The sequence below is a fragment of the Strix uralensis genome, chromosome 12, assembly GCF_047716275.1.
Source record: "Strix uralensis isolate ZFMK-TIS-50842 chromosome 12, bStrUra1, whole genome shotgun sequence".
NCBI lineage: Eukaryota > Metazoa > Chordata > Aves > Strigiformes > Strigidae > Strix > Strix uralensis.
In genome coordinates, this window is record NC_133983.1 from 1344721 (window position 1) to 1415459 (window position 70739).

Consider the following 70739-nt stretch of genomic DNA (forward strand, 5'->3'; position numbering starts at 1 on the left):
ATTAGGTATTTACAGTTATGCGCAATTGACTCACGAAAATATACATAATATCCACTGATGAAAACTGTGTCAGATTTGACAGTTGGTGCACAAATTTATCCTGCCTAGACCTAGAGAGACCCAAATCAACCACCATAATTGCCCTGATACCATTTACCATGGGCACCCAAAGGAAAGCCCATAAATTTAATAGTGGTAGTATTTGTCAACTCTTGTATTTAATTTTTAAGGTGTTGGTACTTTTTCACTTTCTCTGTTGCTGCTTCTGCTAATGTTGTCATTTTTACTTTCATACCTAATTGTAATATCTACTACTATGGCTTTTTCTTCCCTAACGAATACCCAGTCTGGTTTATGTAATTCATTCTGGCTATCTCTTACCATTGGTTCTTGAAATATTATCCATTCTTTCTTTTTAGCTTCTTCTACTAGTATATTACAAATCTGATTGTATCTCTTAATTCTGGCATCCTGTACTATGGAGAAAAACCCAATAATATGTGTGCAGGTCTAATTTCCACTTGACAATGACGACATGGTTTAATTTGTGTCTCTTGTCTGCCCCTCGTCAGAAATTCCCTTGTAGGACAGATGTTTGCTCTTAATTGTAGAGCTGTGATGAGTTTTCAGTGAGGAATGCCTCTATAATATTCGATCCAGTTGTTACTGATTTTATCCCTCTCAAAGTTAGATATCCCATGGCCCTGAGACAGCAACTTGGTCTAATTTAAAAATTCCTGTCGTCCTCAATTACAGGGTCTTGGAAATATGGGGTTTGGTGCGGATCTTTCCCATTCCGAGACTTATTCAGTCTCGCCTACTTCTGTTAGTACCATGACTGCTTTTGGGTCCCAAATAAATGTAAGCTTTTCTTTGTCTCCTCCAGCAACAATCCACAAATGTTCAAACTCTTCCTCAATCCCTTCTCGACTTACAATTGCTTTTATTGTTTTGTCCAAAGACCGCACAATTCTGTGTAGTCTTCGGGCTTGTACACTAGGAATCAATCCAGCAAGTCTTGTTAGACCTAACCTTCCATCCTTAGTACTGGAGTACAGGATGGCATCCCATGTGCTTACTGGTAAATGTAACCATTCTTTTACAGCTGTCCTAACTGTTAAATCAAGTGCTTGTAAATAGGTGGCTTTTACATCCAACTGCTCGGCTAAGTAAATGAAACGGGGAATAGCATATCCCCTCAAGATATCAGTCTTCTGGAACGGTTTCAAGGGAGATCTCCCAATCCGCTGTAACCAATCTTTCATCTTTTCCAGTAGTTCTGGTTTTGATATTCCCACCCATGGGTCTATGTGTAGGCCCAGGTACTTCTCAGAGCTACTGGGTTCTATCATACTGAGGGGGGTGCCTTTGATGGCCCATGGGGGACAATCATTGATCATATATGAGTCCCCTGTAGGCTGGATGTAAAAGCCATGGAACTTCTCCCCCTGTGTTTTGAGGTCTGTTAGATCGCAAAAGACCTCAACAATTTCAATATTCTTTTGCATTCTTTCCCCACAGCCACTTAGCAGTACCAGGTCGTCTGCAAAAACCAGGCTTGTTATATGTGTAGAAGAATGTTGATGACCGATTCCATCCTCTTGCAATTTACACAGTAGGGGGTCTACAGACAAGTTAAATAAAATGGGAGACATTGGGTCACCCTGTTTCACTCTGATACAAATCCCAAAGGGATCCGACTGTTCACTCCTCATGTCAATATACATGTTAGTGTTCTTATATAAGTTAATAATCAGGGTTATAATATGATTGTCTCCACCCTTTTGTTTTAGAGCCTCGATGATGTGCGAATAGCTCACCGTGTTGAAGGCTTTGGCTACGTCAACAAAGACTACTCCCAGGGGACAGGGAAGTGATCTTGCCCCTGGACTTGGTACTGGTAAGGCCGCCCCTCGATTACTGTGTTCAGTTTTGGGCCCCTCACTACAAAAAGGACATTGAATTACTCGAGCGTGTCCAGAGAAGAGCAACGAAGCTGATGAAGGGTCTGGACCACATGTCGTACGAGGAGCAGCTGAGGGAACTGGGGGGGTTTAGTCTGGAGAAGAGGAGGCTCAGGGGAGACCTCACCACCCTCTACAACTACCTGAAAGGAGGTTGCAGAGAGCTGAGGATGAGCCTCTTTAACCAAGTAACAAGCAATAGGACAAGAGGGAATGGCCTCAAGCTGCACCAGGGAAGGTTTAGACTAGGTATTAGGAAGCATTTCTTTACAGAACAGGTAGTCAGGCGTTGGAATGGGCTGCCCAGGGAGCTGGTGGAGTCCCCATCCCTGGAGGGATTCAAGAGGCGGGTGAACATAGCGCTGAGGGATCTGGTGTAGTTGGGAACTGTCAGTGCTAGGTTAACGGTTGGACAAGATGATCTTCAAGGTCCCTTCCAACATAGATGATTCTGTGATTCTGTGATTCTGTTCTGGTTTTGCATTTCTTATTAAAAGTTGTAATAATTTCAGATTTTCTGCACATCCCAATGATCTTATAAAGCCCCTTTGTCTTGGATTAATGGGACATGCCTTAGTCAGCCTCGCTGTTATAATCTTTGAGAATATTCTCAGGACGATTGATCTGATCATAATTGGATGCCAATTATTGATATCATTCTGGCATTCCAGTAGAGCTGATTTTGATATTAACACAGTCTGACATTCTTTCGCCATGTCCGGTATAGTACCAGAGACCAACCAGAGTTTGAATAATTCCATTAGCTGGGTATAATGGGGATCAATCCTGATAAGATCCCCCAAGCTGAGTCCATCAGGTCCTGGCACTGTGCTCTTGCTCATCTCTCTGATATTCTTCGAGATCTCTTTCATCGTGATCATGGCTTCAAATGTCAAGTTGTCCACCCATCCAACAGTCTTGAAAGCACATAGGCCCTTGAATGTTCCTGGCGTCTCCCATCTCGACTTGAACACCTCGTGCACCTCACCGAGTGAGATTCCACATTGTCCAGGATAATACCAGCCAATTTCTGCCTATCCAGGTGGAACAGCTGCTGGAACTGCAGGAATTGCCCCCATTTCTTGGCCCTCTTCTTCATCCACTCCTTGGGTGATTCTGAAGAATGAGCCTTCTGGGCCACTTGGTATTTCTGACCTCGGCTGGCTTTCAACTTGGAGGACCTCATGTACAGGCATGAATAGCAGTCTTTAACTGACTCTTCAACCAAAGTTACCGGATCTTCCTCCCCTTCAAACACCTTCTCAAAAGTTCCACGAAGAATGGGCAGTTTTTCTGCTGTTATCCAATCTGAAATCACTCTTTGATAATGGGACCTCAGTCCTCCCTCAGTTCAGCACCCAACGCTCCCCAGATGTTCTCCTTTTTCGAGTTGTTTCTTCCATTCTTGATTTTTTTCCCTCTCCTTTATTGGACTCCTACGCAGTCCTCTTCTTTTATCACTTATCTGCTTAGCTGTTTTCGATGGAATATGTTCCACAATCAGCTTATTGATGTTCTTACTTCCCTCATACGACTTATCCAACCTTCGCAACAACTCCATCTCCTCTTCCATCCAACACTGACAGTGTACCCCTCTAGCAGGGACATGAGGCCATGATCTGCTCTAAGTTCCTGAGCACTGGATAGGTCAAGCGCTTATGTTGTCCCAGGCCAATTTTTGTTTCAAACACCCTTCCACATTCCTCAAATACCAAACCTACCACCGGGGCAGCTTCTATAACCCCTTTACACTTTGGGATGTGGCAGGCAATACTACGATGTTTCTCATTCGTTTTCCCACACCTGGCACACTGAAACAAGATCTTTCTCTTCCCATGGGTTCCCTGTAGATGTCCAAGCAGTCCAGATATTTTCCTATTCTAGTTCCACAACATGGACAAGGTGGAGTTCTGTCCGGGATTTTCACTACCGGTGTGCCCTCCAATAGTGGGTCACCCTTGGAATCCAAAATAGGTGTTGATGGCATTAGGATAGGTTGAGCCATGGCCCCTGGGGGCATGATCTCCCCTTCCTCTTCAGTCTCTGCCTCTCTCCGTTGTGGGCTTTGAGACCTGAAGGGGTAGGTTCCTCATACACCTCTGGCAACATGGCTAAACCCTTGGGCTCGGTGAAAGATGACATCATTCTAAACATCCCCCTTCTGAGTTAATAAACTCCATTCTCCTTAATTTATCCCAACGTCCACCATTTCTTTTAGGTCCTTGATGTTACTAGTGACCATAGTCTCACATAAGTCCAAAGGACTCATTTATGTGCCAACCGATACGAACGTAATCCACATCGGTCAAACCATTATGCCAATTTCAGTATAAGGGTGGTCCAACCCAATCAGCCCCCACCCAAAGGCTGTTAGGCTGTGCCCAACTTAGCCTGTGGGCACAGGCCTTGGGCAATCAATAAGAAAATTGATGCCAGAAACTTGTTTCACCTAATTAAGTACTATCAAGTGGTCAGTGAGGTCACTTGATAGGGAGGAAGCAATCATAACACAATCACACTGGGGCAGAGGCCACTTCAGTTACCCAAAAGGGCATCCAGCAGGGACCACGTGGAGGTATGACCTCTGCAACTGAGCCCAGCTATTAACAATGATCCCGTCTTAAGAGAGTCATAGTTACTCCTGCCTAGTTACTAGATCCTATATTCACTCCACAAATATCCTCATTAAGAAACAGATTGGCGATTCACAAGCTTACATTACAGATGGAAACTCTGGCCACTCCCTCCCAGTTAGGGCTCTCAGAATTAAACACCCAGTTACAAGGCACCTCTAAAATGGCTTTGCAAAATAGACTGGCATTAGATCTGTTCTTATTACACCTACATGGTGTTTGTGGATATCTTGATCTTAAGAATGATGGCTGTTGTATACACATCTCCAGTATCACTGGGAATTTAGAGACTCAAATATATAAAATGTGTCAGGTTGCAAAAGCTAGTTGTGAATTGAGTTCTGGACTAGAAGGAGGATGATTAAAAAAGCTGTTACATGGACTGTGATTTTCCTTAACTAGCTGGTTGGAAGGATTACTCCAAAGTATCATAGTAATTGTTGTGATTCTAATTATTCTTTGTATTGTTTTACGCTGTATGAAAAGACTTTTGGTCCAAGCCATAACTGATCAATATGTGATGGTACTGAGAAATCACTGTGAGATCTCTGAGTCTTTCGAAAAGAAAGGCCTCGTAGTCTCAAAGGGGGGGGAAATGTTACCTGTCTAAACCATATGTTTGAATAAGTGTCTAGGTTATAGTGACACTATTCAAGTTAGAATTAGATATACTGCATTTAAATCTTCTAAGGAGGACAGGGAATCATGGCTTTACTACATAAGCCTGATTGTATAAGCAGCACAGACTTTACTAACGACTGTGCCCTTGAAGAGAAAATAAAAGATTGCTAAAAAGGGAACATCCTGCCCAGAAGGCACTGAAAGATAAGTAATTGCCAAAGCAGCACAAAGTCAGCAAAAATCTATGGTAATTGGGGGAAAGGTGAAGACGGCAAAGGGAGATTGTGACCACTGACTCAATTTAAGATCAAAAAGACTTATCCCCCCCACCCTTTGGGTTTGCGGAGAATGATAAAAAGATGCTGTAACCTTACATCGAGACGAGTCATGTTGTTAACAAATGAAGGACAAAGTGATAAGAAACTAACCACTGGTCATTACAGTAAATGTGTATTCATGTAGTTTGAAGTGTATAAATACGCTTGTTGAGGTTTGAACTCAGCCTGCAGCCAGACGCCACGTGGCCAGCCATTCACCTCCCCCCTCTCCAGTGAAATAGGGGAGGGACAAAAAAAGAAGAGAATTCGTAGGTTGAATAAAAAGAACGGATTTACTAAATATAACAAGAGAACAACAGTAACAATAGTGAGTCCAAAAAGAAGTGGGTAAAATGCAGCAGTGGCTTGCCGAGCGCGGCGACCACCCCCACAGCAACACACAACCAGACCAGACCCAAAATCGGCATGCACCTGAGAGAGCCCACCCACCTGTATCCCTGGGCATGGCATCACGTGGTATGGAATACTCCAATGAAAGTTAACTCCATCCTGGTTGAAACCAGGACAGTCTCCATGACTGATGTTATGCTCAGGTTTCCAAATACATCTTAAGGAATCACCACCCCTTTTTTCCCAGATCTCACAGATCTCATTCCCTTAGTCTATGGGCCATCCTTCCACAATGTCTGCTGAGTTCATTTAGTTCATAACTTCGGGTTCCATCTGTCATGACAGTCTATAAGGCTGAGGAATGAGACGGAGTTGGCTCAGTCAGTGGAGCAGGAGGCTTTGGATGTGGCATGGGAATGTTGCGAGGCACCAATTGCAATAACAGGGTTATTTGACAGTTCGGTTCACTGGCTATTCTCACCTAAAATCAAATCTCCCAGAGGCACACATCGGACTTGTCCATCCTTCTGCATCACCCACCAAGTGCACCCAGGTCCTTGGGCAAAAGTAATCCCACGCATGGGTTTACCTTTACCCAATGCAGGAGTAACCCAGACGGCCTTCCCCAACATATTCCTAGTGTGCACTGCGGGGGCTTTATCCCCATCCGCGGTACGTAGGAGGTTTGATTGAGCAGGGCCAGCCTGCTTGGCAGATCCTCTGGGATTGACTAACCAGGTGGCTTTTGCTAAATGCACGTCCCAATGTTTGAAAGTTCCACCCCCCATTGCTCTCAGTGTAGTTTTCAGCAATCCATTGTATTGCTCAATCTTCCCAGAGGCTGGTGCATGGTAGGGAATGTGATATATCCACTCAGTGCCATGTTCTTTGGCCCAGGCGTCTATGAGGTTGTTTTGGAAATGTGTCCCATTATCTGACTCAATTCTTTCTGGCGTGCCATGCTGCCATAAGACTTGGTCCTCAAGGCCTAAAATGGTGTTCCGGGCAGTGGCATGGGGCACGGCATGAGTGTCCAACCAACCAGTGGCTGCATCCACCACTGTAAGCACATAGAGTTTGCCGTGCCGAGTTTGTGGGAGCGTGATATAATCAATCTGCCAGGTCTCCCCATATTTATATTTTAACCATCGTCCTCCATACCAAAGGGGCTTTAACCGTTTGGTTGCTTGATCGCAGCACATGTCTCACATTCATGGATCGCCTGTGCAATAACATCCATGGTTAAGTCCAGCCCTCGGTCATGAGCCCATCTATATGTTCCATCTCTTCCCTGATGGCCTGAGGAGTCATGGGCCCAGCGAGCCATAAATTGTTCACCCTTATGTTGCCAGTCCAGATCTACTTGAGACACCTTGATCTTGGCAGCCTGATCCGCCTGTTGGTTGTTCTGATGTTCTTCAGTGGCCCGGCTCTTGGGTACGTGAGCATCTACATGAGGTACTTTCACAGCCAGGTTCTCTACCCCAGCAGCAATATCTCGCCATCATTCAGCAGCCCAGATGGGTTTGCCTCTGCACCGACAGTTGCTCTGTTTCTGCTGCTGTAACCACCCCCACAGCACATTTGCCACCATCCATGAGTCAGTACAGAGGTAGAGCACCGGCCACTTTTCTCACTCAGCAATACCCAAGGCCAACTGGATGGCTTTCACCTCTGCGAACTGACTCGATTCACCTTCTCCTTCAGCAGCTTCAGCAACCCGTCGTGTGGGGCTCCACACAGCTGCCTTCCACCTTTGATGTTTCCCCACAATGCGACAGGACCCGTTGGTAAACAGGGCCCATCGCTTCTCCTTATCCAGTAGTTTATTATATGGTGGGGCCTCTTCAGCACGCGTTACCTCTTCCTCTGGCGCCATTCCAAAATCTTTGCCTCCTGGCCAGTTTGTGATCACTTCCAATATTCCCGGACGGCTGGGGCTCCCTATTCAAGCCCGTTGTGTGATTAATGCAACTCATTTACTCCACGTGGCATCAGTTGCACGGTGTGTAGAGGGGACACTCCCTTTGAACACCCAGCCCAGCACTGGCAGTCGGGGTGCCAGGAAGAGCTGTGCTTCAGTCCCAATCACCTCTGAAGCAGCTCGGACCCCTTCATATGCTGCCAGTATCTCCTTTTTGGTTGGAGTATAGCTGTCTTCTGGTCCTCTGTATCCCTGACTCCAAAACCCCAGGGTCAACCCCAAGTGTCCCCTGATGCTCTCTGCCAGAGACTCCAGGTAGGGCCAGTCTTCCCAACTGCAGTGTAGAGCACATTTTTAACATCTTGTCCTGTACGAACTGGCCCAAGGGCTGCTGCATGAACTGTTTCCTGTTTAATTTGTTCAAAAGCTTGTCGTTGCTCTGGGGCCCATACAAAATCATTCTTTTTTGGGGTCACTGGATACAGAGGGCTTACAGTCAGACTGTGATTTGGAATACACATTCTCCAAAACCTCACAGCACCTAAGGAAGCTTTGTTTCCTTTTCACTAGTTAGTGGATGTATAGCTGCTATTTTGTTGATCACATTCATTGGGATCTGGCAACGTACATCTGTTAGGGAGGCTCTCAAATAAACAAGCAGTCACCAAAAACTAGAAATTTATTGTCAACACAATTAAATAGCCCTTCACAAATTACAGGTTTGAATGTCTGCGAGAGGCGAACAGAACAACTTCCTAGGGTTTAACGTCAAACCAAAATGCAGAACAAAGCACCACTCCCTAGGGTTTAATGACAATCCAAAATGCTCTATCAGTCACCTAACAAGTGAGGGAGCAACAAGCGAACACTAAGAGCAGGGCCCAGTGCTGCTGGTCTAACTGCTGATCTGGGACTGTCATTGCTCATGTCCCCAGTCCCTGGGGAAAGCCCAGAGGAGCCTACCCCAGGGTGAACTAACCTTGCCACAGTGCCTCAGTCCCCCTCAGTCAGTGTCTTGGGCTGCAGATGAATCCTCCATCTTTGCTTCGGGGTGTCTGCTGGTCTCCACCCATTCTGCCAGTTCACAGCCAACAAGGATGAGGGGCCTTGTGCTGGAGAAACTAGTAGGGGACTTGCTCAGCACTCCACACCTTGGAGGAATAGCATGAGATGGCTGGTCCTCCAGGGTCATTACCCTTCAAAGGCATGAGTACCTCAACTGAATCAAAAGGGCTTTTCAGAGAGTATGAACACTGGGCCCTGGGGAGAGGAGCAAGGTGGCACACAGTCTTTTGCTACCTTTGGCTGTGTGATCCAGTGCTGCAAGGTTTAGAAGCTTGGCAGATGTTTGACTCCGGCTTCTTCCTTCTGCATCACATCATGCACAGGCTGGTACTGAGACATCCCTGGGGCCACGACAGCCCTGTGGGGACATCGCCCCATGCAGGCAGCACTGACTAGGTGCCCAACCCCTCCTGTCTCCCCACAGTTCCCCACACTGCCCTATGAAAGAGGGTCTTTGCCAGCACTCATCTGCATCTGCGGTTACCCTCTGAGTCAGCATGAGGCCAAGGGAGAGTGCAGGTCTCCTGCCCCTCTGCCTGGCTGTTGGCTTGGGACCTGTGCATCTTCAGGCAGAGTGCTGTGTCCCTGGCTGCAGACATCCCCTCCAAGTAGGCATCAAAAGGGTCTGGACAGGCACCAGCTATGCTAACAGATGCACTGTTTCCGTGCTCTGTGACATCTGCCCCTAACAGGAATCTCCCAACACCACAGAACACCCCTGGGAGTGTGGTTCATTTCTGGCTGCATCCAGGTGATGGTCCTGCCTGGTCCCAAGCTCTGCAGAGGCTGAGCAGGCTGCAGCAGTCATTATCATCTCGGCCACTTTACCCGGACATGAACTGCACACACCCCTGTGGTGCTGAGGGGAACAGGCAGCGCAGGTACCTTGTGCAGCAGCAGTTTGTCTGAGTGGTGCCTGGTGCTGCAAAAGACACATACCCTGTAGGGCTGTGATGGTGTAGAGAAGGGGTGGGGGGAGTGAGGGGGGGGCCTGGGTGTGTTTGTGTCACCAACACTCCCTCAACAGCTTCCTTTGTGATGTGCAATGGGCAATTTGATCATGACTTGCTTGGAGGTGATGTAGGATGTGGTCATGTAATTGTCGAAGGGTTCTGGGAACTCCTGGTTATTTTGTTTTTCTTCAGGATTTTTCCATCTGGTGGAAGGGGAGAGCTGCTGCTCAGGACATGTGGACATCCATGACAGGGACCAGTGGAAAACTGTGATTCACATTTTGGCCCCAAAGCTGCTGATATGGTCTGCAGGGAACTGCAGTGTGGCACAGGCCTGTATGTTGCTAGGGCAGCTCACTTTTGAGAAAGGGCCAGTCCCATCTAAGTTGGAGAGATGCACTGTGTGGGGAATGAATGTGCCACCCCTTGTTTTCCCCAGTGTGTCCTATGTCACCCTGTGCCACCCTCTGGTGTCCCCTAGTGAGTCCCCTGTCACCCCATGTCACCCTGTGCCAACCCCTGGACATCTTCCAATAGACCAGGCTGCTCAAAGCCTCATCCAACCTGGCCTTGAACCCTTCCAGGGAGAGGGCAGCCACAGCTTCTCTGGGCAATCTGTTCCAGTGTCTCACCACCCTCACAGTAAAGAATTTCTTCCTAATATCTAATCTAAATCTACCCTCTTTCCATTTAAAACCGTTACGCCTTGTCCTATCCCTACCCTCTCTGATAAAGGAGTCCCTCCCCATATTTCCTGTAGGCCCCCTTAAGTACTAGAAGGCTGCTCTAAGGTCTCCCTGGAGCCTTCTCTCCTCCAGGCTGAACAATCCCAACTGTCTCAGCCTGTCCTCATAAGCAAGCTGGTCCAGTCCTCCAATCATCCTCATGGCCCTCCTCTGGACTTGCTGGCATGGTACTCCACATGGGGTCTCACAAGAACAGAGTAGAGGGGGAGAATCCCCTCCCTCGCCCTGCTGGCCACACTTCTCTTGATGCAGCCCAGGATACGGTTGGCTTTCTGGGCTGCGAGCGAACATTGCTGGCTCATGTCCAGTTTTTCATCGACAAATACTCCTAAAATCTTGTCTGTATTCAAGGCAGCTACACCAAAAGCCCATTGGTACTCTTTTGAAACCTTGAAGTACCCTCTCCTGATCTGGTCTATGCCAAGGATACATGGTGCCAGTCACAATAGGATGCTTGTGGCATTCATTCTGAGTTAGGGTGATGTCAGCCTCCAACACGGACAGTTTTTGGGATCTTTCTGTTAGTCCAGAAACACAGATGGATTCTGCCCCTTTGTAACCTGATGGTATTAGAGTACGCTGTGCTCCATACTCCCATGAGGTTTATGTGCCAGGCCATCAAACCCACACAGCCCAGTAAACCCGGTTGTCCACTTCCTCTGTCTGGCTGGTGGCAGGGCCTCTCTATTCCTAGTTGGAGTCTTCATTACTTGATTTTTGTAACTGCAAACCAGAAGCCCCTTCAGCAGGGTCAAAAGTACAATCAGTCCAACAACTCTGCCCAACAAACACTGGATCAGTAATTTTCCTGGATGGATGCTTTTTGGCTGGTTTTTTCCTTTCAGTTCCTGTACCCAAGCTTCTGGTCTCCAGGTAGGTTCACCATCCCCCATCCTCATGTCTTGCCCATGGACCATGTGCACTCGATGTCATCTGGGTATTTGGATACCTGGTCATCACCCAGGTTGTTATAGATCATCTCCACCATGGCTAATTCCCTCAGATACTGAATACTTCCCTCAGTGTTGGTCCATTTGCTTCAGGAATTCACAAGATCTTCCATGAAGACCTGTCCTTCACACTCAACAGCAGTCTCCTCCAGAGGCTGAGGACTCCTGCCCTTTTTCCAATCCCTTTGTCAATAGGATCCTAGCTGCCAGGCTTCCTTACCCCCTAATTCCTGACTACTGGCCCCAACATCTCAGCATTGGAGCAACCAGATGAGAATTTGCTCACCTGTTTGATAGCTGAAATCTTTTTGCATATCTTGTAGCTCACTTAGGGACAGGGATTGGATGGTTTCTGTCTCATTTTTTATTTCAGTCTCTTCCTCTACCTGTTCTCACGACTGCTCTGCTGCCAAACAGGCTGCTGCTTCTGGTTCTCCCTCCTGCTCCCTCTTAGAAGAATCTTCACCCCTTACTAAATGAACTGATTGCTATTTCCATTGTTTCTTCTTCAGTTACAGGAGGGACTGAAATAGTCTCTGGTTTATCCACAGTGACTGTTGGTATGTTTTCAGATCCAGAGACCCTCTCTTCTCCCTGAGGATGCTGCATAATGTTGAGCAGTGTTGGATAGATGCTGGCCAGGCCCCAACACTCTGCTGATAAGTTGTGTGTCTCTTTGGACTAGCCATAACACATTTTATTTTTTTCCCAAATGTTCTATCGCTTCATCAAGATCCTGTAATTGTTCAGGAGTGAAGTTCCAGACCATTGGAGGTGAGAAGTTCTCTATATACCTGCCCATATTCTTCCACATACCATGCCACCCATAAACACACTGCCATGGGCCCTGGGTCATATTCCTAAATTAATTGTTAACCTTAGACAAAACCAAAGCAATATTCCTAAGAAACACCACTTGAAGTATTTTAACTACCAAAGGATGTTCAGGATACTGAAATGTTATTGTAACGAGGGAGAAAACATCACAGAAGAAGGTAGTGAAGATGCCATCTTGCATTTCCTACACAAAAACTTCTGAGGAACAAGTGTAATTGTTAATAGTATCCAGGAGATGGTGCCCGAAGTACAGTAATGGCTTCAGTGCAGAGCCCAAATAGTAGATTAAGCTAAAGGTCAGCGTTTTAATAATAAATCTCCCAGGCAAATCACCACTAAGCGTGACAGAGCACAGGAAACTACAAAAGCCAGAACCAGTCTTTAACATGTATAGCAAAAAAAGGAGCATGGCATAGATCAGATAAAACAGTATTGAGAACAGATATATCAATATCACATCCAGCAAGTTTTAACAGATATAATATTTAAAAATTCCTTTTAATATACTCTGTTTAAATCTGTTGTTATCTCAAACCCTTCAAAGATCATGCTGGGTACCAAAAGGACTGTCATGGGGATGGGGGTAGAATCAGAAGGGTAAAAGGGAGCAAAGCTTGTGGGTTGAGATAAAAACAGTTTAATAATTAAAAAGAAATTAGGAAAGAAAGTAAGAAAAAAAAAACAACAAGGAAAGAGGAAAATCCAACAAAAAACAGCTATGCAAAAGAAAACAAATGCTCACCACCAGCAGCCAGTCCTTGGTCAGCTGCCCCCTCACCAGCCTTCACCCCCGAGTTCTATTGCTGAGCATGACGTCATATGGTCTGGAATGTCCCTTTTGTCAGTTGGGGTCAGCTGTTCTGGCTGTGTCCCCTCCCAGCTTCTTATGCACCCCCAGCCTACTCACTGGTGGGATGGTGGGAGGAACAGAGAAGCCCTTGATGCTGTGCAAGCATTTTTTAGCAATAGCTGAAATATCAGTGTTTTATCAGGAGTGTTTTGGTCACAGATCCAAAACACAGCACTGTCTGGGCTGCTATGAAGAAATTTAACTTAATCCAGCCAAAACCAGGACAGGTTTAGCCTTTGGGTATGGAGTACCTCCTTCCAGAGCACATCTCCAGCTACATGTAGCCTCAGTAGCATTATCTGTCCACGTGTCTCCTCAGGAGCTTCCCCTCACCAACCCCATGCAACGCTGAAGACCTCAGGAAAAGTGGCTGTAAAGCTGCCTGGTGGAAAAGGACCTGGGGGTGTTGGTCGACAGCCAGCTGACTGTGAGCCAGAAGTGTGCCCAGGTGGCCAAGAAGGCCAATAGCATCCTGGATTGTATCAGAAGTGGTGTAGCCAGCAGGCCCGGGGAAGAGATCTTACCCCTGTGCTCGGCACTGGTGAGTCTGCACCTTGAATACTGTGTTCAGTTTTGGGCTCCTCGCTACAAGAAAGATATTGAGGTGCTGGAACATGTTCATAGAAGAGCAACGAAGCTGGTGAAGGGTCTAGAGAACAAGTCCTGTGAGGAGCAGCTGAGGCAACAGGGGTTGTTTAGCCTGGAGAAAAGGAGGCTCAGGGGAGACCTTATCTCTCTCTACAACTACCTGAAAGGAGGTTGTAGCAAGGTGGATGTTGGTCTCTTCTCCCAAGTAGCAAACGATAGAACAAGAGGAAATGGCCCCAAGTTGTGCCAGAAGAGGTTTACTTTGGATGTTAGAAAAAATTTCTGAACTGCAAGGATTCTCAAGCACTGGAACAGGCTGCTCAGGGAAGTGGTTGAGTCACCACCCCTGGAGGTATGTAAAAGACATGTAGATGTGGCACTTAAGGATATGGTTTGGTGGTGGACTTGGCAGTGTTAGGTTTACAGCTGGACTCCATGATCTTAAAGGTCTTTAACAACCTAAATGATTCTGTGATTCTATCTTCTCCCTCCTCTTTTTCCTCCTGTTCTTCCTCCTTTTTTCCTTCCTCCTGTTCTTTCTCCTCTTGTTCTTCTTCCTCTGGTTCTTTCTCATTGTCCTCCTATTATTTTTCCTCCACCTCCTGTTCTTCCTCCTCCTCTTCCTCCTTTTTTCTCTACGTATGCCTCCTCCTCTTCTTCATGTTCTTTCTGTTCTTAATCATCCTCCTTATCCTCCACATCCTCCTTCTCTTATTCCTTCTCTTCCTCCCTCTGCTCTTTCTCCTCATTCTTCTGTTCTTCCTTGTCTTTCTTCTCTTTTTCCCATTCCTTCTGTTCTTCCTCCTCCAACTCTTCCTGCTCTTTTTATTTCTTCTGTTCTACCTGTTATTCCTTTTCTTCCTTCTCCTCCTGTTCTTCCTCTTCCTTCTTTTTTTCATTCCCTGGGAAAGTTATGGAACAAATTCTCCTGGAGGCTATCACAAGTCAAATAAAGCACATGACTGGGAAAAGCCAGCATGGATTCACCAAGGTTAGATTGTGCTTGATAAACCTGATTGCCTTCTATGACAAAGTAACCTGCTCAGTTGACATCAGGAGAGCGGTGGATGCTGTCTGCCTGGATTTCTCCAAGGCTCCAAGCCTCCTCCTAGAAAAAACGGTGTGTTATGGTCTAAACAAGTGGTCTGTGGGGCGGGTGAGGAACTGGCTGACAGCCTGCATTCACCCAGAGGGTGTAGGAAAATAGCTCCTTTTCAAACTGGCAACCTGTCACAAATGGGGACCCCAAGGGACTGATGTTGGGTCCAGAGTTGTTTATTATCTTCTTAAGTGATCTGGATGATGGGATCAAGTGTACCCTGATGAAGTTTGCTGACGATACCAAACTAAGTGAGGAAGTAGACACTTCAGAAGGGAGAGCCACCCTGCAGGAAGACCTGGATAGGCTGGAAGAGTGGGCTAACAAGAATCTTATGAAGTTCAACAAGGACAAGTCTAAGGTCTTTCACCTGGGAAAACATAATTAAGGAGGGCAGCACAGTCTAGGATCTACTTGGCTGGGGAGCAGCTCTGTGGAGAGGGACCTGGGGGTCCTGGTGGACAGCAAGATCAATAGGAGTGAGCAGTGCTGCAGCGGTAGAGAAAGTCAACAGGATGCTGGATTGCATCAACAAGGACATCACCAGCAGAGATAAAGAAGTCATTGCCCCACTCTACTCAGCACTTGTCTGACCACACCTGGAATACCGTGTTCAGTTTTGGTCCCCGCTATATAAAAAAGATGTGGACAGGCTGGAGAGGGTCCAGAGAAGGGCCACAAAGATGATCCAAATGTCTGGGAAGCCTGTTATATGAGGAAAGGCTGAGAGAATTGGGTTTGTTCAGCCTTGAGAAAAGAAAGCTTAGGGGAGACCTTATCACCATGTTCCAGCATTTAAAGGGTGGCTAAAGACTGCAGGATGGAGACTCCCCTTTTACAAGGAGTCACATGGAAAAGATGAGGGGGAATGGGTACAAGTTAATCCTGGGAAGGTTCTGACTGAACACAAGAGAAAAATTTTTTCACAATGAGAAAAATCTGCCATTGGAATCATAAAGATCATCTAGTTCCAACCCCCCTGCCACGGGCAGGGACACCTTCCACTAGTTCAGGTTGCTCAAAGCCCTGTCCAACCTGGTCTTGAACACTTCCAGGGAGGGGTTATCCACTACTTCTCTGGGCAACTTCCAGTGTCTCACCACCCTCACAGTAAACAATTTCTTCCTTCTATGTAATCTAAATCTACCCTCTTTCAGTTTAAAGCCATTACTCTTTGTTCTATCACTGAATCCCCTTATTAAAAGTCCCTCTCTGGCTTTCTTGTAATAAATAGGACAGTTGGGGCCTATTCTTGAAGATAACAGGAACAACACCTCCCAAACAGACCTTTGTGAGTCCGTGTATCTGTGGTTCCTTCTCAGGAAAAGTTCCTGACACTGGTGTGAAGGTCCCAGAGACTCCCTGGATCCACAGGAAACACATCAGAGGGTCCCTGTTTGTGTGCCAAAATGTTACCATAAAAGCCGGCAGAGGAACTCTCTCAGAGTGTCAGAAAGGAGTATTCTTTATTGCAGTGCTGGGCGCACATGCAAATACCTTCCCAAAAGTGAGCGCAGCCCAAATCTATAAGCGGCAGCTAATATACAGTGAGATTATACATACAACGTTTCCAAGAAATGAGGTACATATGTATTAGATTTCCTGGAACTAATTACAATATCTGCATCCTAATTACCCATGCGCTTTCTTGCTCGGTGGTGGTCTCGAGGGGTCCCTGGGGGTCGTTGGTAGTCTTCCTCACCGTGTCTGCTGGTTGACCCCCGTGCTCACGCATGCTCACAAAGGTCTGTTTGGGAGGTGTTGTGCAGCTGTGTTGTGTCTGGAGCTGGTTTGTTTTAATTTGTCTCGTCCTTGTTCCTGTTATCTTCAAGAATAGGCCCCAACTGTCTCATTTATTTCTGTCTTATCTTCAAACCCCTTTCTTCTTCACGAAAGCACCAACCTTCAGCTGTGTCTGCACATTCCAGAAGCTACATTGACATCGACTTACTTTATTTTCAGTAAAAAAATGTTTAGCAAGATGAAAAAAAAATGTTAGCGAGGCGTTTTGGCTTACAAGATGATTGAAAACTTTTAATAAAGTGATGATGTTTTTACGCCATGACAAAATGGGAATTTCTAGGAAGTATATTAATTGCAGAAGAAAAGTGCTCCTTCCCCTATACTATCACTGTCAGCACTCCCTGATTTTTCCACCTGTCCAGATCTAAAGGCATCCTCTCAGCAGAGTATCAGGACCTATGTCATTTCCATTGGTCTCTAGTTTTCCTTTCCCCTTACTCCTTCTCTCTCAACCACCCAGGCTGAAGCTTTGAGCATCAGGGAGTTAGAAGCCTGCCCTTGTCTTTCAACAGTCTAATAACCACGTCAGCCACCTGCTTCATTGTGTTTCTATCTATCATTTCCCATCTATCTGTCTTGAAACATTGCTAGCCAGGTTATCCCCTGCGGATGGTGAACCTCATTGGAGGTAGCTTCACCTTAGCATACAGTTGAGGAGTGTGGGTTATTGTTTATTAAACTTTACCATGCTTTCCTTCTGTTTGTTTGCAATGAAGAGAAATTCTGCTGTGTCTGTGCAGCCAGGTCTCTAAGGCAAGCAAGTGGGAGCTGGTGCAGAGGAGCTGTAACCTCCAGCTGCAGGCTTCAGTGGAGAAGTCTGATGGAAGGAGAAGTGCTGCAAGTCACGGGGGCTGATGAGAGAAATGGCCAGGCTGGGGAGGTGAGGAATCAGTTTGCCCATGCAGTGTCTGACCTCCAGGAGGAGCTGGTCCTACCCATCCTGACAGCAGTAGGACACCCACTGCACCAATATCAATTACAGAATGCTGCAATCACTTCTTCTGTAAACTGAAAAAGTAATAAGATAAACTTAAAAATAAAAAAATACTTTTGTATCAAATGCTCAGTGAAATCTTCCCCTTTATGTACACTCTGGAGACCTTTATAATGAGCTATCCAAGACTTGAAGACTGAAGAAAATAATTGGAAGACATGTGGCTTATTGCATTTTAATGAGTCTCATGGTGCATTTGGTGCTGAGACCACGAGCCTCAGATACTGAGAGGAGCCTGAACAAACAGCTGAAGCAGACAACGTCAGAAACAACCCCTACAGTTTCGAGGAGTATTAATGGGTCCCACTGAGGGCCATCACCAACAAAGCCTCCCCAGGGGCTGGTTACAGCAGAAAGTTGGAGGCAGTAATGAGAGGTAGGCAAACACAATGTAAAGGTGGTTCTGATGCTTAGCATACCTTAATGTGTTTAAGACAAAGAGCCAAAGCCTGACCTCCAGCCCCTGGGAAGGGAGATCCTGTCCCTCACACACTGCTCAGGGCTCTTCCTGGGGCAGTGTCATGTGGGAATGTGTGATACCAACTTCAGGACACTTGCAGGTGTGTGACACATATGGGTCTCTCCAGGTTGGGGCAAGGAGGCCATGAGGTCCTGGTGCCATAAGGTTAAGTTTAAGGTTTGTCCTGATAGTCCTGAGTTGCAGATGCAACAACCATAGGCAACAACCATAGGCAACAACCATAGATAGGCAAGGGGGAAAAGACCTTGGCTCTGTTGGGGGCCTTTAGCCTTTCCAGAACTTTAAATTGTCTTTACCACAGGTTGTTCTCAGTGTCCCACACATGTAGTTCTTTCCTTGCAGGCTGTCAACATCATCCTTTCTTCCCCAACTTGCTCTCACCTGAGCATCTCACTACCCTTACTGATCTAAAATAGAATAGACTATTTCAATTGGAAGGGACCTAAAATAATCATCTGTTCCAACTGCTTGACCATTCAGGGCTGACCAATTTAAAGCATGTTATAAAGGGCATTGTCCAAACACCTCTTAAACACCGCCGGGTTTGGGGACTCAACCACCTCTCCAGGAAGCGTGTTCCAGGGTTTGACTACCCTCTCAGTAAAGAAATGCTTCCTCATGTCCAGTCTAAACCTCCCCTAGTGCAGCTTTGAACCATTCCCACGTGTCCTATCACTGGATACCAGGGAGAAGAGATCAGCACCTCCCACTCCATTTCCATTTGTCTCAGAAAGCTACAGAGAGCAGATGTCACCCCTCAGCCTCCTTTTCTCCAAACTAGACAAAACCAAAGTCCTCAGCCACTTCTCATAGGACATTCCTTCCAGCCCTTTCACTGGTTTTTTTGACCTCCTCTAGACATATTCAAGTAACTTAACACCCTTCTTAAATGGAGGGGGTTAGAACTGCACACAGTATTCAAGGTGAGGCCGCACCAATGCTGAATATCCATCCTCCCTGGTTGTTCCTTGGAAGACAAAGCTATGGGATGGTGTAAGAGACTGTGTTGGACTGTGTTTGTCTCGACATTGCTGCTGCACCACTACCACTTCCTGGCCTCAACATCCTGTATACGTGGAGGAATATGCTCTGAAGGAGACAAAATGTCCCCAAAGAAACCACCGTATCTGCCTGAAGCTGGGGAAACACCATCCTTCGTAGCGCCTACCAAGCTGCGCTTGCAAGCGAGGCTGGGTGGGGAGGAAATCAGGGTGAGGAAGACATGTGGAGGCTGAAGGCACCACAGGTCAAATCCCCCACACACACACAATGTCCACTGTAAACACCTGGGCATGCACGCATGGAGGAACACACTGGGTGGTGCGTGTGACAATGAGCTCCATGGAAATGGGTGGACTCTTCAAAGAAATTGTGGGTACTGGGACAATAAAAGGACTGCATACTCTTCTCTTGGTGGAATTCGACATCACCTGAAAGAACTGCATATTCTTCTCTCGGAATTCCCCATCACCTGCACTGAAACTGAGTGAAGGGGCTATCGCTGGATTCATGGTGGTAGTAACTGACCTTGCTGCATGTCCTCTGTTTGCCAGCTTAGTTGTTCTGACCTTTTCTTCTTCTATTACCCCCTGTTACGGAAATAAAGTTTAAAAGCTTGTACAGCATCTGACCTCATTCGTGTCTTAATTTCACTCCTGGGATCATATAAGAACCTGCCCCAATATTGGATCAGGACAGATGGTCCAGACTCGCTCTGGGTGACTTATTGCAGCACAGCACTGCCATTGAGGTGACATTTCTTTCTCTTTGTGTCCATTGTCAACCTCCCAAGCTGCACTTTGTTCCATTATGTCTTTCTCATACTGTTTTCTACTACGATGAAAAGCTCCATCATCTCTGAAACCACCCTTCAAGCATTCTCAGGCCAAACCTTTACTGCCTGGAACCTTTATGCCATTGGGGCAAATATGCATATGTTCCTCAGCCTCTGCACACAGGTCATGTGCTTGAGGCCCCAAACTGCATCTTTGCACACCTTCCCTCAGCACTCTCCACCTCCTCCCAATTCCCACAAAATAGGGAGCTGCACAGAGGGACACATCTGTGTGTGTGGAGCCACAAGAATGCTGAGTTGAAGGGGAAGCTAACTCAAGTTTTCTGGCTTGCCACATTCTTCCTAATGCAATCTCATAGTCAGCTGGCCTTGTTCACGGTGAACATACACCACTGGCTCATATGCCAAGCCCCTCCTAGTGCCCAAGCCCCTCTCCTTACAGACACTGCTCAATTGGTCAAGTCCTCACTGGCCCTGATGCATGAGGTTATTCTTCCCCCCAGTGCAGGACTGGCCGCTTCTCCTTGTAAACATCAAGAGGTTTCTGTTGGCCAAATCCCTGAGTTTCTCAAGGTCCACCTGGACAGGATCTCCATTTGGTTGGCTGTTAATATTTGTGTGCTGATGGCTCAGCCTGATTGAGGTGTGACTTACACAATAACAGCATAAGGAGTCTCAGGATACTACATAAAATAAAAATACAGCTACTAGTTTAATTTCTGGCCCAGGGAAGAATTACCGTGACAACCATCTCTAAAACACCAAAGGAGGTTACAAAGCAAGCAAAACCAGGGCCAATAGAGTAAGGGCATATAAGGGTCGATATGCTAGGCCATGTTAGTGGAAAAATATATACCTATACAGAATCATAGACAATATGGATCCCTCCAGGAGTTGGTCTTAGACCCTCCATTTACCCAGAAGCTGGCCCACATTCTTCTGCCCTCTCCTGCTGACCCCATCAGTTCTCATCTGACTCGGACACTAAAGGAAGCATGCAGAAGGTGGAAGCATGCAGAAGGTGGAAGCAAGGATAGATAACCTGGGAGAAATAAACAAACATTTGTCAAAGCATTCAGGGATGAGGTTAGGAAAGCTTAAGCCCAAATGAAATTGAATGTGGCTAGGGATGTCAAAGACAACAAGGGCTTCAATAAGTACATAGGTGACAAAAGAAAGACTAGGGAAAAATGTGGGCCCACTGCTCAATGAGACAGGGACCTGCTTACAAACACATGGAGAAGAGTGAGGCAATGAATGTTTTCTTTGCCTCAGTATTTATGAGCAAGATGGGCCTTCAGGAATCCCAGGTCCCAGAGATCAGGTTGGAGCAAGGAAGATGTATCCTTGATGTATCAGAACACGGAATACTGACATGATGGTAAACCGGCCAAACTGGCCATGGATTGGTGATACATAAGTCCGTGGGCCTTGATAGGATGCAGCAATGTGCGCTGAGGGAGCTGGCAGATGTCATTTCAAGACCACCCTCGATAATCTTTGATCAATTGTTGTGGCTGGAAGTGCCTGAAGACTGGAGGAAAGTAAATGTCACTCCCATCTTCAAGAAGGGCAAGGAGGAGGAATCAGGGAACAAAAGGCTGGTCAGCCTCACCTTGATCATTCAGAAGGTGATGGAGCAGCTAATCCTGGAAAGCACTTCCAGGCACTTTAAGAACAACAAAATCATCAGGAGTAGTCAGCTTGACTACATGCTTACCAACTTGATAAAGTTCTATGATGAAGTGACTGTCTTGGTAGATGAAGGGAGAGCAGTGGATATTGTCTACCTGGACTTCAGGAAGGCTTTAAATACTATCTGCCACAGGAACCTCGTAGAGAAGCTGTTGATGGATGGGCTGGATGAACAGACTCTGAAGTGGCTGAATGGCAGGACCCAGAGGGTGGTGATTAGCAGGGCAAAATCTATCTGGAGGCCAGCAGATAGTGGTATGCCCCAAGAATCAATACTGGGTGCAGTCCTGTTTAACATTTTTATTAATGAGATGGATGATGGGGCAGTGTTTAATAAGCTAGAGGGTTGTGATGCCATCCAGATGGACCTTGACAAGCTGGAGAAATGAGACAAGAGGAACCTCACGAAGTTCAGCAAGGGGAATTGCAAAGCTCTGCCCCTGGGGAAGAACAGCCCTATGCACCAATGTATGCTGGGGGCAGCCAGCTGGAAATCAGCTTGGCCAGAAAGGTCCTGGGGGTCCTGGTGGACATGAGGTTGAACATAAGCCAGTAATGTTTCCTTGGGGCAAAGAGGGCAAATGGTATACTCAGCTGCATTAGACTAAGTATTGACAAAAGGCACAGAGAAGTGATCCTTCCCTTTATGCAGCACTGGTGAGGCCACCCCTACAATATCGAGTCCAGTGCTGGGCTTCACAAGAGAGACATGGACATACACAAGAGGCATAAAGGGACTGGAGCACCTCACATATGAGGAAAGCCTGAGAGAGCTGGGACTGTTTAGCCTAGAGAAAAGAAGGCTCAGGAGGGAGTTTATTATTGCCTAGAAACACCTGAAGGGAGGGTGAAAAGACAATCAAGACAGGCTCCTTTCAGTGGTGCTCACTGACAGGACCAGAGGCAGTGGGCACACATGGAAACACAGGAGATTCTGAACATCAGGAAATGCTTTTTCACTGTGACCAAGCACTGGCACAGGTTACCCAGGGAAGTTCTGGGGTCTGCATCTTTGGAGCTATTCAAAAGCTATCTGAACACAGTTCTGGGCAACTGGCTCTGGGTCACCCTGGTTGAGCAGGGGGCGTGGACAAGATGATCTCCAGAGGTCCCATTCCAACCTCAACCACTCTGATTCTGTGATTCTGTGAATCCTGTCCTCAGGGATACAAAGTGAATGAGTTCATCCTCAAAATGAGGCTCTTCCCCGTGGGTGCCAGGACTCAAACTAATATAGGGATATTCCAGAAATATTCTCAGAAATTTGCCAGGCATTGCAGAATCACAGACTCACAGAATCACAAACTAGGTGAGGTTTGAAAGTACCTCTGGAGATTGTCTAGTCCAACCACCCTGCTCAAGTGGGATCAGGTAAAGCAGGTTGCCCAACATAGTGGCTAGTTTGGTTTTGAAAAATTTCCAAGGATGGAGACCCCACAACACCTTGGGGCAGGCTGTTCAAGTGATCAACCACCCTCACAGTAAAAAGTGTGCTTTCTTTTGTTCAGACAGAGCATCCAGTGTTTCATTTTGTGTCATTGCCTCTTGTCCTGTCAATGGGCATCACTGAAAAGAACCTGGCTCTGTCTTCTACACACCCTCCTTTCAAATATTTGTACACAGTGATGAGATCCCCCTTGAGCCTTCTTGTCTCCCTGGTAAAGCGACACAGCTCAGAGCCCTCTTCAGCTCTGTTTTGCTTATTATGAGGTACCTTCTCTTCTCATCATGCAAGACCTTTTCCTTGAAACCCTATCCACCACTTGCTCACATGATTGTTGGCCTCTCATCATCACTTCCACTTTAAAGACTGCTTACCAGGTTGTCCTGCCTTTTACCAAAGATACTTTTGCCCCACTTCATCAGGTGAATCCCATCTCTTCCAAACAGGTATTGATCCTTGGATGGGGTCTCAAGGTCTGACACCAGCTGCATAACCAATTTTCTACCTGCAAGGTCTGTCCTCTTCTCCTCAAAACTTTACCCCTAATCAGCAGGATTGAGAAGACCACCTGTGCCCCCACGTCCTGAAACATTGTGCCCAGAGTCACATAGTCATGCCTTATATTTTCCAGGTCTCCTAAATGTCCTGGTTTGAGTGAGTGGTGGGGTTTTTGGTAGCAGGGGAGGGGGCTACAGCAGTGACCGCCTGTAAGAAGCTTCTCAAAGCTCCTCTGGCTCAAAGTTGGACCCGCCTTTGCACCAAGGCTTGGCCAATTAGCTGCGCCTCTGTGATAATGTATTTAAGAATGGGATCCTGGGAGGAGCTGTGGGAGTTTTGAGGAGAAATTGTGAGGAGAACATTTGTGCAAATACAAAGGTCAGTGAAAGAAAAAAGAAGGCGGCAGGGAGGTGTGCCAGAGCAGACACTCCCCCGTATCCTGTGGTGAGAAGGCAGTGCTGCACCCCTGTTGCCACCCATGGAGGTCTACGGTGGAGCAGATACCAATTTGTGGCTTGTGGAGGGCCCCACACTGGAGCAGGTGACTGCGCCTGAAGAAGGACGGGACCCTATGGGAAGAAGCCCCTGCTGTTGTAGTTTGGGACTGGAAGGTCTGCAACATGCAGGGGTGACCCACACGCCCAAGGGAATGACTCATGTCAGAGTTAGTTTCTGGAGGGCTGTCTCTTGTGAGAGTGGGACCACGCTGGAACAGGGGAAGAATGCCAGAACTTCATCCCCTCCGAGGTGGAAGAAGTGACAGGACTGACCTCACACCCCCATTCCCTGCCCCTTGCACCACTGGCAGAGAGGCGGTAGAGATATCAGGGACAAAGCTGAGCCCAGGAAGAAGGGAGGGGTGGGGAAAGGTGTTTTCAAGATGTGGTCATGCTTCTCACTGTCCTACTCTGTCTGTTAAGTGTTGTTGTTGTTAGTGTTTGAATTAAATTGATGTTCTTTTTCTTCCCCTAATGAGTCTGGTTTTTGCCTGTGCCTTAATGGATGATGTCATCCCTCCTTGTCCTTATCTCAGATTCCTGGGTCTTTTGCTTCCCTCCTTCTCAGTGCTGGGGGGAAAGGGGGGAGTGAGTGGCTGCATGGTTTTCAGTTGCCCTCTGAGCTCAAACCACAACACTAAGGCAGTATCAGCTGTGGTCATGTAGAAGAGCCACAGAGGGCAATAGTCCAAGCACCAGACAAGCTTCAGCAGCCTCTCAGCAATGTGCCCTTTGATCAAGGACAGCTGACAGAGTTCATTAGAAGCTGCTAGAGCTTGTCAGCAGCTTTTCAGAAGTCATGGTCTCCTCTGACTATCCTTACCTGACAGCAGGAGGCACCTTGAACTTCCTCAGAGGGTTTTCTGGATCTCCAAGATCCAGGTTTACCAAGGCTATCTGTCAAAGTCCCCAGAAGACTGTGCTGAGTTTGTGTGTGTGGTGAGGGTTTTGTTAGTGAGGGAGGGGCCTACAGTGGTGGCCCCCGTGAGAAGCTTCTCTGAGCTCCCCCAGCTCCAAGCCAGACCTGTCTCTGTGCCAAGGCCAAGCCAATTAGCGATGGTGGCTGCCCCTCTGTGATAACATATTTAAGAAGGGAAACCTGGGGGAAAGGGGTTGGAGTTATGAGGAGGAGTTGCGAGGAGGACACCTATGCAAATACTGAGGTCAGTGGAAGGAAGGAGGAGGAGCGAGGGGGAGGTGCGCCAGAGCAGAGACTCTGGTGAGCGGGCAGGCTGTTTCACTGCAGCCCATGGAGGACACCACGCCAGAGCAGGTGACTGCGCCCAAAGAAGGCTGGGACTCTGTAGGGAGAAGAAGCCCTCGTTGTTGAATTTCAGTGCTGGGAGGATTGTAACATGTGGGAGGGACCCATGCTGGAGCATCTTGGGAAGAGCTGCATCCCATTGGAAGGACTCATATCGTAGAAAGTTCATGGAGGACTATCTCCAGTGAGAGGAACACCACACTGGATCAGGGGAAGAATGTGAGGAGTCCGCCCCCTGAGGAGGAAGGAGCAGTGGGACTGAGTGCAACCCCCATCCCTTGCCCTCTGTGCTGCAGGGGATGGGAGGTAGAGAAATCAGGAGCAAAACTGAGCCTGGGAAGAAGGGAGAAGTGGACGAAGGTGTTTTTAAGATGTGGTAATACTTCTCACTGTCCTACTCTGTCTGTTAAGTGTTGTTGTTGTTAATGTTTCAATTAAATTGATTTTCTTTTTTCTTCCCCAATGGAGTCTGTCTTTTGCCCATGACTGTAATGGGTGAGTCATCCCTCTATGTCCTTATCTCAATTCCCAAGCCTTTTGCTTTATTTTCTCCTTGCCATTCCTGAGGGGGAAGGGGTGAGTCAGTGGCTGCATGGTGCTCAGTCACCCTCTGGGCTCAAACCATCAGTTGGGGTGAATTCAGTGTTGATCCTGGTGTGAGCAGGAGGTTGTTACTGAGATGTCCCAAGGTCCCTTCTAACCTTAACGGATCTGCGATTCTGTCATCGCTGATGATAGCTACTGCAGTTTGAAGGGAGGTTGCTGCAAGTATACTTGAAATTACAAGACCTCCTGACCTTGTTAATGTATAGAAACCAGTAACATTATTTTTATGCAATGTATATATTTATATTCTTTTCCTAGCTACCCCCTGTAGTCTTACCTGTTTGTAAAACATCTTGAAACCTGTAACTCCTTGCCTAGTGGAGATAAGACAGGCCTTGTACAGTCTGGTAAAGTCCCTGAGTACATCCCTGATAACAGGGACCTAAAAACAAGCACCTGAGAAGACGCCAGTGTCAAGAAAAGCGACTGAAAGCGGGTTTAAACCAACCCCCTCGGAACAAACAGGAGCCGAAGGAGGGATGAGGTCACTCCATGACCATGTATGGACACGGGAAACCTAAAGTTCAGCTAGTGGACAGTGTGAGGAAGACGATGTGGACCCCCAGGAGGGGGGGAAGACCCTCACTCTTTTTTTACTATGCATGGTCAGACTATGTAAACGAATTCTGAGAACCCATTAACATAAGACTGTCTTTTCCAGGAAATCTGATGCATATGTATGCTTTTTGTGTATATTAGTCAGAGTGTTTTGTTAGTAGTTGAAGCACTCATGGTGGAGCGATCCCCAGTGCTGCCCAGCGCTGCAATAAAGAATCCCTGCTGAACAGTTATACTGAATTCTGACTGTGGAGTGAACCTCTTTGTTTTGGGTTCTTGCAGTCATGAATTCTTCAACTTCATGTGGATTAGCGCCAAGCATGGCATCCCTAGCAACAGTCTCTCCTAATGGCATGATGTTGCCTCTTGGACCTGAAAATTTTTATGTTTAAGCAGGTGTTTGACATAAAAATGTGTTGTCTGTTGGTCTCAGGTCTCAGGTAAGACGTAGATTTCAGTGGAGGTAATGTGGACTTAATATACAGAGGAGGAATGTGGTTTGCTTTTTATTTAACTCTGCCTTCCTTTGGTTTTGTTTGTTGGCAATTAAGAAACATCCTTCTGCGTCTGTGTGCAGCTCGTTCTCTAAGTAAAACAAGTGGGAATTGCTGCCAATAGGCTAAAACATGCAGCTACAGACTTTACTGGAAAATTTTCAGATTTGAACAAGGCTGATGTAAATCCCTGGTGGCGGATGAGAGAAATAATGGGGTTGGGGGTAGGGAATAAGACTGACCATATGTTGTCAGACATAAAGGGTCTGAAATCACACTCGTCACAGCTAACGTACATCTAACTGCAGTCAGTGTAGTCCTGCCAGCTCAGTATTAGAACTTCTATTTCAGTCCAAATCATTTAATTCACACTACCTCCATCTTCTCTCTGACACTGTCTATTGTGTGACACAAGTGTCCTGGCTCTTCAGGCAGGATGGGCAAAGTTTTGACGCTGGAAGTAGAGATTTTCCCCTTGCTGGAAATGTGAAGGCAACACACTTGAGCTAAGGGGCCCAAAAAATCCAGCTTCCCACAAGTCCAACATAAAAAAGCATCCCATAGGCTATGAGACTTTACTGACAGAATTTTTGAGTCCAGACCATACAGCTTCACCTATTTTTTCCTGTCTCTTTGGAACATGGCTCTCAGCATTTATGCATTGAATGTCTTTTGCCACTCTAAAACTATTTGAAAAAGTAGCCCAGTGGGGTTTTTTAGCCCAAATGCATATGCAGCATTGAAGCCAGTTTCCATATATGGAGAAGCTTTGCCCGATATCTGCTCTAAGAGGGCAAATACCTTGGACTGCAACTGGAAATAGGTGAAGCTGTGGAGATAAATGTGTTTCTTCAGACTGTATTTGGTATGCATACAGTACAAAAAGGTTGTGAAGGTGAATGAGCATGAAAGAAACAGGAAAACTGTCCATCCAGTGGAGCTCTGCAGAAGGAGGATGGAGTTGTACATAACATGAGAGGATACCAGTGGGATTAGCACAGAAAATTTTAAAGGGAAAGTTTTGTAAAGGAATATCATGACATTACCCAGCTAAAATATAGTGACTGGGCAGTGTGCTGAAGTGATGGGGAGAAGTGTCCTGGGGTAAAAATCTTTAATAAGAGAAGGTTGGAAAGACTTGGATGGCAGAGATTTGAAGCAGTCCTGAGCAGACTGAGCTTTGGAGCCAAGGTAAGATAAAGCTCTCAAGTATGGTATTAGTGGTACTATTACTAACAGTAGCAGCACAGTGCCGTAAGGGAAGTCCATCTTATTCTTCATGATGATGAAGAATATTCATCATCTTATTCTTCATTCATGACTAACCAGGTTCATTTTGTTCCCAACATCCATTTTTAATTGACAAAATAGCTATAAGTTCTCAGTAGTTAGCCTCTGGCATGAAGTCATTAAAACATTACTTTTTCTGTCACTGTTATCTCTTTATTATTTAAAGATTATACCTCTTAGAGGAGGTCTGAAATCATTCCTGCTCAATCTCTTTTCATTCTATTTTCCGGAGCGAGGGAGAGGTCAAATAGGCAAGTTGTTTCTTTTTTTGCCAAGAAGACCAAGGGAAAGATCCCAGATTAGTGCAAAGGAAAAAGGAAACCTAAATTTTCATGTAGCGCACACTGACACAACACCATTGCCTACATTTCCAGTCTGAATCCTAACCGCAGCAGGGATCAAGGAAGCTCTGAGGTCCCTTCATCTGCCTTGCATTTCAGCATGTAAAATGAAATTAACCTAGTCAAAAAGTGTGGTTTAATTCTCTTCACAGCCTAAAGTACTGCAAGGGTCAGGAGACAAGTCAGAACACCCAAAGAAGAATCACACTTATCTGGACAAAACCTTAAGTGTTCCTGGGAATCTCAGGAAGCATGGCATACCAATTCCTGTGTTCATGGAGCTGATCAAATGCCTCATCTTTGTTTCTGCAGTGTTGGCTTCAATGCCTGGCTCATGTGCAGACTGTAAATGGTTGCAGATATTTATTGAGCAACCTCCTCAGACCTCAGAGATGGCCCTGCTTGGAACTAAAGGTAGGAATAGAGACCTCCTGAGCAGACAGCCATTCCACTCTGAGTGTTCCCATGAGTTTTGCTGGTGAGACCCTCACTTCCAGATGAATCCCTTCTCCTGGGGCACACTGAAGGGTTGGTGGGAAAGGGCCTGCTGGGGGTCTCTGGTCCAGCCTCCCACCAAAGGGTGGGCTATCACCAACCCCAGGGTCAGGATGGCTGTGAGTTTGTGAAGCTGAATCCTGAAACCTTCAAAGATGGAGATCACATGGTGTTCTGCTGCAGTGAAGCATCACCCTCCTGGTCAGTTTTTCTTAAGGCCCAGTGTGAAACTCCCAGGAGGCAGTTTGTGGCTGTTGTCTCTGCCATGCCATCTGCCACTGCAGAAGACTTTGGCTCCATTATAATCTCTCCAGGAAAGTGTCAACTGCTTTTAGACTGCCCTGTGCCTCCCCTTCAGCAGACTAAAGAGGCCCAGTTGCCTCAGTCTCTCCACACAGTTCATGTGCTTCAGGCCCCTAACCCTATCATGATAGACTTCTTCTGAACCTTCTCCAGTTTCTTCATCCTCTATTAGTAATGGGAAACCCACTGGCTCATATGGCACCCATCATAACTCCCATGCCCTTCTCTCCAGGACACTCCTCAGTCACGTCACTGCCTATCCTGATGCACAAGGTTATTCTGCTCCCCCTGCAGATCTTGCACCCTTGACCTTGTAAAACTTCAGGATGTTTCTGTTGACCAAATCCACAACTGTGTCAAGGTCCCTCTGGACTGAAACTCCAACATGGCGGCATTTGAGGTTTGTGGGACAATGCCTGAACCAAGGTAAGAATATGAGCAGTTGCAGGGCACTACAGGAAATGAACAAGAATTATGTGCTTAATGGAATTGCTACACAAGGTGGAAAATACTCCAGCAACCAACTCAGAAATACCAAAAGAGGATACAAAACAAGAAATGCTTTGCCAATAGGGAAAGGATTAACAGGGTAGGATGTTCTTTTTGGAGGGTAATAAGACAGTGACAAAAGAACTTCTGTGGGAGGAATGAAAAGGGAAGCAAAGGATATGATCAGGGTTGTTCGGGGGCACCTGTGAAGCAGCCCTGCACCTGAAGTAAATTAGTTCTGTGGTCAGCGAGAACCTGAGATCTTTCCCTAATTTGAAAGCATGAAGGGGAAGGAAGGACAGCATCATTCAGACTGGAAGGGACTTCAGGAGGTGTCTTGACCAACCTCAAATCAGGGTCAAACCAGATTATTCAGGACTTTAACCAAACAAATCTTGGTCATTTCTAAGATAGAGCCAATGCACACTCCCTGTGAAACAGTGACCAGCACTTGACTATCCTTATGCTAGAGAAGTTTCTCCCTGTAGGTAGCCTGACCCTCTCTTATTTCAGCCCATTGCCTCTTGTCCTTATTCCTTCTATCACAGATGTGAGCATGACTCAGTCTGCCTGGGAACTGTGACATGTTGCTGCACATTCCCCAGATCTTTCTTTCTCCAGGCTGGATATTCCCTCAGCCTTTCCTCAAAGATGAAGTTCTCCAACTCATGACCAACTGGGGATCCTTTGCTTAACCCACTTCTTGTGGTGTAAGCCTGGCTGGCAGCTCAAGCACCACAGAGCTGCTCACCCACTCCCCAACAGTGGGATGGGGGAGAAAATTGGAAGGGCAAAAGTGAGAAAACTTCTTCCAGCCCTGACAAGCCCAGATCCCCCAGCCTCTCCTCACAGGCAAAGTGCTCTAGCCCCTTACTACCTTGTGGTCCCTCTGCTAAACACGCTCCAGCTTGCTGACATCTTTCCTGTACTGGGGATCTGGAATTCGGACATAGTAACCTGGATAATCCCTTCCCTCAATCTCCTGGCCATGCTCCTGGTCATACAGCCCAGGATGCTACTGGCATCCTTTACTATTCAGAGCACATAGTTGCCTCCTGTCCAGCTTCCTGACCACTAAGGGGATTCCAGCAGGATTCTCCCAAGTAGGCAGAGCCCAGACTATTCCATTGCAAGGGTTAGTTTCCTCAGGGACATAAACTAGCATTTGTCGTTGGGGGATTTCATGAGGTTCCTGTTAATACAGGCTCTCCTTCTTGAACCCTCTCCCTGAGCACAGAGGCCCAGAGACCTTTACAGTAAAGACTCAGGCACAGAAGGCATTGAGTTCCTCAACCCCACCGTGTCAGCTGTTATTAAATGACCCTCCCTGTTCAGCAACAGCCCTGCATTTTCTTTGTTGAGCCTTGGTCTCTGAGTCAGGGTTCAGAGTCTCCTCTTTGCTCTTGACATTTCTTGTAACCACTAACTACAGGTGAGCTTTGCCTTCCCTTCAAACATGTCTCCACAATAAAGGCAACTAAATAAATTAAAAATAAATTTCTTCTTTGTAGCTCTACCTTGCTGTCACTTCCTGGCAGCTGCTTCTTGGCCCCTGACAATGCCCTGTCCCTGTGCTGGCCCTGCCCCACTGCCCCACACATGGTCATACAGCCCAGCTATGTAGGCACAGCATGGGAAAGGGTGCATTTAGGGGTGGGGAAATAATTTCTGTTTCTCACAGAAATGTCCCACATTGCCTCTTGTCTTCTCAAAGCTAACTTAATTTCTGTTTGTCTCTGACTAAGCATGCCATGAGGAGCTTAGACTTCAGCCAATGGGCTTCCCAGGAGTCAGACTTGCTCTACAGTGGCTGGTACACAGAGGCAGCAAAAAGCCCCATATATCACAGAGGTCACTGAGAGTATACACTCTGGGCTGAGTGCAGGAGCCTGGATGCAGTGACCCTGTGGGAACACTCACCATGTCCTGCAAGGAGAGATGACATCAGCAGTCAGGCCACCTGCCTCTGGAAAAATGCCCTGGGAGGAATTTCTCTTTACTGGCTTTGCCCTTCTGAACAAAGATGTCTGGGTCTGGATCTGAATCAGACCATACCCTTCCATCAATTTACCTTCTGCCCTTCAACTGCAGATGTGATCAGGAGAGAGGGGCAGTTGGGGACTTCTGCTAAGTGCACATTCTCCCTCAAGTGAGGTGGACCCGTCATGGAGGAAGGCTACTCAGCATGTTCCCACCCAGTGCTTCAGATGGTGGGCTGTAGCACAGGGGCTTGGTGACATCCTTCCTACATATTGCATTCTATTCTATTCTACTCTGTTCTATATGACCTTGTCACATCGGGAGGATGGAGGCAGCAAAAATCCTCAACATTTCGATTGCTCTCAACATGAACACTCATGAGTCCTGGGAGACCCTGGTGGGTTGACAAAGACACACATGGGGTGTTGCCTTTATATAGTCTTTCTTATGCATGCGCAATAGGTTGTTCCAGAAGGTTCTCATTTTCTCTGGTTTGTACCTGCACAGTTAGGCAAGTCGTGTCTCTGGACAACAACAGGAGGGAGGGGAAAAGAAATGGCCCACTGGCCACCTCTGCAGAGCTCAACCCGTTTCTCCCCCACAGGGCATCCCACTTGGTTGTTTGAGACATCCTCTTTATGAACAGTTTCTTGTTTACAAATAGTTTGTGACACTCAGGCAGGGGGAACTTCAAGAGGGCAGAGGGGACCCAAATGGTGCAGAGGACATAGGCAGGCTGGAACATGCCCAAGGGCTATGGCCCCCTCCTAGGAGGTCACCAAGGGGCCCTTGAAGCAAATCTTGTAATATACAAAGAAGAACCCAGTCCTGTGAACCAAACTAGGAGACACCTGCATCCAAGCCCAGGCCTGCAGCATGGTCATGCAGGGTTACTGGGGTAGACTCTGAGTTTTTCTCGGTGCTACAAGGCACAGGCAATGCTGTCTGTGAACACGGAAAACCAGGACAAAATGTCACCTTCAGAAGAATATGTGCATGGAGATAATATGGAAAAGACCCAAAGGGGATGCCAAAAAAGACCATGTGAAACAGAGCAACTAGCCAATGAGCCCATGAACAGTAAACTGGATTTCAAGGTGCCAAACAGAGAGTTAGGGTGGTGGTGGTGGGGAACTTCCTTTCCCCATGGTGGTGGCGGATCTCATAGCTAACTGTAAGACTGCTGTTGGGTGCAGGCTGGTGCTGTATTTCCTTGTCCTTAGGTTGATGACCTGACTGAATGTTTCAAAAAGCTCTGGGTGGCTGAGTGAGGGGAGAAATCAGATATGTGCTGGGACTTGTTCAGGTCCACCTGAACCACACCAGCCAAACCCCTGCTGTGTGCATGTCATGTCAAAGGGTGGGGAAGGGAGTGGTGATGGTATTGAATGCTGTAGGACCTGAGCAAGTTGTACACAGTATGGAATAAGGGGTGGAGATTGTACTAAGTCTGGCTGGGATGGAGTTAATTTTCTGCTTAGCAGTCCCTATGGTGTTGAGCTTTGCCTTGGTGGTCAAAACTGTGTTGATAACACACTGACATTGTAGCTGTTGTTGAGCAGTGCTTGCACAGTGTCAAGGCCACCTCTGTTTCTCACTCTGCCCTAACAGTGAGGAAGCTGGGGGTGGCAAGAGGCTGGGAGGGGACAAAGCCAAGACAGCTGACCCCAACTGACCAAAGGGATATTCCACACCGTATGACATCATGGTCAGCGATAGATCTGGGAACTGGGGGAGTAGAAAGTGTTCTTGGAAGTATCCTTTGCTCAGAGACTGGCTGGGCATCGATTTCCTGCTGTGAACGATTACCGCTCTACTTATTAAACTGTCTTTATCTCAGCTCATGAGATTTCTTCCCTTGCTTTTGTCCTTCCAGTTTCCTCCTCCATCCCTCTGGTGAGGAGTGAGCAAGTGACTGGGTGGGGGCTGCCACATGGGGTCACCCCACCACATGAGCACATAGCAAATATGTTGGTATGTGCTTGTGAGGTCACTGATACCTGGGTAGATCATAGGCTGGGAGCTTGCACATGGCTTGTGTAAGTGGTTGTGAGATTACCAATACCTGAGTGGCTGATAGGCCAAGCACATGTACATGACTTGTGTAAGAGCTTGTGAGGTCACTTGTGCCTTCATATCTGGTAGGGGAGCAGGTAGCAAGTGTGGTGGTCAGGTCACTAGTGCCTGAGTAGCTGATAGGCAAGAGGGAGACACATGGATTTGGTACGTACTTGTGATGTCACTTTTGGCTGATAGCTGATAGGCCAGGACCAGATGCATGGCCTGTATAGGTGCATGTGAGGTCACTGGAGGCTGAATATCTCAACAGCAAGTACATGGCAAATGGGTGTATTGTGACTTGTGAGGCCACTGGTGCATGATTAGGCAGGAACTGATAGGGCAGGAGTAGGCATCTGGAATTGTACTGGTTTTGGCTGGGGTAGAATTAACTTTTGATTCATTTAGCGAGTAGTGAGCAAGCGACTGTGTGGGGCTTAGCTGCTGGCTGGGGTTAAACCATGACAGGTATGTGTAGGTTGTTTTGAGGTCATTGTTGCCTGAGCAGCTGATAGGGCAGGAGAAGGCCCATGGCTTCTGTCTGTGCTCATGAGGTCACTCACATCTGAGTAGCTCATAGGCCTGGAGTAGGTCCACAGCATGTGTAGGTGCTTATAATGTCCCTGCTGCCTGAGTAGCTAATAGGGCAGAAGCAGCCCCATAGTTGGTGTCAGTGGTTTGAGGTCATTGGTGTCTGAATAGCCAATAGGCCAGGAGCAGGCCAATATCAGATGTAGATGTTATGACCTCACCTGTGGCTGAGTATTAGATAGGCCAGGAGCATGCACATGGCTGTGTGTGAACTTGTGATGTCACTGGTGCCTGAGTAGCTGATAGGCCAGGATCTGGCATATTGCTTGTGTAGGTGCATCTGATGTCACCAAAATAATATTTAGACCATGCCTAAATACGCTTTTTTGGAAGAACCATCATCATCAGGAGTCCATACGCCGCATACACGTGACAGTATAACTCATGAGCACACAGCGGCGGCCATAGGAGGGTGTAAGGTCACGTCACTGATGTCACCCCACAGCCATGGGGCTCAGTGCAGAGCAACTGTGTGCATCAGAGGGGCATCACAGGGGATGGGAGCTGCCTGACCTTGGTTTGCGAGGCTGAAGGAGCAGTCCCTGCAGCCCTGGTGGAGCAGTCAGGGTGGGGGTGGCTCGGGGGCACTGCAGGGATGTGCTCAGGCATGGCGCCAGGAGGAAACCACAGACTTCCTGCCTGGGTGATGTGGAGGGAGTGCTGTGAGGCCACGTGGGCTGTGGTTTATGCACCTGCAAGAACCAGCTCCCGATCTGCCCATGGGGAATAAGGGCCCCTTGGTGACATACAGAGAGTTAGGGACACATCTGAGCCTTTGGGCTGCATGTCTGCTGCCAGGGCAGGGGTATGTCCCAGCTTTTTCCTGTGAGGGACCCACCAGGGAGGGACAGGTGAGTCAGCACTCCTGGGATGGAGCTCTTGTCCTGGCCAAGGACTTTTCCCAGCTGCTGCTCCCTGTATAGCAGGATCTGTAGCAGGGGCAGGGGTGTTTCCTTTCCACACTGACACAGACCCTGGTGCAGTCCCAGCTCCATGGTTCCCATTACATGGGGATGGCTGGACACTCACTTGCACCTTAGGCTCTTGTATGTGCCTGGCATAGGAGATGCTCAGTGCTCCTGGTCCACACAGCAAGGTTCAAGTGGTGAAAAAGCTGTTTCCCCCCCTACAACCAGCCCTGTCCTGTGACACCCCCCACCACAGTGACGTGACACCTGCAGTGGAGCCATCCCTCATATATGGTCATGAATGGCGCTGGAGAAGTTCATTGGAGGGCTAGGCTGTGTCGGAGGGGAGATAGCTCCTGATAATGTCTAAAAAGGGGCTGCTGCTGCTTCGATTGGTTCCTCCTGCAGCTGGGTGGGCATCTGCAGAGATATATTGGCCTCCTGTTGTTGCTGTCCCTGTGAGTTCCTGGGAGCTGTGGCAGGGAGTGGGGCGCAGAAGCGACGTGCTGGCAGGGCAGAAGGGTCAGGATGGGGACAGAGGAACTTCTGTTTCCTGTGCTGAGGCTACTCTTCTGGGTGCAGCTGTGCAGGGGTAAGTGCTGGTTACCTTGTCCCGCAGCCTGGAGCCAGCAGGCACCAGTGGGATCATTGATATTCCTCTGGGAATGTGGTTTCTTTTCAGGTACCCCTGAGATGAGGGTCAGAAGGTGCTAAAGTCCATTGACTCTATGGCTTTCTCTGTGCCTCTCTGGGTGGGAGAGGGTATTTCTGTTTTCAGGGCTCCTATGTTTATGGCAGCCCTTGCCTGGCTGCATTTATAGACACCTGATCCTGGGGTACCCTTTTCGGGCAACTTGTTCCTGAGGACTGTGCCCCTGGAGCTGGGGGTGGCCCAGCTGGTGACAGAAGCACTCAGCAATCCCCAGGGCACAGTGCCTCGGAGGGTTTGTGTCCTGCTCACTGCCTCTTGGCTCCAGGGGACCCTCGCCTCAGGAGGGTAGTTTGTACCCTGCAGAGGGGAGGGGACTGGGGCATCTGCACTCACATATGGCAGAGAGTTTTCTTCCTGAAGGTCCCTGGCAAACACAGGACCTGGGCTACCACCCGGGGCAAAGAGGGGAAGTGGGTTCAGGGGGATTCATAGGATCATCTTGGTGCTCCTTGGGGACATGGAAAGCCCTGGGGGTGGGGGTGGGTAGTTCCTGGGGCATGTGGTGGAAGGGGGAGCTGTGATGCTGGGGTCACAGGGGTTTTCAGGGGCTCCTGGTCTGAGGAGGAGTGGGTGCCCTGTTCAGAGACTGGGGGTACAGCATGTGAGTGGGCATTAGCAGGGGGCAGGGGGCTGTTGGGGTGGGAGGAGGTGCTGAGGGCTGTTGGGTGGTGAATGGCCAGCAGGGCCAGAGCTGGACACCCCAGCCCTGCACAGCACATGGGAAGAGGAGGGATGCCCTCACTGCCCCAAAGACAGCCCAGAGGTAAGAGGGCTTCTACCCTGGTGCCTGTGACATGGCCTGGGTAGGGGAGACTCCCAGATCCACTGTCTAGGGCTTAGCACTCTTCTGACTGATCCCATGTTGATTTTTGAAGTGGCTGCAGAGGTGAGACTGGAGGATGGTGATGGGCGCTGTGCTGGGAGAGTGGAGGTAAAACACCAGGGCCAGTGGGGCACTGTGTGTGATGACTTCTGGGACGTGAAGGATGCTGCAGTGGTTTGTAGGCAACTGAGCTGTGGGTCTGCTCTCAAAGCTTATGACAAAGCACACTTTGGGGCAGGATCTGGCCCCATTTGGATAGACGTTCTTCATTGTCATGGCAACGAGTCTGCCCTGTCTGATTGCGTGCACAGTCGATGGGATCAACAAAACTGTAATCATGGTGAAGATGCTGGAGTGACTTGTTCAGGTAAGGGGTCAGCTCGTTCCCCACATTTGGGTCTAGGACAGGGAAAGGGACCTGGCTGTGTCCTCAGGGAGAAATAGATGGTTGCTAGAGCTTGGCCTGGTGGAGAAGGGTCACAGTGCTGGGCTGGTGTCCCCAGTCCCTGGGGAAAGACCAATGGGAGCCCACCCCCAGTACCCACAGCCTGCCCTGAAGTGGCTCAGGCCACCCTTGCTTGGTGCCTGGGGCTGGGAGATGAATCCCCCTCCCTGCCAGATGGTGTCTGTTGGTTCCCATCTTTCTCCTCCCATTCATCCAGACCTGTCTGGCATAGCCAGGGGACAGGTCCCACCATGCCAGCCAGCAGTAGCTCTGGGGAAGGGCGCAAGACAGCTTGGGACTTTTGAGTTGTGCCCCCTGGCAGACAGGAGTCCCTCAGCCTAAGCAAAGGGGGTGTTCAGAGGAGAGGAGTGCTGGCCTTGGGCACTGGAGCAGGGTGGCACATGGCACCTCCTTTCTCTCCCAGGGTCGCCCCACGAGAGCCATCCCAGGGGGACACAGTTCTGTGCAGGCAGTAATGACCTATCCTGCCTACCCCAGCCCCTGGCTGCCCTGTGCCACCGGGGCTTTGCCAGCACTTGCACTATCCTTGGTGTCTGCCCCTGCACTGGGAGCTTGTGTCAGCCCAGGGCTGCTCCACTGTCCACGCTCCTGTCCTCTGACCAGCTGTTGGACAGGGGGGTGCGTGCCTGGCAGTGCACTCTGGCCCTGGCTCCCTGGGCAGGCACCAGAGCAAGGTGCTGGTACAGGCACCGACTGCAGATATATCTGTGCCACACCTGCATCCTGTGACATGTCCTATCTTGCAGAAGTGCCCCAAGAGACCGAGATCCCCTGAAAGAGGCTGTGTTTCTGGTAGCTCCAAAAGGTTCCTCAGCCTGGCCCTCAGCTCAGCGGGCAGAGCAGGCTGCAGCAGTCAGCAGCGCCTGGGCCCGTCTCCCTGGGCCTGTTTCCCTGTGTACCAGATGCTGCAGTGCCTGGGCCCAGTGACAGGAAGCCTGAGCTCTCTGGTGCAGCAGCAGTTTGTCTGAGCAGTGCCTGAAGCTGAGGGTTTGGGAGAGAAGCAAGCCCATAAGTGCTGTGCTGATGTTCGAGGAATGGCAGGGGGTCCTGGTTTTGCCATCATCACCCACTGGGAGCTACTAAGGTCCTCATGGGGCTCTTTGCCTGAGGCTGCTTTGAAGATGAGGTGGGATGTGGGCATGTAACTGCCAGAGGGTACTGGGAAGTCTCAGAGGTATTTCATTGCTTCAGGATTTGTCCGACTCGTTGGAGGGGACAGCCCCTGCTCAGGACGTGTGGAGATCCATGACGGGGACCAGTGGAAAACTGTCTGTGACTCAGACTTTGGTCCCGAAGCTGCTGATGTGGTCTGCAGGGAGTTACAGTGCGGCGTGGCCCTGCCCATCACTGAGGCAGCTCACTTTGGAGAAGGGGTCAGTCCTATCTGGGACAGAGAGCTGCAGTGTGTGGGGAATGAATCCCTTCTTGTATCCTGCCCCAAAGGATCCCCCAGGGACCAGCCCTGCACCCATGTGAATGCTGCCGGTGTCACCTGCACACGTAAGGACTCAGGGAGGGGTGTTACACAGCAGGTGTGTGCTGGGGACAGGGGAGCGGGGCAGGGATTTTGCTGTACTGGGTGTGAGGACAGGAGGGGTGATGTGGTTGTCTACAGCCCAAAAAATCATGCAGGAGGAGGAGAAAGACAGACTGTCTATTTGGCCTCTTCTCAAGCTCACGAAGGAGCAAGAGCATGTCTGTCCTCACTAATCCTTCTCTGTCTGTAGAATACACAATGTTCAGGCTGGTGAATGGCAGCACGCTGTGTGATGGGAGGGTGGAGGTCCAGGTACTAGGGACCTGGGGCACCCTCTGTGCCTCCCGATGGGATCTCTCAGACGCCCACACTCTCTGTCGTTACCTCGGCTGCGGGTTTGCTGAGTCCATTCCCAGAGGAGGGCATTTTGGGAGAGGAACCGGCCCCGTCTGGAGAGAATCGTTCCACTGTGATGGGACTGAAGCCCACCCAGGACAGTGCCCAGTGACCACTCTGGGGGCCTCGCTGTGCTCCCACGAGAATGACGCTTCTGTCATTTGCTCAGGTGAGTGCTAGGAAAACACTGGATTAATTCCATTTACGCCATGGATGTGACATGGCCACCCTAAGCAGGGGACCCTGTAGCAGCACTGGGATGAGTTTCTCCCTGGAGAAACCCTGATTTCCCTAGGAGCAATCTGGAGGGCTTAACCTGCTCAGATTGACCCCTCTGTCATGGGACAGCTGAGGAGGACTGAAGAGGGGCAGCAGCTGAGGCCTTGTGGCCATTGCCAGGCCTGGTGTCCTCTGCTCTCCTGCTGCGGGACAGACCCAGAATGGGGCTGTAGGGCTCAGCTCCATCCCGTTGGCTGCAGACAGCCCTGTCTCAGCTCCACAGAGAGAACCACAGAGCCTGATCCCACAACCCTCAGGGGCTGCCTGGCTGCCTCCAGCAGCAGCAGACCAGGGGAGCGAGCTGTAAAGCTGGGCTGGACTTTGCTCTGGCTTCTGGTCAACATAAGTTCCAAACTTGTCCCATTTGCTTGGAAAGGCCTTCCTCACTCTTCTTCCTTCAAGGGACAGCAGTTTCCAGCCCCTCTTCCCCAGGGATGCAGAGGGGCAGAGATGTTTGGGCTGAGGTTGGGCAAGGCTTGTCCCAACGCTGCCCATCCTTGGACCACCACTGGATGCTACTCCCTCCTGTGGGAGATGCCCCACCTGTCTCAGCAGGGATGTATATGTATTGGGTGGCTCTGCCCTGCCAAGAGCAAAGCTGGTGTCTTGCTCGAGAAGGCTCAGGGACTGAGAAACCAACTTGTGGGACCCTGGGCCTGAGCTCCAAGGTCCTGCAAGGGCACCAGAACCTGGAGACATGCCACAGGTTTCTGGGCTCCCTGGTGCCATCAAGGACTGGGTCATGGCTGCTCTCCCCAGGCTCAGCCAGCTCTGCATCCCTGCGGCTGGTGGGTGGAGAGAGTCGGTGTGACGGACGTTTGGAGATCTTCCAACATGGGAAGTGGGGCAGAGTCCTGGATGACCAGTGGGGCATGCAGGAGGCCAGCGTGGTGTGCCGGCAGCTGAGGTGCGGAGAGGCAGAGACAGCCTACAACTGCCTGAAGCATCAGAGAGGGACGGGTCCTGTGGGGTTGCGAAGGGTCCGATGCACAGGACACGAGGCCAACTTGACTCTCTGCAACACCTCCCTGCCTGAGAGCGTGCCATCAGCAGGGATTGCAGAGGACGTGGGGGTCATTTGCTGGGGTGAGTGGCGCTGCACAGGCACCCCCAGGCTCTGGGCTGGGCGGGCACCTGGCCCCTGATGACAGTTGGGGTTTCTACCTGCTGCAGGGAGCCGGCAGGTCCGGCTGGTGAACGGGCCCGGGCTCTGCGCAGGGAGAGTGGAGATCTACTACCAGCACAGCTGGGGGACTGTCTGTGATGACGGCTGGGACCTGCCCGACGCCACCGTCGTTTGCCGCCAGCTGGGCTGTGGAGGGGCAGTGGAGGCAGTTGGCTCCGCTTGGTTTGGGGAAGGCTCCGGGCAGATCTGGCTGGATGGTGTGAACTGCTCTGGGGCTGAAGCTGCTCTCTGGGACTGCCCAGTAGGGTCCTGGGGGCAGCACGACTGCGGACACAAAGAGGATGCAGGAGTTGTCTGCTCAGGTCTGTGCTAGGAGCTGTGGTTGGAGCCCAGTACCTGGGGAGGCCAGGACGTGGGGAGAGCCAGCAACAGCTGAGGCTCTTCTTGGCTGCTTCTGAGCCCCTGCCTGAGCCCATCCTGGGGACACCCCCACACAAGTCCCCTCAGTCCTACTGGAGTACCTGGGGATCTCAGCTGTCCCCAAGGGTTGGCAGGAAGGGCAGGGTTGTCTGTCCATCAGGGACTTCTCTCTGCCCCTGGGTTCAAGGCGGATGTGCTGGCCATGCCTTTGCCTAGCTGAGGGCCTGGGGGTTGCAGGGGCATCCCTGCTCCCACAGCCCCAGATCAACTTCTTCCCCTGTGGGGCCTTTCCTACCAGAGTTCGTAACCCTGAGGCTGGAGAACAGTGATGGCTGCTCTGGGCGCCTGCAGGTTTTCTACAACGGGACGTGGGGGAGTGTTTGCTCCAACTCAATGACTCCCAAAACCGTGTCACTGGCATGCAAGTTTCTGGGCTGTGGGGACAGAGGGACCCTGGAAACACGCTTGCCCTATGGCAAGATGTCTGGACCTGCATGGTTGGATCGCGTAGAGTGCGGGGAGAGAAACAACTTTTTCTGGCAGTGTCTGTCCACTCCCTGGAACCCACAGTCATGTGATGACCTGCAAGATGAGACCCACATCACCTGCAATGGTAATTCTGAACTACCCAGGCACCAGCATCCCCCCAGCTCCTGCTCCCTGCTAGGCATTGTCAAAAGCCTCTGCTTTTTGACAGGGGCTTTTATGTGCCAGATCCTGCTGCTGGCTTCAGCTCTCAGAGACACATTCACCAGCAGTTGCCAGCCAGGCTTCCAGCAGAGCCTGGGGGAGGCAGAAGTGTCTCCAGGCAGGGTCTCAGAAGAGACCAACCAGGGGTCTGAGGGGCTTCCCTTCTGTGGACACCCTCCTGCTGCTCTGTGAACCAGGGTCCCTTTGGGGCTCAGCAGTAAGGCTCCTCCATACTGCTGTGTGTGTCCCCTGAATGACCGGAGTTCAGCTGCTGCCATGAACGAGCTGGCATGGGGAGATGCGAGCAGAGCTCAGCCCCACTCTCTGCTGCATGACACTCCAGCAGCAGCGCCTTCACTGCAGCATTTCCTTCTGCAGGGAGATGGCCAGAAATGCCCCCGGTCCCAAAGGCAGCGTGCCCCAACACCACGAGCTGCACAGGTATCTGCTCCTCTGCATGCCCCTCTCGTCTGGCAGGACTCTGCCTGCTGTCTGGTGCCATGGGAGGTCTCTGCCTTCTCCAGACAGGGAGAAGATTCGTGCCGTGGGAGGTGAGAATGGGTGCTCAGGCAGAGTGGAGATCTGGCATCATGGCTCCTGGGGGACAGTGTGCGATGACTCTTGGGACATGCAGGATGCTGAGGTGGCATGTAGACAGCTGGGCTGTGGCCCCCCAGTGTCTGCTCTGGATGAGGCTGCATTTGGGGAGGGGACAGGCCCCATCTGGCTGGAGCAGGTGGAGTGCCGGGGGACAGAGCCATCTCTGCAGGACTGCTGGGCCCAGCCTGGAGACAGTGGTGCCTGCCGGCATAAGGAGGATGCTGCCGTGCACTGCTCTGGTGAGCCGCAGGTCTGGGACTTCTTGCTGGGGTATTGATAAGGAGCTGGGGAAGCTGTTTTCCCTGATGGGTCCCAAAATGGCCCCAGAGATCCTGAGAGCCAGACCATCCCTGCAGAACATGGGAGCCTGGTGCCAAGTGGGCAGCAGCCTTTGTGGGGCTGGATGTCCTCTGGCCTCTGCCCACAGGGCTCTGCAGCCCACAGGGGCATATCCCAGGCTGCCTGCATCATACTGCCCATGACCCAGAGCAGGGCCCTGGGCTTTGTCCCAGCCACCCTGACCAGCCCTGCAGGAGGGGCAATTTGGGTGGGATGTGTCAAGGATATCTGCGCTCCCTGGTACCCTCACACCCACCCTCTGACCCCAGCTCTACTTCTCCTCTGCAGCTGCACCCAGGACAGCAGCACCAACCCCTCGACCAGGTAACCTGTCCTCCCCACCAGCACTGGATCTTCTTGAGGCTAGACTGTTACCCACAGCCAGAGGGAAGGGGCTACTTGCTGGGGTGTGAAAATCCCAGGAGGAAGCATCAGGGTACCAGCTCGGGGGTTGGGGAGGGCTGTCATTTACCAAGTAGGGTGAGAGCTACCCAGTCACTCTCACCTCAGGGTCCCTTGTCCTGGTGTAATGGGAGTCAGGACCGGTGTGTCCCAGTCCCCTACCTCTCCCAAGCCTGGTGCTGCCCTTCCTATGTTCTTGCCATGCAGATCTCACCCAGGACCATCCAGCTGGCAATAGGAGAGTCTCATTGCCTGCCATCATCTGCATCATCCTGGGAGCCCTTCTCTTCCTGTTCCTGGCCCTCTTGGCTCTGCAAAGCACAAGGGCTGGGTACAGAGGTGGGTCCTTTCCCTGCAGTCCTGGGGGAAGACGCCTCCTGGCAAGGCCAGGAGTGCTGTGGGGGTGTCAGTGAGTGGTACAGGCAGAGCTGGGGGGACAAGTGTGTACTGCCTGCTGTCCCATATACTGTCCCATTGACTGCTTGACCAGCAGAAAGGGCTAGAGAGAGTCCAGACATGGGGAGAGTTAGAGATGGGTCGAATAAAGAAATGGCAGAGCTGGGCCGGGAGAGACGGGAGCAGAGGGGAGACAGACAAAACATGCCACTGGCAGCACTCTGGAGAGGGATCTGGGTCAGGGCAGATGCCAGGAGGAACATCCCTGTGGTTTCAGAACTCCACTCTTCCTCCATCCAACCCTGACCTCCCACTGGCAGGGCAGGGGCTGTGCTATGGAGGGGGAAGCTCCAGGGAGGGAAGATGGGAACTGCTCCAAGCTCAGCACCAGGGAACTGATGCAGGAGCCAGAGGGGCAGAGCAGCTATCTCTGAGGAGATGGTGTGAAGGTGTCACTAGCCCAGACCATCTCTATGGGGACATTGCCCTCACTGAGGATGTGGCAGTGGTGACCGGACATCACAGCGGGTCTGTGCTGTGGGGATAGCCCTGGACTGGCCCAGGGGAACAGGGTTGGGGGAGTATAGTGGGGTTGCATCCCCTCTCTGCCCACCTCTGAGCCAGCCCTGCCTCTGTCTGCAGGCTCTGAGAGAGCTTGGGAGACTTTCCCTGAGCCTGTGTACGAGGAGATTGGTTACAGTCCAGCGTGGGAGAAGCAGGCAAGGTTCAGTGGCTCAGGTGGGTGTGGATTATTCCCAGTGGGCACATCTGCAGGGCTCTTTTTGCTGGCTACCACCCAGGTCTGACCCTCTGCAGTCCCCTGTGCCATGGGGCGCTGGGGCCATGGGGTCTCTGGAGAGAGTAACCAAGTCCTGAGCCTGAGAGAGAAGCTTCCTCCCCACCGGTACTGCCCATCCCAGCTGAGGACAGCCACTCTCTTCCTGTCCCTGCATCCTATCTGACACCTGAGAGGGGAGGGAAGGGGCTGCTCTGGGGCATCTCTGGGACCCCCTTTGAGATGGCGTTGGTCTCCAGGAGCAGGGCTAGTCCTGAGCCCTCCTTCCCACACAGCCCTGGCTCTCTGGGCCCCCATCCCCAGCAGCACTGACAACAAGCCAGGTCAGCAGAGCGCACTCCCATGACACCTGCTGTGCCTCTCTCTAGGCTCCTATTCAGCGGGGTCCCTGACCAAGCTGCAGCTGTACCCTGGGGACAGTAAGGAGGAGGATGGTCTGGGGTCACCACCTGGTAACGGGGGGCAGGAAGGGATTGTTCTTCCTGAACACATGTGATGGACAGTAGTGTCACTGAGTGTCACCACAAGAGTTGGGGAGGACATGGAGGGAGTCTCCTGTGGTGCTGCTAACACCAGTGTCTCAGCCCTGTGTCCCATCCTCTGCTCTGCAGGATGCATCTTCTCACTGTCACCAGCTCCCCTCTCCTTTCAGACATCGCTGTTCTGCCTGGAGGTGACCCAGCGGATGGCTATGATGATGCCAGGGAGGTTTCTGACCCTGAGGAGGATCCCATGTCTGGACAGGGAGACTGGGAAATGACCAGGGTGCCAGAGAAGAGAGTTGGGCCCAGAGACACACCTGGAGGTGAGGGGAAAAGATAACGCTGCTGGTTCCTGGGTTGCCATCCCTGGTGCTGGATGAGTTACTGCCATACTGAGAGCCCAGCCTCCTGGGATAGGGGAACCTGCCCCAGGAGTTTTTCTTGGGGGAAACAGGAGTTGGAGAGGGAGCTGGACAATTCAGGGCTGGTGAGGAGAAGGTAGAAAGGTGATGTACAAACTAGGAGGAGCACTCCATGGGGTGAACGTGCAATGGTCTTCCTTGCTGTTTGCAGGGGCAAGCCTGCGATCCCAGGGAAGTGCTGGGACCCTTGGAGCTGAGGAAGATGCCTCGTCCCTGTGCCTAGAGAGCACAGGCTATGACGATGCTGAAGAGGTGTCTCTGGCACATCCTCCTGAGGACATGAAGGCTGTGACATCAGAGATTGGTGTACAACAGTCCCTGAGCCCCAGGCCAGAAGACCCCATCCCTGCTGTGTCCCTGGGTGCATCCAGGAAGGAGGAGAGGTCCATACAGCTGGAAGAGCTGTGAGCACCAGGGAACCATCCCCCTTTACCCATGGGCAGCAGAAACTTCCTGGGTTTTCCTCTATTTTTATTCCCATTTTTATGCTGTCCATCCATATTTGTTTTTATTAAAAGTCTTCTGGGGCTTTGACCCAGAGCTGGTGCTTGCCTGCCCAGGTGTCAGGGTGTCTTTCTGAGGCTGGCTGAGTGGGAGCAGAGCACAAAGACATGGCAATGGGGAAGCGGCACATCTTGGGGAGAGCAGGCTTGGGTTCAGGCTTTGTGGCTGCAAGAGACCATAATCCCTGGGGAATATTTCTACCAATGGAGACATTTCCATCCTGCCAGCCATAGTTTCCAACACAAACAGCTCTCTAATAGGTCCCATGATGCACCCCAGTAGGAGCATCCATCTCCTCACCCCAGGGTTCCCCAGCTGCTCTTTCCCCCAGGCCCTGCCTGGGCCATTCTGGTCCCACAGTGCAGAGGCCACAACAGCTGCCATGTCAGGGTGAGCCCTGGGCTGTACTTCCACAGACATGAGCCATAAGGTGCCCACAGTGCCCTGAACTCTCCAGCTAACCCCAGGGGGATCGTGACCTGTGGATTACCTCCCATAGTTGTTAGGAGGAAGCTCTTCTCTCCACTGCCCCAGCACAGGGTTCAGAGCCACTTTCTGGGACACACAGGGCTGGGATTCCTCTGTCTCTGCAAAGACGCTAGTCTCCATGGGCTGCTCCTGCTGCCTTGGGCCCTTGCAGACCCCAAGCACTCTTGTCAAAGCTGCAGAACAGCCTTATTCCTGAGCAGGGGCTGTAAGGCCCCATAACAGCCCTGGGATCCCCTCCTCCTGCTGTGTTCCAGCACCCACCACTGCCCTCCTGCTGTCTCACCACGAGTGTCAGTGTGGGTTCGTGTCAGGGCAGTGCCTGTGTGCAGGTACAAGAGGGATGGGAGCAAGGCGATGGGGACACCTTTCCCTCAACATTCTTGGAGTACCAGGGGGATGGAGAAAGGATCCCCATGAGACCTGCTGCAGCCCAAATCTGTGGTCCAGCCTCTGGCCTGTAGGAGGGCCCATCCGGGAGGATGCTCACATAGGCACATTTCCATGGCAGAAGAGATTTTTATGTCCTTCCCCTAAAGCAGGTGCTGCTGGGAGCTGAGCCAGGGTCCCTCTCCCTCGGCCAGGGCTTTCACCTGCCCCAGTACCCATGGGCAGAAAGCCAGGTGGGGAGAAGGGTTTGACACTTGGGCAGGACCTGGAGCCTAAACTGCTCCTACTGGTGGGTCTCCACACCCCTCTGGCTCTTCCCCAAAAGGCTCCTCTACTTCAGGATGGAAGGTGTATTGGGTGTCTGTGTCAGGGCTCCCTGTGGGGAGTTGCTGCAGCTCAGTATTGCCGCAAGAAGTAGGATCTGGCCCTAGAGCAGAAGAAGGGAGGAGGTGGCTGTCACCAACATCCTCTCCCACTTCAGCATTTCCCCATTCCCTGCTGGGAGCTCCTGTACTCCTGGAGTGACCCCAGAGGGATCCGTGGGGAGCCCAGGTTCACACGTGCCTCTGCCCCCACCCTGGAGCCTTCCTGCTGGCAGCCCCCATGGAAGATCAGCATTCCCAGGATGAGGCCCCCAAGGTAATGGGTGGCATGCATGGGCACTGCAAACACAGCCTCCACCTGCTGGAAAACTCCCACTGGGGCAAGCACCAGCCCTGCATCTCAGAGAAGTAAGGTATAAAATTGAAGTAAAGAAGAAGGGGAGAGTGTTATCTTCTGAACACAAGATGGTGGGGGCCTATGGGCAGTATGGACACTGACCTACAGGCTCAAGGTGCCCCAGGTGGGGATTGGGCAGAAGAGCCCAGTGCCTGTCCTGTGCCAGCTCCCTGACAGCTCTGCCCTCCCACAGGTGTAGTATTCCTCCTTTACTCTGGCACCTGGCAGATGTTTGCCTCCTTCTCCTTGGGCAGATAAACCACAGGCCTGTGTGTACTTGAGGGGCAGAACTCCAGAGCAGAAAGAGCCCATTTCATGGCATTTTGGGACCTGAACAGTCTGGCCCTGTGGGTTCGGTCCGTTCTCTTCATCAAAGCAGGATCATCACCATGCCCCAGATCTGTGGTTGCTCCTGCAGCTCCAAAGGGCCTACCAAAGGAGGGTCATGGTGAGACTCCAACCATCGGCACTGCTGCCCCATGCTGGGTAGAGCACGGCTGTGGAAAGCCCATGGAAGAGCAGCCTTATTTCTCTGAGTTTGGATTGACCGCTCCTGGGGGCTGGGCATCCTGCAGTGGAAATATGCGTCTCACATGCTATTTTGGTAGCTGCCACTCTGAACATCCCCCCTCTTCTTCTTCCCCCAGCTTTATATGCTGAGCATGATGTCATATGATATGGGAAATCCCTTTGGTCAGTTGGGATCAGCTGTCCTGGCTGTGTCCTCTCCCAACTTCTTGTGCACCCTCAGCCTACTTGCTGGTGGGGTGGTGTGAGCCTTGACTCTGTGTAAGCGCAACTCAGCAATAATGAATATATGTCTGTATTATCAAAACTTTTCAGCACAAATCCAAAACATAGCTCCATACTAGCTACTATGAAGAAAATTAAATCTATCCCTGCCAAAACCAGCACATGGTGGAAGGAGAAGGTCAGGATAAGAAATGTTATTCCTGCAGCTGAGAGTCCAACAGCTCTGCCCAGGCTCATCCAGCTTAGACACCCTAGACACCTTCAGTCACTGTGTTTGCAGTAAAAGGTTGAACAAAGAACATGCAAGTTGCTGCTGAATGGAGAAGGGGGTTTCACAGCAGCAGACACAGATGGGGCTGAGAGACTCAATGCCTTCTTTCCTTTAGTCTTTACTGAAAAGGTCTCCCAGGCCTCTGCCCGGTGAAAGGGCTCAAGGAGGAGGAAAGCACCTATTGTCAGGAACCTCATGAAATCCCACAAGGACAAGTGCCAGTGTCTGCCCCTGCGGGGGACTGCCCCCGGCAATGGCACAGGCTGGGGGCTGCCTGCCTGGGAGCAGCCCTGTGGGAAAGGTTTTGGTGGTCAGGGAGCTGGACAGGAGGCAGCCGTGTGCCCTGGCAGCAAGGGAGGCCAGGAGCACCCTGGGCTGTACGACCAGGAGATTGGGAGAGGGGATTATGCAGGTACTGTGGATTTCAGATCCCAGTATAGGAAAGATGTCAGCAATCTGAAACAGGTTTAGCAAAGGACCCCCAGGATGGTAAGGGTCTGGAGCACTTTGCCTGAGAGGAGAGACTGAGGGAGCTGGGAAGCCTGGAGAAGGGAAGATATGGCGGGGAAACGTAGCAGCATTGCACTGTTCCCAGGACACCTGAGTCAGGCTCATCTCCATGGTACAGTACACAAGGACAAGAGACAACAGGATGAAAGAAGAGAAAGAAAACATTTTCAACATGAGGACAGCCAAACACTGGCAGCTGTTTCCCAGGGAGTGTGCACCAGCTTTATTCAAGAAAGTGACCAAGACTTGTTTGGATAAAGCCCTCAGTAATCTGGTCAGACCCTTTTTTTGAGCAGGAGGGTGGTCAAGACACCTCCCAAGGTCCTTTCCAGCCTAAATGATGTTGGCCTTCCTTTCCCTTCATGTTTTCAAATTAGGGAGAGCTCTCAGGTTCTCCCTGACCCCAGACATAGTTCACTTCAGGTGCAGGGCTGCTTCACATGTTCCTCCAAACAGTCCTGACCACATCTTTTGCTTCCCTTTTCGTTTCTCCAAAACTAAGTTGTTCTCTTTTACTATCCTTATACCCTCCAAAAATAACAGCCTACCATGTTAATACTGTCATGACCTGAACTGGGAGCCCAGGGAGTCATAAACGTTCTGTGATCTCCTCGGGTTAAATTAAGGTGAAATGATACCAAACAACCAGTTAAAATGTTTTGCTTGCAGTAGAAAACAATCAAAACTTGGAAAAGGATAATAAGCAATGTAGTCTCTTATAAATCTATAAGAAAGAAAAGAAAGGAAGGAAAAAGAAAGGAGAGAAAGAGAGTCAAAGAAATCTGGATCACCACCCCTGGATCCAGCGCTGTCTCAGGTCCAGTAATCTTGGGTGGTGGGTGCACACACAGCAAAGTTTCTGTTGCCTTTTAAGTTCATCCTATTGGATGATGAGCACACTAGGCAAAGAGACGCAGGTATTCCACAAACTCATCTCCATGAGAGATGAGGAAAAAGGTGGATCATGGATTCTGCGCATACATTGAGGAGGAATGGGGTGCACCATCTCTTGTCCAGTTGAGCTGGTGGTCGTGCTCACCCTGCCAACCTTTGTTTTTTTCTCAGTTCCCAGAATTTTGCTGACTTCATGCTTCTTGAGCAATCATCCAGCTTCTGGGACAGAAATGCTCACCTCTTATCAGTTCTTGTCACCTCTTGGGCTTACACAATGGAGCCAGTAATTAGTGGTCCTTATGCTTGATGAGAAACATTTGGTTTCACTCAGTCCTCATTTCCCCCCTTTGAGGCTTTGGCAATACAATCGCAAGGTAGTGGGGATGTATATCCTTCGATACACTCCGCCCTTCCTTGGGTGGCATTCCTTAGACTAATCACAAAGGTCACAGCTTGTCCTTGAGGTTTTCTGTGTCAATGGATGTCTGGGGCATTAATTCCTTCAGTTCCTTGCAAATCCTTTCATAGCAGTTTGCTCCATAAATGTCAGCATCCATGTACAGAGTCTACAAATGAGCCAGGCATTGAAGCCATCATTACAGTAAAAGAGACAAGGCATTTGACCAACTCCTTGAACCCAGAAATCGCTATACCATGCCTCCTGAGATTCCTGGGAATGACTAAGATTTTTGTCCAGAGAAGTGTGATTGCTCTTTACATGTCCAGGAGACAGGGAGAATAGAACACACTTCAGCTTCCTAAATCCCATGACAGTGCCCAAACCATCCTTCCCTTGGCCTCTCATTTCTTGACATGCAAACCTGGTGGCCTTCTGTCAATAATGCATCAAAAATCCTTCAGGTGCCTCTGTGATTTCCCAGAGAGTGACAGTATCTATGAAAAAAAAAAAAAACAAAAAAAAAAAAAACAAACAAAACCAACAGTCTTTTTGTAGTAGCAACTCTGGGCAATGCCAATTAAATCAGTCTTTGCCGTATAAGGCATGATATTCCATTCTGAAGTACATATCCAAAGTGCTTCAGATGAACGGTGGTCTTTCACAAGTCTCCCTTTGTGTCCCCAGGTGGCATGGACTCTGCTGGTTTCCCTCTCAAGAGAGTGGCAGAGGCTGGACCCCCTTCTCAGGGCACACTCCTTGCCAGGAAGCCCCAGGCATGGGGGTAGCTCAGCTGGGTCAGAATAGCATTTCACTAGGCATCCGTTTTGATCTATTTAGTGCTTTTCTATGACTACTCTTTCTGCACAGACGATTATAAAAAGGCAACCATTTCATAAGAGATGGTCAAAAAGGCCCTATTATGGCCAGGAAAGCTCACCATGAGCTCTGGAGGCAGCAAGGAAGGTTATAAAAAGCACCAGGAAGATCCAACATTCGCAAGGCTTCTTCTGAAGAGTGAATGTCCCTGAGAAGCAGTGATTGGCCATGTGTAGGTGTGGGAGAGAGGGTTAGGGAGGTCAGTGAGAAGCAAGAGGATGGCTGATGGCTTGAGCAAATCCTTAAAACCATGTCTGAAACCAGCAATGGAAAGCAGTTGATGTCTGTGGGTTGAGGCTGAGGAAGAGAATTGTTCTGGGAATATGCCAGGAAGACAGGGCCCTCTTGTGCAAATCAGGGATGAGAACAGTCGTTTCCACCTTGTGTGCATGCCCATGCTGGGCAGATAGGGAATGCCCACTGCTTGGGGTGGCTGAGCATAGTAATGACCAATGAGCTGACCTTGCTCACTACCCAAACTTGAATGGACCTCAAGAAATGTCCATGAGCCTGGAGGATGCACGAACCTCCCAGACTAAGGTCCCATCACTGCAGGGGAAGAGAAAGGGTTTATGAGACATATGATCATGAAAGGAGAGAGCACTGTAGGCGTAGCAGTGAGAGGCAGGAAGAAGAAATGAAACATCAGGAAGTATCATGCTGAAGGGAAATATGTTGAGTTTTGATTGTGAAGCAGCAGAAGGAGGAGGATGTGCAGTTCTGTGCTGGGATGTGGAGCTAAATACAGGATTCTAGCATGTCTGGGGCTTGGAAATCTTGGGCAACAAAGAAGAATTAGCAAGGCTTTGGAAAGAAACGGGATGGTTTGTGGGGAACTCACGGCCATTGGCAAATCCTCAGAAAACCACAGCTTTGGTGTTAGAAGCAGGGAAGCAGGGACAGGCACAGGACAGTGTAGCTGTGGTTGGGATAACCAAGGGCCTTGGTGGAGCTTTGATATCTTAACATTGCTGAGAGTGTTGTCCACTCAGCTGTGGCTTCTGCCTCTTCCACTGACCCCCATGAGAGGATACGACATCCTTACAGCTCCAGCACCTCATTGCCTCCTCACCCACCCTCCATAGAGCCTGGGAGGTGTCCTACTGCTGACTTGTACCTGGCATCACACACTCCCACATCACATTGCCCCCAGGAAGAGCCAAGAGCATCCCAAGAGGGAAAGAAGCCTCCTCTGCAGAGGATGGGGGTCAGGGATTGGCCATGCTGCTTGGTGAAGCATACCAAGGGCTTTCACAGTGACCTCCACATTTAAATTTCCTCCTGTACCAAATGTCTCTGACTTCCTGCTTCACCAGTCCCCAGGGACAGGAACCTTGTCTGCTCATTCCCTCCATGGTCTCTTCAGTGATGAACTTCAGCAAGGCCTGCTAACACCCTCAGAATCCTGGAGGTTTGCTTCTGACTTACTTCTCCAGAGGCATGCTATCTTTAATGATCCTCAGTTCAGGAACTTGGCACCAGAGGGCTCATTAACATGCAAGCACCCTAAGGAGCCAAGTCTGGGCATAATTTTTTAGTCTTCAATTCTTATGTGGCTTATTAGAGAGATTTCAGGAGTGGCGTCACAGTGAAAAAATGTGAAAGCAAAGAGACAAAGTGAATAAAATGTTTGGTTTTGACTAGCTGATTCTGCATTAATCTCAATGTATTTGGGTTACAGGAATGTCTTCAAGTAGAGTCTGCACCATCTACACCCATGTGGATAGACTGACACAGCCACCCCTAGCAGGGGAAATCCCCATCTCCTAGGCTGAGACATACAGTCAAGATGCAAATGTCTGCAGTGCCCACTTGTGACAGGCCTCCAGGCAGAGTGTGACTCATTCTGCAGGACCCTCCAAGCCTGTATCAGTTCATTTTACTGCTCTACCCATCCCTGCAAATATCAAGACTACAGGAGCTTTGGCTTTGGCATCATCCCTACATCCTGGGGCAAGATTTCTAAATTTCTCCTTTGCAGTTCCCCCTACTTTCACCTCCTGCATCCTTCCTTTTTGTCCTGGAGCTCAGTCAGTTCAGACAAGCAGCTTCCAGAGATGAATGGGGTTTTTTATAGGTACTTGAAGAGATCATTCTTGTCCTTGGATGATACTTTCCTGTAAGGCCTGTCAGATCTCCTGAGCTCCTTCACTCTTCAGAGCTGCTTCCCATGGCACCACTTGTATCAGTACCCTGAGTACACCAAAGTCTTCTCCTCTGGAGTCCTGGGTCTGTTCTCTGCTGTTGGTCTTCCTCACTGTCCTTTGGTGTCTGGGACCCCACTATTTCCTGGTCACAACAGCCATGGCTGACACTGATGATCACATCCCTGACCAGCTCTTCCTTGTTGGTCAGGACCAGGTCAAAGTGAGCATCATCCTTGTTGGCCCACCTGACAGTTCTTCTAAGGAGTTGTCCCAAGATCCTCCACACTGTTGGCACCCTGCCACTTTGCCTGGCCAGTGAATGCCAGGGCAATTACAGTTCCCCATAGGAACCTGCTCATTAACCTGGAGACTTCTTTGTGTTGCTGTCAGAAGACTTCTTCTGCCTACTCTCCCTGATCAAGTAGCTTATAACTGCCAAGACAGCGTCACCCTTACTGACTTCTCTCATTCTTACTCACACAAGCTAAGTCAACCTGTGCCCATCTCACAGAGGAGCTCCATATATCCAAGTTGCTCATTCACCCAAGTGGCCTCCCCCTGTCCTCATCCTTCCTGACACTCCCTCCAGCAGAGCACCATCGCAGCACCACAGTTCAGCAAGCTGCCCCACCTCATCTCATTTAATCCAAAAACATCACAGTGCTGTGACAAGACATGGGGCTCTTCCTGCCAGTGCACATTTGGGCCATAGCACCTCAGCAGTGGCACCAGGGTGAAGTGCAGACTTCTCACAGAAACCTGAGCACTGATCCTGACCAGAAGATGGTTGTACATTGAGCACTTAGTGCTGCGCTGTGCTGTGCTGCATGTACAGTGTGGCCTTCAAACCTGTGCTCTGTTGCACAGATCCCTTGGCCGCAGGACAATCTCAGCAGTATGTTGTCACACAAGAACCTGCAGGCAGCTCCCACTTGATACCGGCCATTATGCCTTCTGTGTGGCCTTGCCTGTATCTAACAGGACAGCAAGACATTCTCATGAAAACTTTGTTTCTGTTTGACTGTAGAGATGATGAATAGAGTTGTCGAAGACCCATTCAATGCTACACCTCCTGGGGTTTGCACCATCTAAAAGGACATAAGATTGCCTCTGTGATGCTTCCCATAAGGAAGTGCTAGACCTAATGAACAGCATTTTAAAAAGATGCTTTACAGAGTCTGAGTGCCTTTTTTACTGGGATCATAACAGACTAGCACTTCCTGGTGAAACACACTCTCTCAGCACCCTTGGAAGCAAACTCTCCAGTCCCATGGACTGGTAAGGGTGTTGTTTGCTCAAGTAATCCTTGGCTTGATCCCCATCCACCGCTGGTTGTTCTCCATAGTCCTGCCTCAAAGCACAAAGGCCTGGGAGTCCTTGCTGGTGGTAACTGGGGCAAAAAGGACATAGAGTATCTCAGATCTAACTACACCTACTCTTACTAAATTCAACAGTGGTGCTACATAATCTCTTTTTCTTCTTTAACTGTTCATGAAGCACAAAAAAACCTTATCTTGATGCCCTTGAATTCCTTTTCAAGTTTCAACTGAGTTGTGATATAGACCATTGATGGGCCTGGAGGACGCTGTCCTTGAACACAAGATGTATCCAGGCAAACTGTCAAAATTATTTGTCTTTTCACTGATTGTATCATCAAGGCAGTGAGTAAAGATCCCTGTGTGACGTGCTTCATGTCCATGCAATACCTGCAGCTTTTGGGTAGAGAAGGGACAGACCTTGCCTTTCTGATGGCACCAGATGAGTGATGCCTCTGACTGAACGCATCAGTCGGTGGCACACAGCCACCAAATTGCATTCTCTGCGATGCTGTTTGGGGCATCTGTGACACAGCTGTCCTGAATGGGAATGGATTTCCTGTAGGTCCTGTGTGGTCCGTGCCAGCCTTGGCATCTCGTGTAGTTCTTAGGGCCTGGATTTGAACATTAAATTGAGTAGGTGCCCTGAATTCTGTTAGGCAATAGGGGGTTGAACATGGCACAATGCCATTATAGTCACTGCGGATCTAGGAAATGCAGCTGAAGGAAAAGAGAGAAACCTAGCTGTCCCTATGGTACATGACTGGAATCGTTCATAGGAATGCTTCTAACAACTTCCATAAACAAAATAAGTAGGAAGAGGTTCCTTTGGCCTTTATTTGGGCATCAGCTGTCATTTCACTTGGCCAAAGGAATTTCCCACCAGGCTCATATATGATCCCCAAGATGTTGCCCTGTCTCTATGAACTGCATTAGAGCATGCAGTTACCTGCATGTATCTTGGGCCACCTCTGGCACCTCCAATGCCACCAGGATTTTGCATCTGAACATCCTGCCTTCCATCTCCATTAGTTAGCATGGGAGTTCAGAAAAGACACTCACATGCAGGGGCCTATTTTGTGCACACCTGAACAGAGGCAAGAGGAATCCCATGTCCTGTGGGTTTGTGGAAAGCATGGAAGGGAGCTAAGTCTCCTTCTAGCCTCAGGACTACAGACCCAGGATGAGACACATCCATTGAATCAGCTGAATCCCTTCCCTCAGCAGTGTTGAAGGACATCCCTGTCTGTCACTGTTTGGGTTCCCTGTCTAATTATAAAGCCAAAAAAACCCCCAAATATTCAGATGTAACTGACTCTCAGAGGAGAAAGTACACTTTTGGAAGTAAGTCACTCTCTCCACCTGAGGGAACAAAACCTCAATGATTCCTTCAGCCTGTTTCACAGCAGGTTTCCCTGGAGCCCCAGGGACATCTTGAGAGAGCCCAGAGGGGGCAGAGAAAGTGCTGCCTTGGGCTGGGCCTCTGCTGCTGAGCTGGGCTTGGCTCCTGGGATGGAAGAAGCTCATGTTAAGTGGCAGCACTGCAGAGAGACAACTCTGCCCAGGAGCAGCTCCTCTGCAAAGCACAGCAGGGCTGAGGGCACTGCCTGCAAGCAGCAAGGGGAAGTAAGAGAGGAGTTAAAGGCAGTCTGGGGTGGGAGGAGAGAGGACACTTCTCTTGAAGAAAAATCTTTTCAGCCCATAACAGGGTAAGTCTTCGGCTGCAGGGCAATGCAGCTTCAGTTCCTGAAGATCTCCTAAAGATGGCACACCCCAGGCTATGGGATCTATCAAGAGGATTTGCAGTTTCTCCAGTGTACAGAAAAAGTATGTACTTTGGAGCACAGCTTCCCTGCTGCAGGGCATGTCAGCTGCCTTCACCTGGGGATGGTGGCAGAGTGTGAATCCGGGTGTGCAGCCAGGGATGCCCAGGGCTGTCCTTCAAAGCAAGGGTCCCTGCACTCCAGAGGGCTGTCTACCAGGGCAGGGACTCTGCCTGCCCAGGGAGCTCCCAAGGGTGGTGCAGGGAGAAACAGTGGGTGGAAGAAGCAACTCCTGGCAGGAGAGGGTCGTGCTATCAAGAGAGGATTCTGTGTGAGTCAGGGATGTTCACAGCTCCAGATCACCCCAGAACATTTCCAAGAGGACTTTTCAAGGAGAAGGTCAAGGCAGGTATTACGATAAAGATAAGGAGTTTTTCTGAGTGTGTGTTTTCTGTTTCCTACTCTTGGGGAATTTAGAGGGAGAAATGGGAAAAGAGCTCTCATACTTGAACATGAGACTGAGTCACTAAGACTCCTGAAATGGAACTTTGGATCACCAGTAGGTCTGATGGGAGCCTCCTAAAGTGCCTTCAGCTACTGCTCTGCCTATGGACAGTACCAGCATCACCTCTGCTGGACCCATCAGGGTTCTTCTGACTTACCCTTTTCCACCTGCAAACAGGAACATGCGCCCAGCCAGTGCCCTGAAAACAGGCAAGTTTCTGTAGGGCCAAGGTGAGTGCACAGAGGTTGGGATGGAATCTGTGAGTGCTCAGAGGGAAAAGACATGGGACAAGGAGATACCTCCCAGGAGGAAAATCTCCAGGCAGCAGGGATATGATCAGGGAATGAGAGGAAACAAAACCCAGAAATGTTGTGGGAGGGAAAATTCAGGAAACTGTATGATCCCCTCCAGTGAAGACCCCTTCCTCTGAGGCAAGCCACCTTACCTCCTCTCCCACCCAGCAGCGCCTCTGCCCTTAGGGCTGTGGGATCCAAGGCATGAACTACCCCGTCTGCAGCCAGAGATCCAGCAGAGCCGTGTGCCCAGTTCCTGCTGCAGAGCACAGGGGCTGAAAGCAACTGCCGAGAAAGGTCCATGTCTGGGAGGTGGTGTGCACCGCTCTGTAAGGGTAACACTTTCTGGAGTGTATCTCCCCTTGCCTCTCTCAGACAGACCCTTACTGCATTTTCTCTTGTTTCTCCACTTGTTCATGTTATTGTTATCTTGTTCTTGCTGCCAGGCTCTCTGGGGATGGGAGGTTCAGCTTCTATCCCCAACTCCCAGAGTCAAACACTGATCTTGTGTATCCTCCCATGCAGGTGCATCCACGGGAACAAGTGTCCCAGCTTTCGTATAATCTGTGGGGCTGTGGGCAATGCAGACTGTAGGGTTGGAGAATAATCTTGTTTTCCCTGAATAAGATGCTATGATTAGAGAACTTGGCTATGACTTTGACATGTCCTTCCAAGCTGTGAGCTGTCCTCCAGGATGAAAACCTGTCCCATAGCATCTTTCTGTTATCTGAAATCTCCATAGAGAAGTGCAGAGATGCTACAACTGAGAAAATTCTGTTGGGTTGGTAAAGGAGCCATGTGTGTCCTTGGCTAGAAGTGGGGTGCTGAGACCTTGAGAAAGGGTGAGACATTGAGTTGTCTGTGGTGGATCCCTCTGCTCTCAGCAGTGTCTGGTTGCTTTCCAGGGTAACGTGGGAGTTTGATCATCCTTAATCTCTAAAAGATGCAAGAACAGGGCACCTGGGAACAAGACAGAGGGACAGACCAGTTCCTCTCATTCTGCCCTAAGCCACATGCCATCCTGTTGCCTCACAGGATTCTGTTCTCCCTGAGTGCTGAGGGTTTCTGACATCCAAGAACATTCCCTATGGGAGATGGAGGGGAGCTCTGAAAAACACCAAACCTCTCAAACTGCCTCCTGCTATCCCTGTTCCTTAGCACTAGGAGTGCAGATGCTGACAAGCCCTTCTGCATTAGGAGCAGTTTCATCTGACAAAATTGAATACAAGGACTGGCCACTGTCTCACCTTTTCCATGAACCCACTACTGCAGAGCAGGGCTGACTCTCTCCTCTAGCCAGCGGGTAGAGGCCCTTCTCTTTATGGCACACTTGGCCAGTACAAGCCAGAGCTGCAGCCATGGATATGAAGGAAAATGTTGTAGAAAAGGAAGAGGGCAGGGGTGAGAAATGGATTTGATTTTGCTCGGAAAAATCTCCCCTAACTTGCCATTGTCTTTTCCATTTTGGATAGTGCTTCATGCCCAAAGGGACCAAATGCCCAACACCAGCATCATGACTGAGTTCCTACTCCTGGCATCTGCAGACACACGGGAGCTGCAGCTCTTGACCTTCTGGCTCTTCCTGGGCATCTACCTGGCTGCCCTCCTGGGCAACAGCCTCATCATCGCTGCTGTAGCCTGCGACCACCGCCTCCACACCCCCATGTACTTTTTCCTCCTCAACCTCTCTCTCCTTGACCTGGGCTCCATCTCCACCACTGTCCCCAGCGTCATGGCCAATTCCCTCTGGGACACCAAGGCCATTTCCTATGCAGGATGTGCTGCACAGGTCTTTTTCTTTCTCTCCTTGATAGTGGGGGAGTATTGCCTTCTCACTGCAATGGCCTATGACCGTTACGTTGCCATCTGCAAACCCCTGCACTATGGGACCCTGATGAGCAGCAGAGCTTGTGTCCACATGGCAGCAGCTGCCTGGGGCAGTGGGTTTCTCAATGCTCTGCTACACACAGCCAATACATTTTCACTACCACTCTGCCATGGCAATGTTGTGGACCAGTTCTTCTGTGAAATCCCCCAGATCCTCAAGCTCTCCTGCTCAGATGCCTACCTCAGGGAAGCCGGAGTTGTTGTGGTTAGTCTCCTTGGGGTCTCTGTTTGTTTTATTTTCATCATGTTATCCTATGTGCAGATCTTCAGGGCTGTGCTGAGGATCCCCTCACAGCAGGGACGGCACAAAGCCTTTTCTACGTGCCTCCCTCACCTGGCTGTGGTCTCCCTGTTTGTCAGCACTGGCATGTTTGCCTACCTGAAGCCCCCCTCCATCTCTTCCCCATCCCTGGATCTGATCTTGGCAGTTCTGTACTCAGTGGTGCCTCCAGCAGTGAACCCCCTCATCTACAGCATGAGGAACCAGGAGCTTAAGGATGCTCTATGGATACTGTCCCAACTGACCCTGTTTCACTGACAATAACCTGCCTCTCTCTCTCTGCACATTTCTCAGGGTTTATCTTAGGCCAGAAGTCCACTTTTTTCCCTTTTGATAATCATAATTTTTCGTATTTTTTCTGGGTTTATACCGCTTCTCTTGAGGTTTGATCCTGTCGTGTCTGACCCTTGCCCAACACTGCGTCAGATGTGGCCTGTCCAATAGCAACTCTTCAATAAAAGGGGATCTCCCAGGTGTGGTGCATGAAGGCTGATCTATTCTTACAAAGTTCCTTCCAAGAAAATGTCTAAGAAATTGGTCTTTTAAATGGTCTTTTCTTGTATGTTCTCCATGTGTTTGGGATTAAGCTCATGGTACCATTGGGTTCTATTGTACCAAATGCTCTTGTTTTAAAGGCTGTCTTGTTGGTGCCCAATGACAGTGGAGATGGTGCATGGGCTCCCCATTACCTCCTCAGGCTGCCTCATGTATGAACGGACTGATGGCATATATAGGTCTTTCTGGAAATGAATTTGGAGGTGTCAGGAGAGGTGGGGACTTGCCATGTGTCCTGGGCTGGGCGTGAATCAAGACTCAGAAGCTGAAACACCCTCAGAGATGAAGTCCCCAGAAGTAAAGCACTGAATTGAAGCATCCACAAACAAGGACTCTGCAGTGCCATGGGAGTCAGCAAGGCCCCAGCAGCCAGAAGGAAGGGAGACTGGAGAGATGTGGGAGCTGCCTGAGGACTGCCATGTCATCCTGGGTAGTGTGGCTGATGGGGGCAGAGAAGGGGGAAGGATCATCGACAGTATGAATGCAGGAGAGCCTGAGATTGATTGGCCTCTGTTTCCTTGTGCCATTACTACATCACCAGCCCTGGGGCTGGCGCAGAAACTGACCCCCCTCTCTGCCCCCCGGGAGTTGCTGTACGCTTCAAAGAGGTTGGGGCTATGGGATGAGTGCCCAGAGCTCTGCAGCACCCTGCACTGGGCAGTGCCAGGGGGCCAGACCAGACTGGGCTGCTGTGCTGGGAACAGGGGAGGTAGGGAGAGATGGGGAGGGTCTGGTCTGGAAGAGCCTGCTAGAGGAAAACATCAGTGTAGAGCTAAGTTCTGTGTGTGTGCTGGGTGCGAGCACACAACAGAGTGCTCGTGGTTCAGAGCCAGGCATCAAGGTGAAGGAAGCAAGGCAGCAGAGGTGCAGTAGAGAGGAACCCAGTCTGTGCCATGTTCCCTGGACACCCCGGGGAAGCGGCCCCAGAAAAATTGTCCCAGACCAGTTCCACACACCAGCCATTTTCATCTCTGGCTGTACACCCCAGCTCTGAGAAGGCACCTTTGCTGCATGGTCATCTCCATCCTTCTTCGGGGTTCAGTGAAACCCAACTTCTCTGCCATTACTAATAAAAAGGAAACCAGTATCCTACTGACAGTCATTGCACATCAAGTCCCATAACTCTTGCCACATCTGGACTGTCAGCCAAGTCCATTCTCAGACAACTCCAGCTAGATCAGGTGCCCATGGCCTTGTCTTGATCAATACTGAAAATCTCCATTGCCTGAGATTCCACCAGCTGGCCTGGATTCTTCCTCCAGTGTTTGATTCTGAGGGATTTCTTAAAAAGCCAGCTCTCTCAGCCTTTCTTGTACATAATGTACTCCAGGCCCCAACCATTCTTCTGGCCCCTGTAGGACTTGCTCCAGTCTGTGAGAGTCTGTCTTGTGCTGAGGAGCCCCAGACTGGAGGCAGCAGTCTTGATGCAGTCCTGTAGTGGGTTAATCTTGGTCAGAAGTGTGGTGGTTTAGTCCCTGCCGGGGTCTGAGACCACACGGCCGCTGCCCCTCCCCCACAAAGGGAGTGAAATACAAAGCCCCGGGGCTGAGATAAGGAGAGGTTTAATACAACAGTGCAACAACAACACAACAAACAACAACAATAAGAATAACAGTGATAACAATGAACAGAGCAAAATATCTCCCAATACAGCAGTGAGAACAGAGCGATGGCATAACACACGTGTTAACCGACTGTCTCGCTTCGGCGCCAGGATGTGAAGTCCGCATGGTATCTGAATAACCCGGCTAGAGCTCCCCCCCCACTGCTGGGGAAACTTAACCCTATCTTGGCTAAACCAGGACAAGAAGCCATCCAGCTGCTCACTCACTCCCTTGACTCAACAGGACAGTGGGAGAAAATAAACAAGCAATGGTCATGGGTCAAGATAAAGAAAAGGAGATCACTTGCCTATTACTGTCATGGGCAAAGAAGAGTTGACATGGGGACAATCAATTTAATTTATTACCAATGATAAAAAGTTTTGGATTGTGAGAAACTATAACAGAAATATTCAAGACTATTCTGCCACCTGGCTCCTTTTTCCCAGGCTCTGGATGCAGGTACTAGACAGACTGAATGTCTGTGGAGGAGCTGGGCCTCTCGTAGAGAGGCTGCCAGGCTGGAGAAGGTTCACTGTCTTCCTTCCTGTCTACTAGGAGCACCTCTACACCGTGAGAGATGAGGAACTTGTGGAGGAACAATGCAGTGCAACTTGACAAAATAGGCTCTAAGTCCTCACTGGGCCTGGCTCTCCAGACTGTACCTGCTCAGGTATGGATATCCTTAATCTGGAAAAGGAATGATGTCACTGCCACCAGCATCTGATGGGCAACAGCAAGGACCCCCAGCTCCCATCAGGGGAGCAGTCTCTTGAGGCAGGCTGCATTGTGGTGGAAAAAGGTGGCCGAGGTGTCTGGGAGAAAGTCACTATTAGGAACCCAAGCTGGGAAAGAAAATTCTTTGATACATAGAAAAAAAAAGGCAAGGTCATCGGGAGTAGAAATATGGGTCAGATCCTAACTAGTGCCAAGAGTGACTGTGAATATAATCAAGGAGCAGAAATTGTTTCAAGTGGACTGGCTGGGGAGAAGCTCTGTGGAAAGGGTCCTGGGGGTCCTGGTGGGCAAGAAGCTCAATATGAGAGAACAGTGTGCTGCAGTGTAAAAGAAAGCCAACAGGATGCTGGATTGCATCAACAAGGGCATCACCATCACAGAGAAAGTCATTATCCCACTCTACTCAGCACTTGTCAGACAACACCTGGAATACTGTGTTCAGTTTTGGTCCCCACTATATAAAAAAGATGTGGACAGGCTGGAGAGGGTCCAGAGAAGGGCCACAAAGATGATCCAAATGTCTGGGAAGCCTGTTATATGAGGAAAGGCTGAGAGAATTGGGTTTGTTCAGCCTTGAGAAAAGAAAGCTTAGGGGAGACCTTATCACCATGTTCCAGCATTTAAAGGGTGGCTAAAGACTGCAGGATGGAGACTCCCCTTTTACAAGGAGTCACATGGAAAAGATGAGGGGGAATGGGTACAAGTTACTCATGGAGAGATTCCAAGGAATATTTTTCACGATGAGACCAATCAGACATTGGAATAATCTCCCCAGGCAAGCGGTAGGTTCCACAACATTGGGCACTTTTAAGATTCAGCTGGACAGGGTGCTGGGCCATCTTGTCTAGACAGTGCTTTTGCCAAGAAAGGTTGGACCAGATGATCCTTGAGGTCCCTTCTAACCTGGTATTCTATGATTTTATGACTCTATGAAAACAGACCACTCGTAGAATCACAGAATAGTTGGAGTTGGGAGGGACCTCTGGAGATCATCTACTGCCCCTCACTGCCAACCCCCGCTCTAGCTATTGCGCCTGAAGGGTAACAGGCTCTGCTGAGGGATGGCTGGGCTGCTCCTGGGCCCCTTGACTTCCTGGTCTGGGCCCACATAGGAGGAGGGGGCCCATCGCCACTTGTACATGCCCCTGCACACCCAGAGCTGTGAGGTGCAAGCTGCAAGTCTGGGCTGCAGAGGGGGTTTGCTTCCCCATAACCCTGCAGCCCCACACCAGGTGAGGAATGTGCTTATGCCAAGTGCCCCCACAGCTGGGGCACATCTGGAGCAGAGCTCCAGGTGTGGTCAGAGACTGGATCCCAGCGAGAGCTCACCAGGAATGTCTGCTCTCTGTGTGACCTTACAGCCACAGAAGGATGTTGCATGTGAGCAAAATGCCACCCTCACAAATGTACATAGTCACATTCATTTGGTAATAGTGGATGTGTCTCATATGGACAATTACCCATATCACACTCTCTGCATTCTTTACTCCTCTCTAAAACAAACCCTTTGCCAACAAAGTGCTGTGGACAAAATGGATCTCAAGGTCTGGAATGACTGGCTAAATTTCTTGGTGCCAGCTCATCAGAGAAGACTGTACAATGCCGACAGTTTTAACCCTGAACTCTAGTGCATTTGTTTTCTTTTGCAGTGGTAGAAGATAGTCAGGTGGCCATGAGACACCAGTGTCTGAGCTGGCTCCAGACATCTGAAATGAAGGGGCCCAGGTGTCAGTTTGTCACTCAAAGCTCCCTCTGCAAGCACAGAACAGGAGTCAATTTCTCTCATTTTGCGGTAAGTTGAATTATGTCCTAAACTACTTTGACCAAATTAAGGCAACCTGAAGAGATTACTTCAACATTAAAAAAATCTATCCTGTAGATGTCCAACATGACAAAGAGAAGGCAGCGAAATGGAAGCAATTTCACAAAAACTGCTTTTGCTGTTTACATTTCTAGAGAGCCCCTTTTAAGATTTTAGGTTTCCCTCTCCTACAATGCTTCACAAAGTAGATCTATATTTCTGCAGGGATTAGGTCACCTAGATACCAGTTATTATTTTAATTAATCTTCCATCACCCTCTCAGACCTGCTCTGCTGAGGAACATCTTAGGTGAAGCCTGCAAGGCCATGATTCCTCAGGGAACATGGTAGGACTTTGAACAGTTTTACATAAAAAGGGAAGAAAAATGGGAGGTTACTTCTATATGAAGCACATTGCATCAGTGAAAATGGCATTGCCAGCTGGCTCAAAGAGTCTTTACAATAGCCCTGAGGTGAGACATGATGGATTGTTTGTTAGGGGATGAGGGAGGAGATGGAAGGAGACAATAGTTCACAGAAAGTCTGCTGGGCTCCTCTTTCCCCTTGATGGCATTCCCTGCACATAATAGATTAATGAAAGTAACTACTGTGTTGCATTTACCTCAGTTTTCATTGATTTTGTTGTTATCTTTGAGTTTATAGCCTTCCTTCCTACCTGCTGCCTTCCTTTAATTTCCCTCCTTTGCCTGTGTTATTTCTCAGGAATCGAGACCTTGCTGGTCAGACTCTGTGTGCCGGGAACTCTTCCCCTTCTTGTTTTCCTTTTAACTTGTTGACCATTTTCACCTAAGCTGCACAGCAGTATGGTTCTCAGGTTTTTTAGGGTTGTATGACTATTGAGAATAAAACCCAGGAGGACAGAAAGGAGATGGTTCATGTAGGAATAAACCATCTTGGAAAACAGAGTACGCTGAGAATTCAACATTTTCAAGACCTCAGATAATGAATTCAGGAATAACTCCATACCAAAACAAGCTTTAAAGATTCGTTTTTCTACTGTTCACAGGAAAACAAACAAACACAGCCTGATATTCTATTAGTTTATTTATTTGTTCATTTTACAATACTCCCCTCCCCCCCACCCCCAGTTGAATGAATTTCCCTTCTTACCTTTTTATCCCTTTGCCTTTATCCCTTCATTTCTCACTCCCCCTCCCCTTTTCTTCCTTACTGCTTTTTATTCTTCTTTTATTTTTCCTTCTGATGGTTGTTCTGGCAATCATTTTCACCATTATTCTTGCCAACAGTTTTACAGAACATGTTATTCATCAAGGAAGAACTGGTGGTGACTGAGGAAGAATCTTTTTATAAAGTTTACTACTCTACATGGTAAAGTTCAAACTTGGATGGAGATATAGTCCTGAACACTCAGCAGTTTTTTGTTTCTCTGTTTCATTTTGATTTCCCCTGAAAATAAGACCATTCCCAGGGTATAAAACTTCCCTCTTATTCTACTCTCCCACTTACCTTTCTCATATGCCTCCTCATTTGTCACCATCTTCATGCTGCCTTCTCCCTATTCCTGTACTTATCAAAAGGTTAAAGCCACATTGCAGAGGTATTTCATCATTTTCTAGGGTGCATTTTTTCTCATCCTGAAATGTATGCTTAAAATAGGTCGAAACAGTTGAGAATTGCTTGGTTTTACTCCATTGACTGTAAAGGGACTCAGGTAAGTTGTTCATTTGAAGTAACTTTCATATTGCTCATCGTGTATTCCTCTTCTAACCCTCCCACACCAAGCTTGCTATTGCTTTATAAAAGGGTGTCTTCTTGCTACTGGTTAATTCTCTTCTCCTCTCTTCTGTTTTCCTTCCAGACATTTTGTGAGTGCCCCATTCCTCTCTTCTTATCCTTCTGTGTTCTTTCTCTAGGTGTCCTCTTCTTTTAACTTTCTGAGACACTGTTTCCTCAACTGACCACCTTCCCTTGTTCACTGAAACTTGGGTGCAGATATGCTGAACGGTACGAGAATCACAGTGTTCCTCCTCTTGGGCTTCCCCTCCCTCCACCATCAGGAGTGCCTAATAGCAATCACTTTCCTGTCTTCCTACGTGGCGATCTTAGCTGGAAACCTGCTGGTCATTTCCCTCATTCTTTCTGAAAGAGACCTCTACAGGCCCATGTACTTCTTCCTCTGTAACCTCTCCTTTTTGGAAATCTTCATCACAACATCCATCATACCCAAAGCAGCAGGAAGTTTGCTGAAGGGCAACAAAACCATCTCCTACTCAGCTTGCCTAACTCAGTGCTACTTCTACTTCCTCTTGGGATACATTGAGTTTGTCCTTCTGGCTGCCATGTCCTATGATCGTTATGTGGCCATATGTTACCCTCTTCACTATCCCATGCTCATGAACAGCCAGCTTTGCCTTCAGCTGCTGTTGGCATCATGGACTGCAGGCTTTCTGGCCACCATTATTCCCACCATCCTGATTGCCAGGCTGCCCTTCTGCAATGACAATCGTATTGACCATTTCTTCTGTGACAGTGTGCTTTTGATGAAGTTGTCCTGTGCAGAAACAGAGATCGTGGAGCTGATCACCTTCATGGCCTCGTCCATCATCTTGTTTGGCTCACTGGGTATGACAGCACTATCCTACCTATACATCATTTACACCATACTTAGATTGCCCTCAACTTCCTCACGTCAAAAGGCATTCACTACCTGCTCGTCTCATCTCACCATTGTCATCTTGGGCTATGGTAGTTGCATCTTCATGTATGTCCAGCCTTCAAGTCACCACGTTTCCTGTAACAAGGCAGTGGCCCTTCTCAACACAGTGGTAACTCCTCTGATAAACCCCTTTATCTTCAGCCTGAGGAACCAGCAGATGAAAGATGCCCTCAAGGTGGGTTTCAAGAGAAGCATGATAACCTCCAGGAGACAGTTGTCCTTCTGAGAAGAGATTTTATAAGAGGTAGGGAAAGTGTTGGGGAGAGCGGACACGTGATTATGGTGTTTTGCTGAAATGTCTGAGCAGAGTATAGTTTCCTGAAATTAATATCATGCCAGGTTCTCTGCTGCAACATAGCATTATAAGAAGACCAAATTCTTGTATAGGGATGCCTTTTGGATTGCCTGGAAGTGCTTTATAGACCCTTGGTAATTAACATTAATGGCATTCTTTGAGTATGGAAAATAAAAAAAGAAGTAGCAAGCTAAGGAGTTCCTCCTTCTGTGGCACACCAAGTTCTCAGCAAGATGCATCTTCCTCCAGTTCCAATGCCACTTTTCCTGGCTCTTAAATCTGGTTTCCAGATTATATTGGTAGCAGAGCTCTTCGCCATTAGCACAAGAGAGAACTGTAATTACTTTCTTTCTTTACCAAACGGCACTTACACCTCCACGTTAACCTCCTGCTTAGGACAAGAACATGGCTGAAATAAAGTCTATTTTATCCATTTAACATTACCTCTCTTTTAAACTGCTACAAACCCCAGAATATATGCCATTAATTTAGTTCTTGAGTAACAATGCAACTATGTCCAGATCAAGCTTGCTGAAATAAGTCTAGTCCTTAAGAGACAATAGTGTCAGAACCAATACTTCAGCTGACAGAACAAATCCATGTGGTAGAATTAGCTCTTTCAAGCATAGACTTCTATAACTTAAAATCTAAAAAACAGAGTTTATTGTCCAGATTCTTTCAATAATCAGTGGGGAGAACTCAGCACTCTAGAGCATGATATTGTCTTCTCCTGTAGTGCTCTATAGCTGTTCAGAGGCATTGTAGACTTGGAAGCTCAGCTGTTCATTAGGCAGGGCCAGGTGAATTGAACCATATGCCAAGCAATTCATAGTAACTTGCACAAGTGACAGACTCACCCTTAAGGTCCACCCTCCGTAGCCCCAAGAATTACATGTAGGCCTTAAGCTCTCTCCAAAATAATCCAAACAAACCCAAAACCCCTCTTCTCTAACCCTTATTGTGATTGACCAGTGAGCCCCTACACTAGCAGAAGGCTCAGAGGAGATGGGCAAGGGTAATGTGCCCATGAAGCTCAGAGGATAATGTAGGTGGAACTGACTACAGCTGTTCCAGAGAAAGAGGAGTTTATCTTAATACAATAGGGACCAGAGGATGGCCTTTGCTTTAGATAAACAGCTCTCAACAGAGGAGTGAATCAGCTACCTAGATCACAGTTGAATTGATGAACTGGTGGTGTAAACGTTTGTCCATGAGTTAGCCAGACCAGCATGGGGGGAGTGAATTCATGGCTCAGCCCAACACAGTATAAATACTAAACAACTACCAAAGTTATTTCAAAGAGAGCAAGGGGCTTGAGCTGTCTTCAACCAATGTATTCCTTTCTGATGACTGGGGACACCCAGCATCACGATGGCGAGGAAATTACAGAGGCTGGTAATGGGAATCATATTGGTATTGGGATTGATCTGTGTATTGCAATTGCTATATTTTACTAAGTGTAACTTATATTTATATGATCTTATGCACTATATTTTGTATCACTCTGCTCAATCAGAAATCCTGTGTAACATCAACTGTCCTCAAATAAGTAAACTTGATATTGAACATTGTACCCTCCGTGTGAGGAACATCTAAAAGAACATGGTTAGACAGTATTGGACTCTGACATGGACTGGTGTCACAGATAGTATATTCTTGTGGTTGAATGTTATCTATTGTATTGATAACAATTTGGCAACACAAGGATTACTGATTTAAGGTCACAAATAAGAGCCTAATAGAAGTGACTTGAACTGATTAGGAAGGGCAGTGACAAGATTGGCTGTGGATGGGACCTCTACCATTAAAGAGCTATTGGGGAATTTTTATGGTACACCTTGAGGTGAAATACACGTTTGTGCTTAATATTTAAAAAATATTAATATTAAAAAAAAAAGAAAGTACTGATAGTAGGCAATAATGTTACACTAACCCTAAGGTCTAAGGTTTATCTAAACATAAACATTTGTAATAACTGTGGATGTGAAGCCACACATGATTTTGACAACCAAATGAATATGTACTACAGACATATAAAGAAACTAATCACACAAGAGTTAAACTCTAATGGTACCCAACGAGAACAACATCATAATGGGCAGTATCCTTCTGTAAACACCAGTAATAACCAATGGGCAAGTTAATGTAAACAGAAAAAAACTAAGGTACCCCTTATCCCTGATTTGGTATAACACTTCCCAAACAACCTCTTCACAAAAGTACTCCTCAATTAATGCAACTGTGTGCTGGATGAGAGTCCTAATGACAATGAATGTACATTTGAACCTGACCAATGTGCACATTAGTACATGGAATAAGACTTGTGCTGGTCATAGTTACCCCCTCTATGATTTGCACTGATTTCATCCTATCCCTATTATCTGTCTTTGTGGGTATATTCACATCTTTCTAGATGATGTTCATATATCTATTTCTATAGTTATAGCTACAACTGTAGATATATGTGGAGGTAAATGTATAGGTATATCCATTTACTCAACAAAATACATTTCCTACCAGCACTCTGAAGGAGGTGTCTTTGTTCTGAGGAATTACTGTATTTATACACTCTGTCACTTATGTCCCCTGTCCCACTGGGTACTGGGATCAAGGTTCCCTCAGCTGCCTTTCTTGTCCTGACAGCATATTTAGAGAAGTTCTTCTGGGTGCCCTCCCCATGCATGGCCATTTCCAGCCACTGCTGAGCTTTGGCTTTCCTGGCTCCATCCCTGCTAAGGAAGAGGGGTGCAGAGAGCTCTTTGATGGTCAAGGATCCCCTCTTCAAGCTCCAGAATAGTCCACCCTGACAGGTAAAAAGCCAAGTAAAGGTGTCAGGAGGATGACACAGATGAACAAAAGTCATTTTGAGGGAGCAGCTCCTTGGGAGTATTCCTGACACAAGATTTGGAAGGGGTGTCTATTCTTCTGGCCCTGCCCTGAGGACCCCCTTTGGTTATAGTGGTGCTAGCAGGGAGGCCACCTCAACACAGTGGTTCACATGGCCTCCTCCTGCCCACAGCCACAGAGATGCCACTGTAAAGGTAACTGGACTGTCACAACTTACATGAGACCTTAGGACTTACACAAATCCAAGGACACAGTAGGACATTGTGGATGTGAGGAGAGACCAGCACTGAAAAGGCCATGTCCTACTGCTCTCCATGGCCATAGCTCCAGAAAAGCAGCAGTCCGGACAATATGCAGGCAGCAGAAAGGGATTGCCTGCTGAGGCAGCAAGGGGCAGCCTCAGGGGCCCTGTAGGCTGCTCCTCCATGTGGCAGCTGGCATCTTGGCTCCTTAACCCTTTCTTCACACTGGAACTGTGTCCCTAGCTCTATAGAAGATTCAAAGAGATGGGAACTCAGACAAATTCTGCTGGCTTCTTTATTTATAGAAGAGGACTGGTTCTATAGGTACATGTGCTGGTTTTATCTGGGATAGAGTTAAATTTCTTCATAGTAGATTGTATGGTGCTATGTTTTGAACTTGTGATGAGAGTAGTGTTAATAACATTGGGATATTTTAGTTACTGCTGAGTAGTGTTTACACAGTGTCAAGGCCTTTTCTCCTTCTCACACCTCCCCACCACTGAGTAGGTTGGGGATTCACAAGACATTAGGAAGGGACACAGCCAGGACAGTTGACCCCAACTGACCAAGGGGATCTTTCATACTGTATGAAATAATGCTCAGCAATAAAACTGTGAGAAGAAGAAGGAAGGGGAGGACATTCAGAGTGATGACATTTAT

At 49.1% G+C, this 70739-nt stretch overlaps 3 protein-coding genes and 1 pseudogene across 3 annotated transcripts; all 4 read left to right on the forward strand.

Annotated features, from left to right (window-relative positions):
* The first annotated feature begins 32250 nt into the window (after positions 1-32250).
* Positions 32251-38451, forward strand: LOC141948969 (scavenger receptor cysteine-rich domain-containing protein DMBT1-like; annotated as a pseudogene).
* Positions 38452-38517: 66 nt separating this feature from the next.
* LOC141948971 (antigen WC1.1-like) lies at positions 38518-45716 on the forward strand. The gene is made up of 15 exons (XM_074882081.1): positions 38518-38620; positions 38675-38983; positions 39211-39525; positions 40395-40721; positions 40809-41123; positions 41480-41794; positions 42250-42312; positions 42396-42710; positions 43099-43134; positions 43420-43551; positions 44251-44350; positions 44728-44738; positions 44773-44856; positions 45057-45209; positions 45460-45716. The coding sequence occupies exons 1-15, from the start codon at positions 38518-38520 to the stop codon at positions 45714-45716; spliced, it is 2835 nt and encodes a 944-aa protein (XP_074738182.1).
* A 12915-nt stretch (positions 45717-58631) lies between these two features.
* LOC141948972 (olfactory receptor 14J1-like) lies at positions 58632-59561 on the forward strand. The gene has a single exon (XM_074882082.1). The coding sequence runs from the start codon at positions 58632-58634 to the stop codon at positions 59559-59561; it is 930 nt and encodes a 309-aa protein (XP_074738183.1).
* A 6412-nt stretch (positions 59562-65973) lies between these two features.
* LOC141948973 (olfactory receptor 6M1-like) lies at positions 65974-66921 on the forward strand. The gene has a single exon (XM_074882083.1). The coding sequence runs from the start codon at positions 65974-65976 to the stop codon at positions 66919-66921; it is 948 nt and encodes a 315-aa protein (XP_074738184.1).
* Positions 66922-70739: the final 3818 nt, after the last annotated feature.

Bases quoted from the DNA above. Each gene is read 5' to 3' on its own strand.
- LOC141948971 (XM_074882081.1), top strand. From the start codon at position 38,518: ATGGCAGGGGGTCCTGGTTTTGCCATCATCACCCACTGGGAGCTACTA. The intron at 39,526-40,394 runs GTGAGTGCTAGG...TGCTCTCCCCAG, and splicing joins CGCTTCTGTCATTTGCTCAG to GCTCAGCCAGCTCTGCATCC. The intron at 45,210-45,459 runs GTGAGGGGAAAA...TGCTGTTTGCAG, and splicing joins GCCCAGAGACACACCTGGAG to GGGCAAGCCTGCGATCCCAG.
- LOC141948972 (XM_074882082.1), top strand. From the start codon at position 58,632: ATGCCCAACACCAGCATCATGACTGAGTTCCTACTCCTGGCATCTGCA.
- LOC141948973 (XM_074882083.1), top strand. From the start codon at position 65,974: ATGCTGAACGGTACGAGAATCACAGTGTTCCTCCTCTTGGGCTTCCCC.